Source organism: Phoenix dactylifera, unplaced genomic scaffold (genome assembly GCF_009389715.1).
Source record: "Phoenix dactylifera cultivar Barhee BC4 unplaced genomic scaffold, palm_55x_up_171113_PBpolish2nd_filt_p 000100F, whole genome shotgun sequence".
NCBI classification, from domain to species: domain Eukaryota; kingdom Viridiplantae; phylum Streptophyta; class Magnoliopsida; order Arecales; family Arecaceae; genus Phoenix; species Phoenix dactylifera.
The window spans coordinates 487,228-550,743 of NW_024067682.1; the positions used below are offsets into that span (position 1 = coordinate 487,228).

The 63,516-nt window shown below is 40.0% G+C and overlaps 4 protein-coding genes across 10 annotated transcripts; 3 read left to right on the forward strand and 1 right to left on the reverse strand.

Moving 5' to 3' along the window:
- Window positions 1–3,685: 3,685 nt before the first annotated feature.
- Window positions 3,686–7,170, forward strand: LOC103696301 (polyubiquitin-like). Its single transcript, XM_008777874.4, has one exon. The coding sequence runs from the start codon at window positions 4,367–4,369 to the stop codon at window positions 5,426–5,428; it is 1,062 nt and encodes a 353-aa protein (XP_008776096.1). The 5' UTR covers window positions 3,686–4,366; the 3' UTR covers window positions 5,429–7,170.
- Window positions 7,171–14,244: 7,074 nt separating this feature from the next.
- Window positions 14,245–29,250, forward strand: LOC103696302 (APO protein 4, mitochondrial). 3 transcript variants are annotated; one of them, XM_039116532.1, is made up of 4 exons: window positions 14,245–14,454; window positions 14,962–15,102; window positions 19,791–20,049; window positions 28,010–29,250. In XM_039116532.1, the coding sequence occupies exons 2-4, from the start codon at window positions 15,072–15,074 to the stop codon at window positions 28,728–28,730; spliced, it is 1,011 nt and encodes a 336-aa protein (XP_038972460.1). In that variant the 5' UTR covers window positions 14,245–14,454; window positions 14,962–15,071; the 3' UTR covers window positions 28,731–29,250. The 3 variants fall into 3 exon arrangements, with proteins under 3 accessions (XP_038972460.1, XP_008776098.1, XP_008776099.1); XM_008777876.3 differs by having other exon boundaries at window positions 14,256–14,454; window positions 15,027–15,102; XM_008777877.3 differs by lacking the exon at window positions 14,962–15,102 and having other exon boundaries at window positions 14,264–14,454.
- Window positions 29,251–40,044: 10,794 nt separating this feature from the next.
- LOC103696303 (protein translation factor SUI1 homolog 2-like) lies at window positions 40,045–43,884 on the forward strand. Of its 5 annotated transcripts, none has more exons than XM_017840415.2 (4): window positions 40,045–40,381; window positions 43,063–43,165; window positions 43,238–43,443; window positions 43,557–43,884. In XM_017840415.2, the coding sequence occupies exons 2-4, from the start codon at window positions 43,129–43,131 to the stop codon at window positions 43,767–43,769; spliced, it is 456 nt and encodes a 151-aa protein (XP_017695904.1). In that variant the 5' UTR covers window positions 40,045–40,381; window positions 43,063–43,128; the 3' UTR covers window positions 43,770–43,884. The 5 variants fall into 5 exon arrangements, 3 of the variants coding, with proteins under 3 accessions (XP_017695904.1, XP_008776100.1, XP_026656642.1); XM_008777878.3 differs by having other exon boundaries at window positions 43,253–43,443; XM_026800841.2 differs by lacking the exon at window positions 40,045–40,381 and adding an exon at window positions 40,408–41,369.
- Window positions 43,885–58,929: 15,045 nt separating this feature from the next.
- On the reverse strand, window positions 58,930–59,805 carry LOC120104778. Its single transcript, XM_039116537.1, has one exon. It carries the CDS (start codon window positions 59,803–59,805, stop codon window positions 58,930–58,932), a length of 876 nt encoding a protein of 291 aa, XP_038972465.1.
- Window positions 59,806–63,516: the final 3,711 nt, after the last annotated feature.

Here is a 63,516-nt window from a genome sequence, read left to right on the forward strand (position 1 = left end):
TCCTCTCTTCCGGATCCGGCGTGCGGCGGCGATGGGGATGCAGGCGGCGGCGCTACAGGATGGGAGGATCTTTCTCCTCGCTTGCGGCCGATCGGCGACGGGGTTTGGGCCTCCCCCTTTCTCGGCGATGGAGGTTTGGGCCTCCCCCTTTCTCCACGACAGAGGTTCTTCTCCTCCGGATCTGTTCACACGGCGGCGGCGCAAGGATGCGGGCGGCGGCGTGACAGGCCTTCTTCCCCTTCTTCCACGGGAGTCACCACAGACACCAGGGAACGCTCACGGGATGAAGGGAGTTTGGGGAAGAAGACGCCTTGGAGAAAGCGCCCTACACCACGTGAAAGAGAATAGAAAACACTATAGCCCTTCCTCTTACGTGCCCTCCCACAGCTTGGGAACAACGCCTGAGATCCCACGTGAAGCAGAAGACGCCGAAACTCCTCTTCCTCGCGTGAAGGAAAACACCCACGGAATCCTGATGCTCTGATACCAATTGTTGCGAAAAATACAGGATCCAAACGGCGAACAGAACAATGCATAGAATTGAGAGAGGAAGAGGAAGAAAAAATTGAACACAGGGATTTACATGGTTCGGCAATGTGCCTACGTCCACGGGAGCGAAACGGCCGTAACTTTTCTTCTGTCACCTAATAACAAGGGTTACAAGATATTTATAGCTAAACCCTAACCCTAGAGTCCCAATCCTTATCAGCATCCCTGGTAAAATAAAATATTACATAATTATCCCAAAGATAAATATATCCCGTCGCTTCGCTCCGCTCTGTTAGAATACCAGTGTACCACTCAAATAAGAATACCACTTAATATGAACCACTTATTCTAACATATATATATATATATATATATATATATATATATATATATATATATATATATTGGTTATTATATTTGCATATTATAATATATGACTAATTTCACTGAAAATTGTGTTAAGATGTACAATAAATGACAGTAAAAATTTCATATTGCCAAAATATTCTATGTCCTATTCAGCAATTTTAGTTTGATATAATATAATTCAAGGACTTATATCTAAAAAATATTAATCTTAAAAATAGTTTAGTATATCTTACAATATACAATTTTGATTGAATAATATACTAACTTAACTTTTAGGTTGGTCAATTTTCATGAAAGCTTACGATCATGTCTGTGTCAAATAATTATTACGTTCGTCAAGACTTGACATAATGAATGATATGGAGTTGTAGCACTTGATATTTACGATGGTTTGAGCTCTACAACATGGCTTAAGTTTGCCACTACTTCCTCAACATGGACATATAAAAGATATCATGTACATTGGCTAGAATAGGTGGCAACGCAACTCTATAAGCTATCTCACCAATTCTTTCTAGTTTTTCAAATAAACCAACAAACCTGGAACTCAAGTTGCCCCAAGTTTTGAACCGCACGATCTCCTTTGTAGTTAACACTATAAGAAATACATGACTGCCCACTTGAAACTATAGTTTGCATCTCCTCACATCCGCATAACTCTTTTATCTACTCTATGTTATCATCTTTTAGTTTGCTAATTATACTTGCACACTTGTGGTGTATTGTTCTGAGTATATGGTGGTTTTCATATCTCTGACTCATTTTTTTGGATCAGGAGCATGATAATTAATGTGGTATCAGAGCAAAACCGGTCAGCACAAGCCTATTTGGATTTTCTATGAGTTCCTTCTCCTCCATTGAATCATTAAGAGAAGGGTGACTTAGCTGTTTGGACACATACGATGTGGGTTGAGGGATACACCAGTATGAAGGATTGATTTGATATATATAGAAGGAAAGGAAGAGATAAACCAAAAAATCATATGGAATGAAATTGTAAGGTAGTATTTTATATCACTACATTTTTAGAAAGTGTGGTTTTAAATATAGTGAAATGGTAGCAAAGGATTCATATAGCCAACTCCAACTAGTTTGAGATTAAGACTTAGTTGAGTTGAGTTGAGTTGAATTGAGTCAAGAGTGGAATAATTATACTAGATCTCCGTATTCAAACAATTGGTCTGAATTCTAATTGCTACAACAAGATATGGTTCCTTCTCTTGCTCTCATTGGCATTTTCATGAAAAAAAATGCAGTATTAGTGTTACATTCTTTGGGTTGCCTCTAAATAGGGTTTCTCTAATATAGAGAAACAATGCAAGTCCTATTTAACTCTATTTTTCCCTAAGCTGATCTAGCATATGTTTCTGTCTATAAGCCCATTCTACACTTTTTCTTTTGCATTGGTAATCTGCTCTATGTTCTAATTCTTAAGGCAGAAACGGCTCAGTCATTTGTAAATGCATGACAACCCAATTTGTCATTATAAAATAGGATATAGTTAATATCTCCAATGAGCAATGTCAGAATATTTGGTTGCAAGGACGTCTCCAAGCATCTAAAAAGGTTTATTATGTACAGAGATAGGACAACTATGATTTGCTTTGAATTCAAGAAGAAATCTATGCTCCACTTCCAAATTTCCAAACTAAATCTATGGTGCCAAATTAACTTTTAGGCATGTTAAAATCCAACCCAAACGCTTAAACTCATAGGTTGATGGACCAGGCATCCAAGAAGGTTTATTATGTACAGGACAACTATGATTTGCATTGAATTCAAAAAAAAATCTATGCTTCCACTTCCAAATTTCCAAACTAAATTTATAGCACCAAATTAACTTTTAGGCATGCTAAAATCCCACTCAGAAGCTTAGATTGGTAGGTGGATGGACCCATGCATATATAAGCACCAATAAGGACCTTCTCTATTCAATATGGGATTATTACTACTCTCTCAAATAAGAACTTTGAAGGATTGATGGGAAAGAGGGACAAGACCATGTTAAAACCCAACCAAGAAGGTTATCCTAGTAGATGGATAGACCCAAATGAGTATATAAGCACCATTAATATCTCTTCCACGATCAATATGGGCTTATTATTGCCCTATCTATAAGTTTAGCTAGCAAACTTTCCAGTTTTCACCTCTTGTACTTTTAGCTATGTGTTATACATGTTGAAGAATAACTAATAATGGCATGAACAAAAAGAACTTTAAAAGAAAATGTTACTTTTACATCTACCGCTGGTGTTGTTAATGACAACATGGTTTTTTCTTGACCTAACCTTCAACCTAAAAAATAATAGACAAGTACCTAACATATCAATCTAAATAAGGTAACTTGGCAACTACGTTAATGACGGAGGTTTAGATATGTAAACTTATGGATATTTGGATTGAGTTGAATTGGGTTAGATTCATAGGGGTCATCTAATATTGACCTATTTTAGCCACGGCCAATATATAGATCAGATTGGTTGCAGGTCAAGTAGAAAATATATAAACAAAACCTAACATTGTTTTCAAACTAATAAATAGGCACTAGAGCTGCAGAGGTAAAATAAACTTATTTTATTTTCAATAAAATTCACAATTTAAATATTTTATTTTAAGAAAAATTATAGAGGATGCAAACTTGATAGGTCTTATAAAGGATTGTTAATATAAAATTTAAAAATAAATATAAAATTAGATATTCAACTTTGAAATCGAGATAGAGAGGGAGGAAAGGAGATATGGGATTTCAGAGAAAGGACCTAGATTAGTTGATATGATTTTAAAAGGGATTTCTTCTAATCATTCTTATAAATTTCTAAAACAAAAATAATAAAAAAATAATTATCAGATTTTGCTATGAGTTTGTGAGATAGCAAGAGTAGTTAGGATAAAGATACGAGGAACTTGGAACACTATAAAGATCAAATTAAATATGGGATTTGGATGAAAAAGAGAGGATCGAGATTAGTTGTGTGCACATTTTTTTGAAACAACTCATTGATTGCTGTTATCATGTTGATACTTGTTATAAAATAAAGTTTTTTTCTATGAAATAGAGAATTATCCATCTACTATCAAACCACACTATTTTCAAAACCGTATGGAATAGAATAGGCAACAGATCATGTTTTATACGACACTACAAGTTTCTCATCACCATCACACCCCACTCCTAGTCAGAGAAGAAAATAGGCAAATACAGTAATGTGGTTTAAATAACTCATGCACGACCCGCCGCTTCCAATCAAACCAAACCTTGGACCCAAAGAAAACGCCTGCATTTAGTTAGCCGTTTCCCACCTGTTTTAGCGAGAGCTAGAGAGAAGCGTGGAGTCGTTCCCTTTCTCAGGGATTATCGTCACGAAAAGAGCTTAACTAAAAGACACCAGGCCAGCGATGAGCTCTGCGATTTTGCACTTCATTCTCATGCTAGATTTTTCAGTCTTTAAATCGTTCCCAATAATACCAGTATAAACAGTATTAACCATAAAAACTGTTGCAGGAGTACATGGACGTGATCTTCGAGACATCCAGAGGAAGGCACTTCACCATAGAGATTGGCTTTTTTGACACTGTGCTCGAGATCAAGGAGAAGATCCACAGGTATGAAGGCTACCCAGTCTCGAGCCAGAAGCTGGTCTTCATAGGTGAGGAACTGATTGACGATCGCGACACCGAGCACTACAAAATTCTTCAAGGTTCTCGACTGAAATTGATCGTCGCCGAGCCTGATGACGGAAGTCAAGTGAGAGCCGGCCGGGTCCATGTCATTGTCAAGATTCCAATTTCAGAGAGGCAACTGTTGTTGGAAGTCAATGTAATGGACGCTGTTAGCAGGTTGAAGGAGAGAATTCAGGAGTTTGAAGGCATACCAGAAAATCAATTTGCATTGTTTTATGGTACCATCGAGTTGCAAGATAATCGAGCATTGGCTGACTATGGAGTTACCGAACAGTCTGAAGTGAATGTAGTTACAAATCCATTTCTGCCGGATTATGATACCATCAAGTTACAATACTATCGAGCATTGGCTGACTATAGAGTTACTGAACAGTCTGAAGTGAATGTAGTTATAAAGCCATTTCTGCCCGGTTATGTTACCATCGAGTTGCAACACAATCGAGCATTGGCTGACCATGGAGTTACCGAACAGTCTGAAGTGAATGTAGTTACAAGGCCATATCTGTCGGGTTATGGTACCATCGAGTTGCAAGACAATCAAGCATTGGCTGACTATGGAGCTACTGAACAGTCTGAAGTGAATGTAGTTACAAGACCATTTCTGCCAGGACCAACAACCTCTACATCCAAGAAACTGAAGCTGCTGGTGATGCCGAAATGCAGGACAAAGAAGATACCAGTTGAAGTGAGTGCATCGGATAATGTAAGCGAGCTGAGGAAGGAGTTGCAGAGATTGCAAGCTCATCTACAATTTCATCTGCCTAGTGAAGGATACTTCTTCATGTACAAGCAGAATGTTATGGATGATAATCGAACCTTCCATTGGCATAATGTACAGCCAGGTGATACCATTGAAATTTTTAATGGGAGTGTGACCGGTGGATCATGATGTTCATTTGTTTTGTTTTTTTTTTTTTTAATACTGCGCATTTCAGAATTAATTGTAAGCCTGCTTGGGATTTAGTAAAAAACACCAATTAAATCTCTGGTGGTTGAGAACAGATTATGATTTCAATTTGATCTTCATTTTTGTTAAAATATTATTATGATTCTCAGTTGTGATCAAAAGATCTTTTAGAGAAGCAGTGTTGGGTTTTATCTGAATAGTTTAATAATTAATTATGACATCAACTGTTGATAATTTATGTTTGATTCCAATTGGGTGAAGCACAACACTGGTGATGTTTTTCAGGATTAGTGACGAAATGGTTGGAACTTTTGTTCAACATTTCGTCTTGAAGTTGGAGATGTTTTTCATACTTAGTGATGAAACAGTTGGAACTCATTCAACATTGTGGCACGTGAGAGCCTATTTGGCAAAGAGAGGAAGCTGAGAAAGAAAGTTCTACTGAAGAGATGAGTGATACTAGAGGGAACATACAATATGTTGAAGTAGAGGAAGAATTATAGATATCTTAATCCTTTTCCTGTAGTTGATCCTCTGTTTAGAACAATTCTTGGTCACAAGTTAGTCTATTCTCCATCCAACAACTAGATATGATGTTGTTATGAAGACTTAAATAGTTGGACAGAGTCATGGGAAGCCTTGAAAAACCCATCCCAATAGACTCAATGTTGTTACGCACTAAACTAGCTAAACAAGGTAAAAAGGGGTAGCATGACTCGTCTAACAACTATTTAAGTCTTTTCCTAGCATTGAACAGGCGCAAAGCATGTCAGTGAAGCAAGGAAGGCTATGGTTCCTGTCTGATTGGTTCTCTTGTTTCTCTCAGAATAGGATGGCTAGACTAGACAATGGAGTAATTATCTTGGATTTTCTTTTCCTTTTTTCTAGTTCTTTTTTTTGTGATTCTTTGTAACTTTCAAACCGGAAAAACTAAACAAAGAGAGGTGGTTATACTAATAAGAAAAAAACAAAATATCTTGGAGAATGGAGAATTTAGTCCATTATGCAACAGTTACCACCACCACCACCACCACCACCACCACCACCACCACCATCACCATCACAATTACAATTAATGTTTATAGCATTTACGATCAATGATATCCTCATACCAACATTACATGCCATTTTTTCAATAATATCGACATAAAGAATCAATACATCATATCAAAGTCCAATACATATCTCATATCATAATCATATTCATATTATATACTTGAACATAGGTATCTAATCCTTTTAGCTCTACAGCCTTGACTACAGTGCATTTATACCGCTACAACTCAGGTATCACCATGATTATCCCTGTGGCAAGGTTACCACGATGTCCTCCGTGATAAGGATCATCATGATCACCCCCATGGCAGGGTCGCCACACTATATCCCTATGGCAGGGTATCATTATGATCACCCCCATGGTGGGGATCATCATACAATCAGGTGATGCATATAAATATATATAACTTAAGCATTTCCTTCCTTTTTTAAAAAAACTGTTTTGAAGTATACAATCAGACATGCAATATTCGAGATCTTACATGCCTGATCCAACATAACAAGTATCACCATGCAATTTAATTAATAGAACTACAATCATCAATTAATTATCTATCTTTATAGAGATTTCATGCATGATTAATTTTGAATTTATCATAATAATTTATACTATCTTGAATGACAAGATAATTTTCAATTCATATTGATTAATTAATATAAAGTGCGGATGTTACTTACCTCATAGATACCAACCATCCGACAATCTAAGCACCTCTCTGGAGTTCCTCGGGACCTAAAAATTCTCAACATTTCAAAACTCTCTCCAAAATTTTCAAACATTCTAAAATTCTAGTTTTTTTTACACTAATTATCATTATAACGAGAAATTGAGCGACTAACCTTTCCTTGTATCACAGGTTGGGAGACGAGGGGTGGCACAGTAAAGACCACTTTGGGGCCGGCTCAGAGAGAGTGAATGAGGCGTGGATGAGAAAAAATCATTGCCCTTTTCCTACCACACGCGCACACACCATGGTGGGAAAACGAGATAGAGAGAAGAGAGAGACAATGGAGGAGAAGAACAGCATAAGAGGTGGTGGTGAAGGCTAGTGGAAGAAGGAAAGATGCGAAAGGGAGGAGATGGGTGGTGCTCGCGGGAAGGAAGACACATAGGGGATAGGGAGAGAGCGCGAGGGAGAGATGGAGCAGTGAAGGAGAAGGAAGAGGCGACGGAATGGTGTGAAGGTGTCGGGAGGAGTCCGGGAATACGCGAAAGAGAGAGAGCACGAGGCGAGAGAAAAGGAAGAAGGGATGTGAAGGTATGGAGATGGTGGAATGGGAACTGGGGTTGCACGGTGAGGAAGAGAGGGTTGGGGCACGGTGGAAGGAGGGAGATGAGCGGGAGAGGCGAGAGCGGCGGAGAGTGATGCATTCGCGATGATGGAGGGGTTAGGGCACGAAGGGAGCGGGAGAACAAGGGAATCGCTCCCCCAGGAGTTTGGGCCGGGGCCATGGCCATGGCCTAGGTGTCGCACGAACCTTATATCTCTTGGACTCTTGAATCTTCATGGCAAGCAATAGATTATTAATCTAGGTCAGATACGAGCAGGATTTATCTGAAGACTGAAGATACGGTGATTGAGATGTGAATAAGAAAATGGAACATGTTGAGCTAAACAGCAGACGAAGAGACAGCACAACCATAGGAGGGCAGGTTGAGCTGAAGTTTCTGTATTTCTTGAGCTTAACCTTGTTCAGTTTCTTTCCTATGGAAGGAAAATGAATATCCACCTTCCTTACAAAAGATCTTTGGGCGCACACTCTAGTGCACATGAAAAGTTCCTCGATCCCAACTAATGCTAGCTCAGTGGCTTCATGTTCAACCAAACCCGTATACCCCACTTTTTGCAAGTCACACAAGTCTCACTATGTCATGTGTCATGTTGCATAAAGGATGGTAACCCAACAAATTCATCAAGAGGTTGTGTGTGAGCATTCGTCCACTGCTTCAGCCTTTGCTCCTCTTGAATTTCTCAAGAAAATTGGAAAGACCTCTGCATCATGTTTAATGATAACAAATTCAAGGTAAGTTTCTGTAGATTGGAATTGCATTGATGATCCTGTTGCTTGTGTACCAAAACATTTTTGGACTTACACATTTTAGCATGTCATGAGGGAAACATGTGCAAAAAATAGGGATATTGAAAGAAGCTAATTATTTTACATAACAAAAGATGATGGGCATTTCTACCACTCCATTATGAGAATGTCAGCATAATAATATTCATCAAGAGGTTATGTGTGAACGCTCGTCCACTATTTCAACCTTTTCTCTCCCCCTACTGAATTTCTCACGAAAATTGGAAAGACCTCTGCATCATGTTTAATGTTGAAAATAAAAAAATAAAAACAGAGAAGGAGCTGAAGCTGGTAGATGATCTAGCCATTTCGATCTAGATATTCATAGAGAAAAAAATGAAAAGAAAGTAGGGACAAAGATTTCGAAAGGAAACAATATAGCTATTCTTTTTTTTAAAAAAAAAAAACAGTGATTTCCCCTTCAATCATGAAACAAAATATTTTTTTGGCTAACCATTTTTATTAAATAGACGAAGGTTCCGAAAAGGTATAAAGATGAAAAACAGAAAGGGGAAAAAAAAAAAAAGGAGAGGAAAAGGAAGGGATGTGGAGAGAGGAGAAATCTACAAAGAACTTAGAGAGGACCATTCTGCTATAAATTAGAGAGAAATAAACAAGAAAAAAAAAAAGAAAACTTTAGGAGAGGAGATGAGGAGGATGGTTTGCGATGAATGGATCTCATGAAAATGAGGTCCCATTGTGGTGATGATACCAGAAGATCAAGTGGCCCAACATCCATCCTTTGGTCCCTAGGACTATTGTTGTGAGGAAAGGAGGGAAGAAAATGTTGGATGTGCTAGGTAGAACTACCGTAAGAGGAGGATTTTTTTTATAATTTTTTTAAAAAAAATTAAATTTGCGTAAATACCCTCTTGAAATTTATATTTATTTATGTACCTCATAAAATATTACTTTTGCACAAATACTCCTAATATAACGGTTCTTCTAACACCGTTAATAAAAACCGTATTTATTTTAATTAAAAATAAAATAAAATTTTGAAATTACTTTTTTTATCTTCCATCCCTTATAAATATTTTTTTTTGCATTTTCTACCCATTAAGAATATTTTAGTCATTTTAATTTGAAACCATTAATTTTTTAACGACCTTAGATTGTGTGAGTATATATACAAAAACAAAGACAAAAAAAGTAGAATAGCAAAAAAAAGTGTTTTACGATGGTATACATGTAAATATCAATTTTGAGAAGGTATTTATGTAAAATTTGATATTTAGAAGAATATTCATGCAAAAAACTCAAAGAGGAGAGAGAAGGCCGGTGCCCTTGTTTTTTTTTCCTTTTTGGTGAATTTCTGTAGGCCTTCTACAAAAAGTTGCGAATAGTAGGGTTTCTATGGCCTTTGGTCCCAATGGAACTCTCTAAAAGCCAAAGAGGGCATAGTTCCCTATTTCGCACAGGTATGTGCATGCGTTGATCGTCACCTGATGCCACATTCCTTTTTTTTAAAGAAAAAAGGAAACGCCTGCTGTTATAACTCATAAGGTTATTTGGACCGTAAAAAATAATTTGTAACTAAATATTAAAGCTAATGAATAATTCAAAGTTAGGAGTAACTCGAACAACCATTCTGCCAAAAAAAATCAAGAATTACTCTAAAATTTTTCAAGCCTTAGAGAATATTATTACTACCCATATTCCTTATTTAGATTACAAAGAAATGACCAATTATTTTTCTATTTTTGGATAATGCACCTTTTCCACTATGTCGTCCCTATGGTCGAGCAACATGACTCTGGCCTAAAATAAAAAAAAAGCAACCAGCAATACCATCTATTTTATGAGAGAAAAAAGGTTTTGACAAATTTCCTAAGCTCACAATTTTAAAAAAAAAATAGAAAAAAAACTTGTAGCATAAAATTTTTCTTATGCTTTTAACACCTTGAATGTATCCCTGCATTTGTATAATATACTGACTCATCCGCTTAGACTAATGCTTAAAGAAAAATTTTGCCAGATATTATTTTTCCTATATTTATTTATATATAGATTGATTGGAAAAAATGATTGTTGATTCTGTTGTCCAAACACTTTTCTTATATGCTTCCATATATGCATCATTCATTTTTCTTATATCTTAATATACATATGTTGTATACAAATTATAAAATTCTTTATATTTTTATAGTTGATTCATACTTATTATACTATTTTTTAATATATGTATTCCTTTGTAACGGTTACATACATTCAGAACTGTTTGTTTGTATAATTGAATGCTAAATTCTATTATTTGAAAATCGAGCAGAATTCATTGAGATTAATTGTTTAATATTTTTTTGTCGTAAACTTTGTTATTTAGGATATTTGGTTTCTTTGTTAACTTTAATTTTAGATATGGATTTAATAAAAATTTCTCCTGATGTTATATATCTTGGAGGAACTTGTCCGTAAATTATCGCTTCCATCAACGATCTTTTGTATTGAATTGAGAGACAATGCTTTTATTGGATCTTTTGTGGACATTGTTATTTGTGAGCGAGATGATCTATCTGAGGTTATTAGAGTTTGGGGATGTTCGGGCAGCAATGAAACTATATCGGATGAAGATGCTATGATATTGAAAAATTGAAGCAAAAGTTTAATTTCAAAATTAAGAATTTCAACTTTTCTAGACAAAGAATATTTTAAATGTTTATATGAAAGAATGTATGATGCTCATACAGACCTTGAGGTTGAGGTGAGGTAATTGAGGGCAGTATTACTCGAAAGGTACGAAAAATTAATGACCAAGTTCGATGAGCTGCAGGAGGAGGTCACATGATATAAGAAAATCTTCCACTTAGAGGCTAAGTCATCTAATGGATAAATTTTAGAGTAAGTATTGGGAAAGAAAAAAATTATTGTATATATACATAGCATGTGCATACACGTATGTATATATATGTGTATGTGTGTGCGCGCATGTCTGTGTGTATGTGTATAAATATATGTAAAGGGAACCTTGTTGTACATCTAATGTGGAATAGAAAATAAAAAATTTGCCTTTTCTAGGTCCTTCATCTTACATTTAAATCTTGATTTCCACCTTCTTCTTAATGCACAGTTTCTTTGCTATTTACGGAAAAAATAGGATGGATCCCATAGAAGCAGCTAGGAAGAATAGAATCACAAGGATGAATATTATCGCTGAACAAAGAGCTCAAATATTGGGGGGAAAAAAAGATAACTTCTGTAGCATTGCCGGAAACCAAAGCTTTACTAATGAACGTTTGCATTTTGTCGTTGACAATGAAGGAAACATAAATAATATTACATATGAGAGGTCAGAAAGCTGGAGACATTTTACAATAATTCAAACTGAAAGCGATCAACTATCATCAATAAGTAGAGTTTGAAATGCTCCAAGGACTATCTTAGAGGAAAATACTTTGGGAATGGATATTGATGATGTTTTTTTGGGAAAAGATCACACAGCTGTAATTGATGAATGCATATTCTTTTCAAAAGTTAAATATTATATTTACATATCTTATGATATTTGTTTATATTCAAAATTATCTGTATCAAAAAAATGTAGTTCGGCAAGATTCAATTTTTCATGCAAGATTAACTGGTGGACGGTCGTTTGCTCAACAAAAGCTACTCAAAAAATGCATAAAAATATGAGTAAGATGTTTTATGATATAATTTTTTTTCTCACATGATATTTTTGCAAATTTTGGTGGAAAAAATGATTCTTCATTTTTTTTATAGGAAATTGTAGGGAGCTGTTAAATTTTGGATTACCCTAACAATAATGCCAATATTGTGGAGCTATATTCTGGTATGAAGAATATGTACGTAAATCACGCAACACAAGCACACATATATTTACTCTATGTTGTGGAGAAGGAAGGGTAGATTTGTCGTTGCTCAAGTAGACACCAACTTTTTTTGGATAATTTGTTGGATTATAATGGTGGAAAAAGAGCTTCAAAATTTTGAAAAAATATTAGGACATATAATTCGATATTTGCATTTACATTGATAGGTGGCAAAATTGATAATAAGATCAATACTAACCAAGTCTATATGTGTTCCAGATCAATGGTCAAAAGCATCGCAGAATGGGTTTGCTTTTACTAGTTGATGGAAAAAGACCTAGATTTGCTCAACAATATATATATGATACTGCAAACAAGGTTAGCAATAGAACGAAAGCATTACATTCATATGCTGATCCATCAAGTAAAGATTCAGAAATTGTGTAAGGTTTAATAAAAATGTTTGATTGTAAAAATCAAATTGTTAGAGCTTTTAGAATGGCTGCAGATCAATTTGAGCAATCTAAATTCTTACTAATAAGAATAAGATTGTTGGAATGATGTCAAGAAGACAATTCACAATATAATGCTCCATCATGTCATGAAATAGCAGGATTGATTATTGGTGATTTAGGTTAGGATGATTGACACCATGATATTATTGTCGAGCATAAAATAGAGGGATTGAAATGTATCAATGACTTACACCCTAGCTTCATAGATATGCAATAATAATTATAGTGCAATAATGATATTATTGTTTCTATTTGATCAAAACAAGTGTATAGTGACGGAAAACTAATAACAGACTGTTATCAGTCACTATTTATGATGGATTAGTGACAGACAGAAATTTGGTCATCGTGGTGTGAACTTAGTGACAAATTAGTGACAGACCGTTCACAGAATACGCGGGTAGGATGGGCGCCAAACTTAGTGACCATTGTAGTGACGGGATATCTGTCACAAAACTGGTAACCGAAATTGCAACCAGACGGTGACAAATTCAGCCGTCACAAAAATCGTAACCCAAGTATTTATAAATTTTTAAAAGATTATTTTTGGCAGTGACGGGTTATTAACAGAAATTTCCGTCATCAAATTTAATTTTTAATTCCAAAAATATTAAAAATATTATTTTTGAGTAATTATAAATTAAAAAAGAGATAAAAAGAGGGCAATCTAAAATGAAACTAAGTGTGCCCGCCGCCCCGTCCAAATCTCTTCGATAGCCCAAATCCCAATTGCTCTCAAGAAAACCCAAATCCCTTCTTCTCATTCCCAAATCTCATAGCGTCAGCCATAGGATAAGTTCTTTATCTTCCTTCATAACGTAATCACATACAATCGCCCTGATTTTCTTGTCTGCACATCCAACTGAGCTCCATCAAATTCCGTAAACTTCGCCATGAGATCTTTTATGAAAGTATACCTGCGATCCAAAATTGAAGCTTATGGGAGCCGTTGATAGCAAGAACCAGAAAGCAAATACAGGGAGCAAATATAGAAAGCAGATATTGATTTCTGTCCATATTATTTTATATATAAGCTCTTTTTCACTTTCTTCTTGATTGTCACTTGATTTTTAGAGGAACTATGTTATTTGATCGTAATTAGATGTACTACTGATTTTGTGAAAATGGTTACATAAGAGCTAAATTTTATGATGGAGTTAAATGGTCCCTTGAGTTTATATTTATACAGTTAGAGTATTATAGTAATAATGAGATGGGATGCCTTTGTATAAAATGTGGCAACAAGAAATTCCTTTAACCCACCGCTCACTGGCGGCGAAGCCACCAGGATCAACACCGACGGCCTCCTGAACCGTTGGATCGAAATCGAACGGAAAAACAGAATACAACTTACGCCTCTTCGGTATATAAGGCGGCAACGCGGGCGCAGCCTCCTTCGCATTGTTCGCACTCCAGCGGCAGAACAAACCCTCCCTGATCTGTTCGCGAGGGGAGAGAGGCGAGCGGAGCGACCGAGGAAGAGACAGCGAGGGGAAGAGAAGGAGCGAGCGAGAACGGGAAAAGTGGCCGTTTTTCTCTCCTTTCGGGCATCGCCGCAGCGTCGTCTCCCCCCGATTCAGAGCGAGTTCAGGTATTTCCCCCCTTGTCTCCCCTCTCTGCCCCCGCCTCTCTTTCTCGATGTCGGTACTCGACATCAGGAAGAGCCCTAGAAAGTTTTGTTTCTTTTGTTGAACGATCGGATCAGGGCTTCTTTCTCTTCAGGTAATGAGGTGTGCTCAAAGCGCTGTGGGCCAATTTTGTTAATTTTTCTTTAGAATCCGGTGATTATTGTATCCAAGCATTCGATTGTCGGTTTGCTTGGGTTTTTCAAGACCACGTATAATTCGTTGTAGGCCTCAAATCATATCAAGAGGCTTGTTTTCTAATGCCCTCAGGCATCAAGATTGGAGCCTTTTCCTTGCAAGATCCCTAATAGCATATGTGATTCTTGAGTAGGGAGGGTCAGATAGGGTTTAGGTTTTCCCCCTCTCCTATTTTAAATTTCCACCTTTGTTTAGGGTTTAAGGGTTGAGTAGAGAGGGTCAGATAGGGTTTTGGTTTTCTCCCTTCCCTATTTTAAATTTTCACCTTTGTTTAGGGTTTAGGGCTTTTATTGATCTTGCATCGAAGTTGGAACTTTGCATTTGTCTCCTGCTGTATCAGGGCAAAACCAACATTTCCCTCAGCGCGTTTCTGTCTACGGAATCCATGAATGGCAGTGCCTTTCTCTGGGTGAAGGGTAAGCTCTTTCCCTCAACCTCTTGTTTATTTGTATGGACTTGGGAGTATCGGATTCTGATTTTTTAACTTGAACTTCTATCTCTCTGTATGAAAAAATTGTACGATCCATGTCTTATTTCGTTCTTATAGTCATACATATCAGTGCTGATATTAAACTAGTTATCTAGCCAACCTTAACCATCCGGCCATGACTTAAAAAAGTATTATGATCGAATGAACATTTTTTTTATTTTAGTTTTGGCATCAAAATCAAACATGGAGGATCACTAAAGTCAACTGAAAAATTGTTCCTGATAAGACACTGTAAGTTGCAACTTTTGGCTATTCAAAATTTTAACGGTCATATGAGTTGGGACATGCGTGTTACTGTAAGGTGGGTGTACTGTAAACCATTTGCTGTTCTTTTTCTTTCCCAACACCTTGTTTTCTCTTCAAATATACATTTCAGTCAATTGTTTTTTCAGTATCATTTTTTATTAAGGAAAATAGCAATATTTACCTACATATTATGAAAGCCATGTGTAACAAGAAACGTAGGTGCAAGGGTGTAAACTGGAGGAAGTGAGTTCATTGTTTAGGTTGTTTATATAATAACCCCAAGTGGTTATTCCTTTAAAATTGTCTTTTGGATTATCAGAGCATCGGGCTTTGTGGGCTAATGCAGTATTCATCAACAAGATCATCAGGGTTATATTAAGTCAGCTGCTGCCTTGTTTGCTTTGCAATGCTAGAAATTTATTGAAGAACAAAAAATTATCTTTACATTGCAGGTGCATCTATCTACACATGTAAACAAGTGTGCCTATTTATAATGAACATAATGTGCAAGACTATTCTAAATTTTTTGGCATATTAAGTCGTCTTTAGTTGGGTAAATTTTTTAGCTGCATCATGAATCACGAATGCATGTATAGTCTTCCTGAAAGATCCTTGTCTCTATTTTCTAAGGGCTGTAGGAGACAAGCCTCTTAAATCGTGTTTTGTTCCCTAAGAGGGATTTTTGTATCCTATATATTTTTAATATTCACCGGTGAAGATGGCTTTAGAATTGACATCAAATACAAAAAAAACTCTAAAAAGCATTCTCCTATCAAGCAATATGTTACAATGAGAGAATTCTATACTTATATATTGCAAAATGAATAAGGGTAAAACATTAATAAGAGGAGGGCCTTTATTCCAACGGTATATAGCTAATTCTTTTTCATGTATTGAAGACAAAAGGCTTAATTATATCAGAAGGATTTTAGATCTGAAATTTATAATGGTATTAAAGATGCAGATGTAAGAGGTGATATTAATGGTAATACAATGGGTAAAAAAATTATATTGCCGTCAAATTTTACTAGAAGTCTCAGGTATATGATTCAGAATTATCAAGATGCCATTATTATTTGTAGATAGTGGGGACATCCAGATTTATTTATCACGTTTACCTGTAATGCCTAATGGCTAGAAATTCAATATGCACTAAACCTCATACCTGGTCAAAAACTGGAAGATAGATTTGATACTGTTAGCAGAATTTTTAAAATGAAGTTTGAAGAATTGATACTGGATATCACAAAAGAAACATTTTAAGAAAACTATTGTAGGTGTAATTCCATTTCTTTTGATTATTATATTCTAAGTACTTATTTAATGATCTTGACACAAATGTTCTCTAATACATTTAGCATTTTTTTTATGTTTATAGCTTTATACAAAAATAGAGCTTCAAAAATGCAGTTTACCGTATATTAATTTGGTTACATCAAGAATATAAGAGTCCAACAACAATAGATGTAGATTCTATAATTGTGCAGGACCAAATGAAAAAAATGAGCCTATGGGATAATATGTGTTACAAAATTTATGATGCATGGTCTATGTGGATCAATGAATCCCATATCGCCATGTATTAAAGGACATTGCTCAGAATATTTTCCAAAGAAATTTCAGAATGAAACTACAATCGATGAAAATGGCTTTGCTATTTACAAAAGAAGAAACAATAGATGTTAGGCTACCAAAAATATATTGAGTTTGATAATAGATTTGTTGTTCCTCATAACTTAGATTTGGTTGTGTGGTGCCCAGCACGTATTAATATCGAATGGTGCAACAAATAAAAAAAAATTAAATATTTATTTAAACATGCGAGTAAAAGCTCTAATAGAACAAGAGTTGTTATAATAGAGAATATGGTAATCAACAATAATATTGGAGAAGAACAGTATGAAGAAATTGATGAAATAAAAACATATTTAGATTATAACTATTTGTCAGCATATAAATCGGTGTGGAGATTATTTCAACTAGATATACATTTCGGAGAATCAATAGTTGAGCGATTGGTTGTTCATCTCCTGTGCATGAACATAGTTATACTTGTCATGAAAATCAAAATTGTTATCCATGACGCAAAGAAGAAATATAGAAAAACAATGTTCACTAAATGGTTGCGGACTAATGAAATTTTTGAAGATACACCTGTTTTAACTTATCAAGGTCCACAATCTCAGTATCGGGTACGATATCGGTGTGTTACTAGTCGAGTACAATATAGTTGGTATGGTATGATATGCATCCTATATTGAGACCTCTTTTTCTTACTTTTTATCACAGTACTGGCAGAAACCGAGTAGTACAAGTCGGTATGGGTCTGTACGGTAGAATACGACCTTAGTTTGGGCCAATATCGATCAACACGGGTCAGTTCGGGTTGATACCGGTTGGTTTGAGTTGGTACGGATTAGCATGGGGCCTGTACCGACATGATTGATGCTAGGTTGGCACAAGGAATGGAGAATTGACAGGATTGTGTACAAAGGGATGGCGTTGGAGTGGGATGATGTACATTGACCTTGTTGCAAGGTGGTACTACAAGGTAGGATCCAGAATGGAGCTGCTATTATGTTGATTTAGAGGAGGTGGAGGGGAGAGAGGATGTAGATACTAAGAGCTCGTTTGGTTCGCGGAAAAAGAAGGAAAAAAAGTGTGGTCAACGGAAAAGTAATGAGATGCCTCTCGTTTGGTTGGAGTTTTCAAAAGAGAGAGACGAAAAAGTTGTATTTCCATAGGAATATGATTTCCACATTTTATGGAAGTCTTTTCTATGAGAATTATAGAAAAGTTACTTTTCCATGATCTGGATATCACTTCATTTTTATTTTTTTTCAAAAAGGCCCTTCAGCATTAAAGAGGCATTAAAGACCTAATTTTTATTAAAGGTATAATAGAAATTATACATAATTTTTTCAGAAAAGTGGATTGTCAACCAAGCATAAGTACTCTGAAAATCTGTTACTTTTCCATGGTCAATCAAACATACCAAAAGTACTTTTTCATGCATCCTTTTCCTAAAAATTTGCATTCCAGAAATCATATTCCTAGGAGGAAAAATGCTTCCCGCGAACCAAACGAACCTTAAAGGTGGAGGTGGGTGCAACGTGCAAGTGAGAGCAAGATAAAAATATGCTGGTGCCAGGGTCTGCTAAACCGGTCGGAACCGACCGGTTCAGGCTGTACCGTACCGGTACTAGCCAGCACTGGTACTAGATAGCATCGGTACGGTACAACCATAGAATTCAGTTCCGAGCCTAGCATCAGTGCGGTACAATCATAAAATTCGGTTCCGACCTCTTTAGGATTGGAACCGAACGGCTCCTTGCCCGTACCGGTGCGAACCGGTACAAGCCCGGTACCAGCATCGGGGAAGAAGAAGAGGAAGAAGAGGGAAGAAGAGGAAGAAAGAAGAGGAAGAAGAAGAGGAAGCTGAAGACGAAGAGGAGAAGAAGAAGAAGAGAAGAAGCCTGGGTCTCGGGCCAATCTCCTCCCTCAGGCCAACGAGGATCACCGGTCTTGCTCGTGGTTCTGGCCCCTTCTTTACTCGCGGGACAAGGGGGAAAGAGAGGAGAAGAGAGGAGGAGAGAGGGGAAGAAAGGAGAGGAAGAGAGTTTGGGAAGGAGGAAGAAGGGAAGGGAAAAAAAAGAAGAAAAACTCCGCTCGCGCTCGCACACGATTCCACGCGCAGGGCACGAGCCCACGTGGCACCGCGCATGAGCGCGAGCCCACGCGGCACCGTGTGGGCATTTAATGCCACTCTGTGGCTAATACGCGGACGCACACGTCGCATTTTTTTTTTTTTTTGCAGTTGGCCGGTTCGGTACGGGTTCCAGCCGGTACCGAACTGGTACCAAACCGGTACCGGTGGGGACCAGTACCGGTTCGATCGGTTCTACGTACCTTGGCTGGTGCTGAGCACGATAGTCATATTTTTTTCATATAGTGATAATAAACTTCCATTAAATTGAGATGTGACTTTCCAAAGTTTGAAGTGTTTATGCAGAAGGGTTATTGCCATTTCTTAATAACTAGGCAGCGGGGGCAGGGGATTGTAGGGGTATTACTGAAAAAAAAATGAATTTTTGGAAGGTATATGCAGCCTTTTCAAGCTTCATGGAACGACACGATCATCTAGCCTTTTCCCAATTATTTAGGGCCAGATTCAAACTTATTGGGTATTTATTCCTTGAAGTTTATTGGGTTTTTATTCCTTAAAACTTCAAAGAATAAATACTAATAAGCTACTTTTACATGGTTATGTGTGGAAGAAATCCTATTCAACTTGTGACTTAATTCATTCTTTTCCAGACCAATATATGCAGGCTCTAACTTTCTAGTTTTCAAACTACTGTGGTTCAGGTCTCATGGCTTTCAGGCTGAAAGTTCAGCATAGCATCTGGGTAGATTTAAGCTGTTCTCCCATGCATTCGAGATATTACAGTTCTAAAGTAGATTGGAAAAAACTTCGGCCTATGATTCTCAAGAGAATTCAAAACAGGGCTAAAGATTATCCTGTGAAAAGCATGATTCCTGTGGCAAATGAAGTCCTTAAGGCCAGAGAACTTTTAACAAAAGGTGTTTCTGCTCTCCTCCAAGTAATTGCGATCAAGTCATGCAAGTAAGCAACATATTATTGTTTTCCATGTCATCTTCATTCTTCTGTTGGTTGGTTTTAAATTTCAAATTCGAATACACTGCTCGATTCTCAAATTCCTAATCTGTTTTACCTACATTTTTCATAATCTGATATGCAAAATTACATTGTGAATATTTAGAAAAATTAAGATCGAAGGTTATGGACATGCCAACTAGGTTTCACATGAATTATAGATGGATCAACTAGGTCTATGGGTAACCGTCCAAGTGAACACTGCATTGATCAAACCAATATTGAAGATTGATTTTCATTAATTTTCAGGAGTTGGTTGAGATTTTAGCGATGTTCATTGGCACTGGTGGAGCCAGGATTTACTTAGGGGAGGTTGGGGAAAAACAAATTACAAAGAAGATCATAATTTGTGCTTTATTGTGATTAGAAGATTACATTTTAGTTACTGAAATAATAATCAAGAAGCTGCAAAATCCCTCGAGCCATACATCATATTGGGCAGAACACCCTACCACCGAAAAAAAAGAAAATAGAAAGAAAGCAAACAAAAGAAGTGTGTACATTAAATTACTGTTAGTGCATTAATTTGAACTATGAGAAACTAAATTGAGTTAATAGTGCATTGAAACAGATGAAAGCTTCAAAAACCAATTCCTAAGACAGAATTGCAGCATTTAATATTTGTGTCTCAATCATGTCTTTCTCATGACTCCTTTTTTTTTTTTTTGAACATGTATGTAACTTATCAGCTAGGAAGATCTACAATTGATTGAGCCATCTGTATGAGCTATGAGTGGTTCTAATCTAAATGATTGAGCACATAGTTATTACAGGCTGTTGTGTAGGCACCTAGGCTACTGCCTGGGCGATAGATTGGCCTCTTAACTCATACATATGCAAGAATTTATCCCATCTCGAACTCTCTCATCATATATAGTGACATGTTATATGTGATTCTAACACACTATCAGTTGTAGAATTTCCTTGCAGATCTCTCTAAACGTAATTCCTTTCAAAAAAATTCCCTAGAAATCTCCATGCACAAAAAAAATTGAACTTCTTCATTCAGCTAACGGAGCATGTCCCAATCCAAACTAATTTCTGATTTCTTTTCATAAGAGACCCATTATTCACAGGTTATACACATTACTAAGGTATTCATCTTGGCTGGGATTTCAGCCAAGGTTTGGTATCAGCCACTGATATAGCGTAGTATGGTTCGGTCTTGAGTCACTTTGCTTTTATGTCCATGGGGATTAGATAATCTAACAAGAAATCCAGTAGCTATGTGGCAAATTAGGGGCATCATCTACTTCTGTTTTTATGTCTGGACAAGAATCATGTTCTATGATGGTTGTTTTATGTCAAAATTTTAAACAAAGAATAGCAAACATGCTATAGTTTATCGAATTCAGGACATGAAAAAGATTGAAGCCTGAGTGAGCTTAGAGAGTCTAGAGTCTAAACTCTAGAGAGGTTGCTTGTGTTTGATAGATTTCTTCTTTAATGAATATTGCAACAGATTTCCAACACTACAACCTCTTCCTTCCTTGTTGAAAGACAATGTAAATCCAGTTCATCCCCTTAGAGAGCCCTTGAACAACCGTTGTGTCTCTTAACCAACAACACAGAGTACGGAATCTCTTGCATATCTCTCTCTCTCTCTCTCTCTCTCTCTCTCTCGCGCGCGCGCACTTGCAGTGGAGAGCAAGTTTTTAATCAGCAAAAACCTTCACAAAGACTCGGTTTTAGCCCTCTCAAAACTGGGGTGCCACAACAATTGGAGCAAATGGTCAGTTGGGCAGCTTGTTGGCTTTGATAAATTTGGATCAGGGTTTGCTGAACCGGCCTGTACTGGCCGGTTCAGTACGGGCCAGTTCAGCCCGTACTATACTGGTACTGCCTGTCACCGGTACGGTATAGCCTTTGAAAACGGTTCGCACCGGGAGGGAAGAAGAAGAGGAAAGAAGAGGAAGAAAGAGGAAGAAAGAAGAGGAAGAAGAAGAGAAAGAGGAGAAGAAGAGAAGAAGAGTACCGGTTCGCAGTTCGCACCTAGCCTTGGGCCGACCCCCTCTCGAGCACCCCGACGACGACGACGAAAGAGTGGAGAAGAGAGAAGAAAGGAGAGAAGGTTCGAGAAGGAAGAGAAGAAAAAAATAAGGTCCGCGCACGGTATCCGCACTGCGCGCGTTTCCCCGTGCTGGGAATTGCGGCCTCGCGGGGCAGCGTGCGCAGTTCCCGGCGCTCACGCAGGGCAGCTCACATGGGCCATTTAATGCCACTCTGTGGAATTTAACGTGGGTGCGCGCGTGCGTTGCGCTGTTTTTTTTGGTCCACGGTTGGCCGGTTCGGTACCGTTCTGACTGGTACCGGTCTCTACCAGTATATCAGTACAGTCGGTGCGGCGGATCTTGATTTGGATCTTTGTTGTATCAGTCAGGTAGCAAGAAATGTTTCGTAGAATGCTCAAGTAAATAGAAGGTACTAATTTAATGGTTCTAGTTAATTGATATATCATAAGATAGGTGGCAGTTCATTGTCATGTTAGCAAATGTGATGTCCGCTGATCATGACCACCATGTCATTGGGTGTTGGCAACAATAAGTCAGTCTATGTTTCAAGGTTTAAGATCTTCTTTTCGAGAAGCCCACCAGCATGATAATCACCTAGGTCATAATACCTAGTGATGCACCATCCAAGATTTGAATCCAGAACCTTTGGTTGCTAGGCAAAAAGTTATGACTACTAAGACAAACCTAGTTTATTAAGGTTTGAGATCTAAAACTAAATTGCTACAAAAAATGTAAGCAATTTTTTTTTATGAGAATGGAAAGCAACAATTGGATTTTGGTAATCATGACTTTGGGTTAGATTCTCCTTCAGTCGTGCTGAATCGACATGTTTTTGGTTGGCGGGGTTCTTCGGATACATTAGGAAGGCCTAAGAAACTTCTCAGGCCTTCCCAAACTTTCTTTAAAAGCAAAAGAAGAGAGAGGGGAGGGAGACCGGTTCGGAACCCGTTTGACTTGATGCGAACTCTAGTTCGCATCGAGTCCGCATGGAACCAGCTTGTTCGCATTGAGTCCGTGTGGTTTAGGACTGGTTCTGGGCCGGTTCCAGACCAGTTCCAGCCGATTCGAAGCCTATTCTGAAAAATATGGATGAACCGACCCAGTGGCACCAGGTTGGCTTGGTACGGGTTGAATTGGACGGTTCGGTCTGGTTCGGCAAACACTGCTTTTTTCCTTTAGAAAGAGAAGCAATAAGTATCTTCAAAGAATACTAATTGCATGACCACCGTGCTAGGGAACCGACATTAGAAAGTAGGGGGGACAAAAAATGATCCGACTCGAGAAATCCATCCCGGCTTTTGATCCTATTTGGGTCGGGTTTAGGTTGAGAGTCATTTAGCTAGGATCGATATGGGTGAGGTGAACTTTAAATGGGTTGGGTATGGGTCAAAGCTTTGACCTAAGGTTTGCCAAACCAGTACCAAAGATTATACTAGTGGCCGTTCTAAGGTTTATTGAAAACAAGAAAAGGGAGGAGGAGAGAGGAAGAGAGAGAGGGAGGGAGAGAGGAAAAGGGGGATGGCCGAAGGCTAAACCCTAACCTTAACCCTAGTGAAGTGAGAGAGAGAGAGAGGGAGGGGAAGGGCTGAGGGCTAAACCCTAACCCTAGTAGAGCTCGAGTGAGGGAGGAAGGGAGGAACATACCGACAGGAGGAACTTGAGTAGTGCCCGGCATCTGAGAGGGATCAAATCATGGGGGGGGGGGGTGGTCAAACCATCACAAGCGCTCTATGGTGTTTAATAAGCAAACTGGTGGTGGTTTTATAAGCGAACGGAGGGGTAGGGAAGGGCCTTTATAACCGAACCCACCCAACTAACTGAGCCGTACTGATTTGGAGTCATTTTGGATCGATACAGGCCAAACCGTTTGATTCAAGTCGGTTCAGGAATCACTGCTTTTACCCGACTTGGGTCATGAGGGTAAAAATCACTTGGTCAAAATAGTTTAGGTTGGGTTGATTTATGATGCTGGATAAGAGCTTGTTGAGTTATTGGTCTTTTTCTTGATAATAATTGTTTAAATCATTTTTGAGAATTAGCTAGTAAGAATTGTAGATATTGAGTTTGATAGGTTAGCTTAGGTTCATTAAGGATCAAGTCTTACAAAAATAGATTAGACTACAGTCCAATGGGTGACCCAAATTGACCCATTGGTGAATATGGGTCAAGAGATCTTGAGAGGGGTTATGTATGGGTGAAGGTTTTGTATGTTGTTCTTACATGAACTGACTCGAACCTGATCCTACCTGACCCATTGCCCTTACTACAAAGTTTCAAGCAACCTATACCACACTGGTCTGAAATCCTGTGGTTACCCAAAATCATAGGAAACTTGTATAATTCTAAAATTTGCAAAAAATGCAGATATTGTGGTGTAGATTATTCAACACATACTCCCTAACTTTATGAACAATAACAAAGAGAGAAAATTAGCAAGTCTCTCTTGAATGCCCAGTAATAGTGTCATGTTTACTTATGATAGTGCACTCTTCTTCAGGAAAAGAAAAGGGAAAAAGGAAAGTTCTGATAGAAGATGATAACCTAAACGACAGAAGCAACCAATCTGACTCTGTGGAGACTTCCAACCTTGGATTATTCAGTACATATTCTCTCATCATGACAGCTAATCCAATTATCTCATCCATCCTTTTTTTTTGCATTTAACTTTAGATTGGAATTCCCATCTAATAACCTTAATGTCCAGCAAATTAAGCAATAAATGATACTCCAAATTCCTTCAATTTATCGCCCATTTTCTCCCTTCAGCACTAAGTTATTTGTTTCTTGGTTCTGAATTTCAAACCATTCCTGTGTGTAGTATCAGAGACCTGGTGCAAGACTTACGTAAGATGCTTATTATATAAGTTTGATTGTTGACACAAGGATGACCATGCATGTCTTACTTTACAAGAACTTAAGCACAGCATCCTAGTGACTTCTATAGCAAAAGGAAAAGGATTGTCGGGTTGTATCTCCTGATGCTATATTAGTTGTAAGCACTTCATTACATTCCATTAACCTAGACAAAAAACGAGAATTCATAAGCACAAATTAGATTAACATTTTGATGTGGACTGTTGCACAAGGAATGCAGGAAAAGAATAAGACTGCGCTTTACTAATCAATAACAGCTACCTAGAATATGAAACAACCAACCTATACCTCCAAAACATGCAGCCACCCTTTCGTTGAAGGCCACCTTGGAACTAACAGGACATAATCTATAAGTTAAAACAACATACACACACTGACAGATCCCAACCAAAACAACAACTTTTTGCACAGTAAAGACAAAAATTACTATGACCATTATGCATTGTCCATATGACACTTTCTATTTGAAATCCAAATACACTGGTTATTATTTGGAAATTTTTAAACAAGTAGCCAATGATTGATGGAATAAACAGTGTTTCTGATGATGATACCTGTCTTCATTGTCCAGCTGGACATATTTCTATCAACATTACTGAAACTTTCAGTTCATGGAGTTGTTGATTTGATCACGCTAGTGCTCGTCTCCTACTAATGCTCGTTTCCTACCCTTTTCCATTACAGATGTTGTCACTAAAAGAGATCATTTTTTCACTTGCATTATCTCTTACTAGATTAGAACCTAAGGTAGCAAAAATATATCATTACAATCGCCATCCTTTGTAGTCTTACAAGCTTCAAATTGATATCCTCATATTCCCAATTCATATTATATGTAAGAACTGCTTTTACTGCCCGACTGATTCATATGATAAAGCTAATGTTATAAAAGTCTTCCCATATGTACCTACCCTTGTCATCCAATTCAACAGTTATACCCAACTATACTTCTGATTACTCAAACAATATAATCAATATAGCAAACATGATGGGAGAAAAGGATACACCAAAACTCAATTGAGATTTGAAAAGCATCCATTCGATTTACATTAGGAAAAAATGGTCAATGTGATCAGAATCATCAAGGCATGAACTGAAACATTGGAGAAAAATCTTTTCAAAGACAATCTAGCAAAGACTATGACACGAGGAATATAGAAGTTTGATGGCTCATTTGTGTTCCTTGACTTAGGCCCAAGGATTTGTAGTGGAAGAGCGCTCTGATTTGAGGATGTTGTGAGAGAATTTGTTGCCACTGGACACCTGGGACTTGTCAGGCCCAAAGCGCCACAGCCTGAACTGAACCACATAACAGGACGGAGAGACAAGATAGATTGAGGTAGAGAGGATTGAGAAACTCTTCTGGGCTGTGGTTATGTGGACCACTGCCTGAGGTGGAAAGCGGAGAAAATGGGAGGAGACGAGAGAAAGATGGAAGGGAATGGGGTGGGAGTGGTGTCATTGGGAGGCAGAGAGGGTTATATATGTTCTTCTGTCAGGCAACAAGGCTGCTGGAGGTAGAAAAGTATCTTAAATGCATTTTATGACAAGGTTAGGTCTAGGTTGGTGAAGAGGGCCAATAGGTTTTGGTTGTTCTGTTGGGAGAATAAGTTATGACCAGGATGAGATAAATCACCTTTTAGGTGATACGTACTATCCATGAATAAGAGGTTATTTTGGGATTGCCATGTTCTCTGATGTAAAGAATCTTAAAGGCAATTTCACATCTAAAAATGGAATGTTACTATAAATAGAACAATCTGTTTAGAAATAGGTTATATAAGCTCATATCCTTGCATCCAAACAGGCCCTTACGATTTGGATTCAGTCCAATAGAGATAATGAATCCTCCACCAGACCACATTGTTTGTTTCATGGTAGTCTTCACTCCATATGAGCTCTGCAATGTATGTTTCTTGAAACAATGCTGGCATTTCAGAATTAAGGTCAGCCAAATGGGGATCATAAACCATTCGACAAATTCATACAATTTTTTCACTTTCATGCCTTATCCTAAGTTCATAGCGACCTTCGGATTCTTAATGCTATTATCTAGGTATGCTTTGTTTAATTCCTTCTCCTATACTTGTTAGCCCTTCTCTTGTTTGTTTCAATGACAAAATGGTTACTGACTAATTGGGCGCCCATACTTTTGAGGGTTTATCGTGAATCCTTACTATGTTGTTTGAAGAGATTCTAAACAACCCTTTGCTCCTTTGGAGACTTTGATATGATGTTGAAAGTTATGCCTTTGTTTATTCTGGCATTTTTTTGTGATACTCATAATTAGCAACATCTACTGTTTGCTTATCAGTGTGTAGGTGCATTAATTTTAATCAGCTTTATTAATGGTGACCAAGATGTTGCAAGAGCATCCAAGCATAAACTACATGGGCTAGTATTTGTGAAAATATTTGTTAAAATGGAAGGAGGCATGCCCTGAATGCTATGAATGAAACAAACTTTGATAAATAGTAATGCAGATGATGAAATTGCACCCATTGAAGAAAACATCCCTGTTGGTAGTTTAGCATCAATTGTGTTCCTTAATTGTAGGCATTTCATATTTGTGAGAAGAACCTATGGACATGGTAAACAAATATCTACACATTCTGCCAACATAAACCTATGTTCTTTTTGCCCTTGTTAGAAATGACTTGAAGAGGTAGTTGAACTTCAATGTTGATTCTTTGTTTTCTTGGCCATTTTTCACATGTTGGGTTATAGCATGTGCAAGTTTCTGAAGATTGAACCTTCCTATGGTCTGTCTTATGGCTGATGGTTTGACTGCTATCTCATGATAGGACTGATGTACTCAGAAACCTCATAAAATCTTCTCCATATCATCTGAGGACTCAAAGCATGTCACCTTAATGTTCAAACCATTTCCCCTTAAATAAATTAGATAAGGTGGTATGTCCACAAAACACCATGTATATTCATTATATTTGTCTCTTTATGCTTTTATAGAATTGTATCGCTATTATGCTCAATTGTTCATTTTGATAATGATTTTCTTACAGGTATTGTCCTGAAGTGTATATTGGTGACACGGGGCATCAAATCAATTCTTGCTATGGCTACAAGCGCATTATCAAAGACCGTCCACACCGTTGGGTTGATGGCCACTTAAATGACATCCTTGCCCCGGTGGAGGCCTTCCACCTCCAAAACATGTTCCAGAGCATCATAAAGCATGACCAGAGATTTGATTTTGATCGTGTCCCTGCTGTTGTTGAGCTATGCTATCAAGCAGGTGCCGATGTGTCTGACGATGCTCTGTATAACCATATCCCAGTATCAAATTCTAGCAAAGGTGATGACGGTGTGACATTCTCTGGATCATCAGAAGAGCTGAGTTTGGTAGCTCAGAGAACTTTGGACGCCTGGGAAAGGCTCAGAATTGGAGTGCAGAAGCTGTTGCTGGTATACCCAGCAAAAGTCTGCGAGCACTGTTCGGAAGTTCATGTTGGGCCGTCAGGGCACAAGGCTAGGCTTTGTGGTGTTTTTAAATTTGAGAGCTGGAGGGGGTCCCATATGTGGAAGAAGGCAGAGGTAGATGACCTCATGCCTCCAACTATGGTGTGGCACCGGCGGCCTCATGATCCACCTGTTCTTGTGGACGGTGGGCGTGGTTTTTATGGGCATGCACCAGCTGTTGTGGAGCTTTGCATGCAGGCAGGTGCAAGAGTGCCATCTAAATACTTTTGTATGATGAAGGTGCATGGACTAACAGCCAATTGAGCTATAGAAGAGGTTGATTGGTTGAAAACTTACTTCAAAGTTGGAACTTGCGTACCATGCATTTGATGCAGTCTTGCAGAACGAAAAATATGGAGAACTTTGAATATATATGGAGAGTCTCGTCCAAGGGGCCAAGAAAGCATCTTTAGGCAATTTGTCATTGCTGTATAGATGTTTAAACTTTCAAGAATGATCTGGAAATCATAGTGCAGGAAGTTCACTCAATGTTATCATTGGGCAAGAGAAACTGTCTACCGGAGGGTGTAGGATTGGGTTTGATTGAAAATGTTAATGACCATTGGACTTTTTTCAAATAGTTAGCAAGAGAGCTGAATAGGCTAAATCCGGGATTCATTGACATTGTAAGTTTTGCTGTCTAGTGTATCCGTTAGAGAGATGTATCATTGATATGTTGAAAGAGCATGAAGGGAAAAAAAATTACTTATTGCTTTGAGAAACATTTATGCTGCTTTATGTTTTTCCGATTAAAAACAAATCAACAGTTTTTTTGTTTCCCCAAGAAACTTTCTGGACTTTGCCCTTTTCTTGATGTACTCGTGGTTTCATGTTTAGTTTTTGGTGTGCCAGAAGTTCATATGATGATGTGAAAGTCAATAAGATCCCCTTCTAGAATGTAGATTTTGGTATATGCTATTGTTCTGGCGGGGGATGATCCACATGCAATTAATATTTCTCAATGTTGTTGGAAAATATTCACAATAATTAGATACAGCTATGGTGTTGCTTATAATTTATGTCAAAATCTCTAAATGCTGTAGGTTTTGGTCAAAAAGCAGTTTTGGCAAAAGTCGCGTTTAAGTCAAAAGTTGTTACAGGTCAAAGTAGTTTTTTTGCTATAAAAGCGATTGACCGTTAAGATTCAAAAGCGGTTCTAAAGTTGTAAAAGTAGTTTTGCTATGCCTTTAAATGACAAAAGATTAAAAAGAACAAATGCCTAAAATAATTCTAAAAATTGTTTAGATAGATGGCAAACAAGGAATTACATGACATAATTTTTAGCAAATAGCTAATGTGAAAAAATAAAATAAATTAAATTAAATAATTATTAAGCACGTTTCATCCAAAAAAAAAAAAAAGGTTACACTAACATACTCATATACCTATTTATATATTAAAACATCATATATACTATCATGAGCCATGAAACTATTATCTTGTGCCATAATGTTTGATAAAGGTTTTTGTATAATATTCTCATGGCTAATATCGTCCACAATAAATGGCATATAGTCATCATTATTATCATCCTCATCAAACTCTTAATCATGCTTTCATGCTTTCTGATATATTTATAGATTGCCATGCTAGCAATAATAATTTTTGTTTGGTTATCCAGCTTATATGTAGACATTCGGCTAAGTATAGCCCCTCTATTTTTTCAAAATCCAAATGTATGCCTTATAATATTTCAGAGTGATGCATGAGATTGATTGAATACCTCATTTGGACCTTGTATTGATTGAATGCCACATCTAAATTGAGGAACATAAGACCTTTCTCCTTTATATGATCCCAAACACTCTTTCATGTTCAGATATCCCGAATCAACGATATAATATTTATCTACTCCAAAGAATGAATAATCCATGTCAAATAAAGAATTATTCATTTCACTCATAAAGTTTGTAATAGAATTTAAATTTGTTACACTGTAGAAAATTTAATTCTGGTCTTCACAAAGCTTCAATGAATATAAATGTATCATGAGCAATACTTTCCCACCCAGCCAATATAAATATAAAACACATATCAAACTCATATACAACCATAATATTCCATATGCGATAAATCTCCTCCCTATGTATGCAATTTGCTTATTCACAAATACCACCACACAAACATGTGTTCTGTCAATGGCACCAATACAATACTGCGCATTATATAATAAGCAAAAACACTAATAAATATGGAGAAATGTACAATTGAAGAATATAAGATTAGGGCATCATGTTGAATGCTTACTTTGATACATCAGCAAAATTGTGGTCCTTGTCGAATATATTTAGAAATGGTATCATTATAATCCATTGGTGGCCTTATCATACTAAATGTAAATTTCTTTGATGCTCAAAGAATTCTATAAAACTGTCTGCTAATAGTCTTATTGGAATGTTAAATTCATTTTTGAAAAAATCTATTACCAACTCCATGGCCCAAGGTCAGCAAAAAATAGCTATTGTTTTCTCAACACTCATTTCTCTGATACTTGTGAAACCATACTTATCCATAAATAGATTGCAAAGGTTTTGAAATATATGTGTCTCCATTCGCAATTGCTCATAGCATCTATTAACAAGTTCATGCAAAAATCTGTAACCTACATATATTCAATATATGAAGAATCGCTACATGGCTCCCTATAAATATACTTGAGAATATAATCGACACATCCTACTATACCGGCTAGTATAAGTGCATCAAGCTCAATATCACTTTCATTATTATCAGCTTCAATATCATCATCTAGTTGAAAAGAATCAACCTATTCATCTCCATCCATATTTACTATCATTAAATAAAAGTAAGCCCAAATCATGATCAATTAACAATATTTCCTAAAGAATATAAAAATAAAATTTTACAACAATAATTATTGAGATGCTTATAAAAATATGAAAATAACCATGCATCTGCCATAATATGATATACTACCATATCCACATTCTATAAAATTATAAGAACCTATTTTCAAGAATATAAAGATTCTCCAATCATCCATGCATAAAATAGTACTTTCAAAACTAACCAAATAAAAAATGTTGAAAATACAATATTTATCATACATTAAATATAATAAACTTATTCTAATAACAAATCCAACAAAGTCTTAAATAGTCAAATTTGCATTACAAAACTAAAAAGTTAAAATAATCTAAAACTAAGGGGTCACTGCAGGAAAAACTACCTTTTTCGACTTTTGGCTATCGACGCTAAGTAAAAGCGTCGGTAATTTTTGCTAAGCGCCAAAATTTGCCGACGCTTTTAGAAAGCGTCAGTAGGTCTGGCCTAAGACGACGCTTATAAGCGTCGCGAAAATTATAAGGCTAAAACGATGCTTATAAGCATCGTCAGAAGCCGTTGTGGGTAAAAGTCTAGCTTGAGCCGACACTTTTAAGCGTCAGCGGAAGCCCAAAAAGTCCCCACTCCCCAACCGAAGCCATTTTCCTTTTTTTTTTTCTTTTTTTCCTCCCAACGACGCTTTAGAAAGCGTCGTCGGAGGCCATTATCCCCCCTCCCCCCCCCTCGCTGCAAATTCCTAATCTCTTGCCTCCTGATCCCTAGCCCATCCAGCCGCCCCCCTCCCCTTCTCTCTCCGCCGCTCGCCCCCTCCCCCCTCCTATCTACAAATCCCTAACCCCCTACCTTCCGATCCCTCACCCCTCTAGCCGCCTCTCCTTACAAATCTCTAACCCCCTCTCGATTCTCGATCAGATCCCTTCTAAGAAGCGAAAGAGAGAGAGAGAGAGAGAGAGCGGCCATGCTTCATAGACAGTTCGATGGAGCTTCTTCCCTCTTCTTCGGCATCGGCTTCATGCCTTCTCAGGCCACCCAGGCCCCCGATCCCTCCTCCTTCTCCCCCGACAAGGTACCCATCGCCTCTCTCTCTCTCTGTAGAGATCGCAATCTTGATGTCTCGACCTCTGAATCCTTGTTCTCGATCGTGCTCTCAATCTCAGATTCGCGGGGCTCAGGGCGCCGTCCCGCTGACCGTGAAGCAGATCGCCGAAGCCTACTACGCCGGCGATGACAAGTCCATCCTTACCGTCAATAGCACTGAAGTCACCAACATTAACAATCCCTCCTCCTCCACCCTCCCCTCCCTTCTTCTTGGAAATCCCCGATCCCAATCCTAATTTCTTTTCTTGCTCTTGGTTTTGGTTAGGCGACTACTACAGGCCAGGCTATTGGGTCTGATCTTGAATAAGGTGGAGAGTGTCGCTGACATCTCCTTCACCCTTGATGATGGCACGGGCCGGATCGACATCAATAGATGGTGAGAAAATATATAAAAAAATATTTTTATATATATTTTTTTTAAAAAAAAAATTTATAACGACGCTTTAAAGTGTCGCTAAAAATAACCTTTAGCGACGCTTTTCAAACGCGTCAGCAATTTTTTTCCACCCCGACATAGCCGACGCTTTGAAAAGCGTTGGGAAGAAAATTACCGATGCTTATAAGCTCGGTAAAAGCCTTAAAAAGCATCTCCAAAGCCTCTTTTTCTTGTAGTGGGTTGGGCTAGTAGGTGGATGGTTATTCTTTTTATCATAAAATGTTGAGCCAAACAAGCTGGACGGTTGGATCCTATAACGCAATAAATCTCTATTGACATTCATGGCGTAAAAACAATCAAGTTCTTAGCAAAAAAGATCGCTCGCAGACTCAACTCTTGAAAGTGTGCCAACCAAGTTTAACACCTCCAGAATGCTACAACTAAAAGGATCATGTTTAATTGAGGTGGCCGTGCTACAACTCTCCACAACATCAACTAGTTGATTGTTGTCTTGTTCAAAGTAAAGTCTTTTGATACCCATTTGCTACCTTTTGGAGCTGTTCCTCTTGCCTCCCCTATTCTCTTTCAAGTTGGGATCATTGATGAAGTACCTGTATTATCGAGTCGGAAGCCACATTCTGTAATTTGGTGTATGCTTATGCCTATCATTATCTCCAACCTTGTCATAGCATTTTTTGATATCCCAAGTGTGACTCTAGAGCTCGGAGCCTAAGATCGCCTCCCGCTGGCTATTAGTCCATGTACAATTCATCAAGTCAAATCAATGTCCAAGCCCTTTCTCCTTGTATTTTGCTTAATTTGGATTTCTCTGCATGATATTAGAAATATCCAATAGTATAAACAATATAGCAAAATATATAAATCAAAAGATATTTATATATATGACTTAATTTTAATTCTCTTCGAGTTTGCTCTCTATAATCCTAACCTAATCCGGTTTCTTTATCCACTAAAACTTTCCAACTTTGCCACTCCTTCACATTAACCCAATGATTTTTCAATTGGATTTTATCATAGTTTTTCTTAGCCTCTTCATTAAACCTTTTCACCACCAATTTCCATCCATCCTTTGTCAAATGGGTACCAGGTCTGTATCCTGCCCTTACAAGTTTCTTGCAATGCTTAAAAAAATGGCATGATTTTTACTATCCTAGATTGTTTTCTTTCTAACCTCTTCTGCTCCTTACTATCGTCAATAGCTTTGCCTTTACCTTTTGTTGTCTTAGAACTTTATCCCTTCATTTCAAGTCTAATAAAATATTTCAAAATTCAACATCAATATAAAATATTGCAAATTTAACAGATGCATTCATATTCTACGTATGCATATAATGCCACTCATCTTTATGCAAGTCTGTCACCATTCATCCACAGAGCATTACCACATTTACAATAAAAAATATATCGCATAATTGATAAAAATAGTTCAACAATTTTATTGCGTAACGAAAATGTAGAACAATACAAACAATATTATTTTTTGCTATCAAATTAATCATGCTGTTACACAGAAGTCCTGCTGCATACTGAAAATACTTTGCAGTCCCTGAAATTCTAAGATGATAGGCCTTGACAATGTTCAGAGAATCAGAATTACTAAAATTAGCAGTTCAGCCTGTGGAAAACTGAAGCGAGGTCCCTGAGATGAACCAGAAACAGCAGAAGGGTCCCCGAAAACCCATTAGGTGACCTCAAAAACAGAATTCAATAATTTATTTTGGCAGTTTGGCTTCCAGAAGCTCAAAATCTGATGTTGGTTCCAATAAATCTAATCTAGATTTTAGTTCTGTCATAATTCAGAACCACTTCTTCTATACTAACAGGCTATGGGGAAAGCCCCCCCCCCCCTCCAAATGGTAAAGGAGGCAATAGAGCAACCCATCCTTCATTTCAAAATCACGGATTTACATCAGAGATAGCAGAACGGAGGGATTTATCTGAGTTACAGCACCGAGAAAAATGAAAACGAAACACCGATTAGGCTGTGACAAGGTATATAGCGCATAAGAGAAGAGAGAACTATGTTTAGATATCTGAATTGGAGCAAGAAATAAGCATCAACCTCATCATCCACCCATAGAAGACAGCCAAGAAGCAATGAGCGTCCTTTTGGCTTCAGTGCCATGGAGCCTGTCACGTTTCCTTAACTCCTAGGGCCTCTCATGAGGCAGGGTCACATGGATCCTCTTCGACAGCGAAGGAATCGACGTCCTTGGAAGATGCGGCATCCAAGGAGAGCAGTGGCAGCTCTGCGAGCCGGGGAAGACTGGGCGCATGTAACCCGAGGGAGGCGGCGGTATAGGTGGGAGAGCCAAACTATTTCAGAAGACGAGATTGCTCACTTGCGGCAGTAGTTCTCGGAGGAAGAGTATGAAGGTGTTGGTGAACGGTGGGTGACGTCTCTCGTTGGGAAGTTCCTAATATCGGTTCGTAGTTGGAATTTACTCAGCGAGAACTGAAGATGAGATGGGAGATCAATAAGGAATTCAAGATCATTCCTCTCTCTGGTGGCCATCATTTGTTCCAACTTGCTTTAACTGAGGATCGGGATTGGGTGATGTTACACAGCCCTTACGTGGTGGCAGGCCAGGTCTCGGCGCTCGAGCGGTGGAGACCAAAGTTTCGATCTATGAAAATCTTCCGTTACTTTGCTTCCTCGGCGGCAGGATTCGACACAAAGAAACGATGGGGAGGAGGATAATCTGACTTGGGAGAAGGGGAAGAGGCCGTATGGGCCATGGATGGTGGCTACCAGGGTTCCTGTTGATCACGAGTTCACGAGGGGAGGAGGAAGGCGGCGGCTCATCCCGGTTCGGCACAACATGGTGGTCCAATCCTTCGACCCGGTTCGGTGTCGCCACCGCATGGCAGCTCAAAGTTTGCGAACTCGTCCCGATTCATCTGTGATATGAAGGAGTCAAACCGGGTGAAGACATCTGATGATTGGCAATCAGTTAGGGCTAAGATCAGAGGGAAGAAGACAAACGCCCCCACCCCAACCGGCACTGAAGAGGTTTGTAATGCTCTTGGCTAGATGAACTTGGATAACGACGAACAAACTCGCAGGGTGGGGATTAGCTGCTGGGGTTCTAACAGCTAGTTTGTTCCGGCGAATGCTTTGAGAATCGTGCGAGAACGGTCATGGCTAAGGAACCTAAACCAGGGAAGACGGTGGGCGATGCTGCTGCAGGGGGGTGCTGGGGTCCGTCGGCAAGGAGGGAGGTGGCGAGCGGTCGGGCCAGGCTTGGGGGATGGGCCACGCATCCCATCTCGGAGACGAAGGTGGAGAAGCTCTGGCGCCTCTTCTCGGCAGTCTCGAGCTGCCGGAGGAGCCAATTGAGGCTTCGTGGGGGAAATGTGACTCTTATCAGTGCTCCATGGCCGTCTCCTAAAGACCACTAATGGCGCCATAATTAAGTGTCGCAGGTCGAACAAGCTTCTCAAGAGACCACCAGTCTATTATCCCCGTGGGAATGGCAATAATGCCAAATTTTCGATCACGGACAAAATGTGGAACGAGTCTTGCAACAACGACCGACGACACCACACTCGAGTGCCATAGGTTAAGATGAGCCTCCCAAGAGGCCCCTAGCCTACTACTGTCCAAGAGTTGATGAAAAACCTAGTTGAAACTAGGCTTGGATCAGAGGAAGCACGCCTGGCCTGATCAATCGGGTACTTGCTAATGAAAATATCCAATTGATTGAAGACCTAGAGGGCCAAACAATCCGCCTTTTCCAAAAAGGAGAATCAGGCACTAGAATAAAAAGCCAAGCTCTGAAGAAATAATCGAAGACCTGGAGTACCAAATGACCCACATTTTTAGGAAAGGGAAACCAGACATTTTGACCAAAAAAAAAAAAACCAGCCACTAGGATAAAGAGACGAGCTTCGAACAAATAATCGAAGATCCAAAGGGCCAAACAACCCACCTTTTTAGAAAAGGGGAACGAGGCACCGAGATAAAGAGCCAAATCCTAAACAAATGACCGAAGATCCAGAAGGCCAAATAATTAACCTACCTTTTCAAAAAAGAGGAACCAGGTGCAGGATGACAAACAAAGCTCCGACTAAACAATCAAGATTAGGAGCGCTGGATAACTTGCCTCTTCAGGTAGAGTAATAAGACACCAAGATCGGAAGCTGACCTACAAAGCAATATTGGAGTAGGCACAACCCACCAACCTAAAGCTGACAATGAGTAGGGGGCAAGGTTCCTAGCTAACTATCAAGACGCCTCTTGGAATCTATTCATAAGTCCTTGACCTCATCAAGTTTGAGCAAGGACTCGAGAGAAGTTCGACCTCCGATCTTTGACCTGCATGTCTACACTCAAAGGACCTAAGTCTACGACCTCGGCAAAGCGATGCTGAGAATAGTGGGTCAGGCGTCAACTTCTCGTAGGGAACTCTTGCCTTGACCTTAGACATATTAGCCCAAATAAATGACGTGCTACCAAGGCCGTCTGATCAAATCTCAACCAGCTTAGGCATACAAAAATGAGCCATGAAACTTAGTGCCACGATCATGGAAAACAAACAAAAGGTATATAAACAAAAAATATTTTCATTGATAATTAAAAATTACAGGGCAGAAGCAGCTCAGTAACCAAGCAACACAAGCATGGAGAGATCCATCTCTGCTAGATCCTATGGAGTCGATGACCACGAAGAAGGTCAAACTTGCCGAGGATAGATGATACCCATAAGGTCACTAGGCTTAGGAAGCCATCCTCCGTCTCACACTATGCCTTAGTAATGGTGCCAAGAAGTGAAAGAACATGACATCCACCAAGCTCTATTGCTCGGAACTTGGTGGGGGACCTTGGCTGCCTGAGGAAGGTTGGCAGCAGGCGCAAGGGATCAACGATGTCTCTACCTTGCTACACCTGCATAACAGTACCCTCTTTCCATTCTGTGGCCTCGGTCTCATCTTCCTCTTGCTCCTCATCTTTGTCCTCATCTTCTTCAAGTGGGATAATGTAGCTGAGGTCGAACTTGGTGAAGCACCTCATCACCTGGTGTCGGCAATCGTAGAAGCCATGTAGGTAGTTGTTGGTGTAGGCTGAAGTAAGATCCTTCTAGGCATCCTAAGAGGCCTTGTATGCCTCTACATTTTGAAGAACCTGGTCCTTGCTAGAAGATGCTTGCTACTTGGCTGCCTGTTTCTCCTTCATAGCCTTGGCAGCCCAGAACCGTGCTGCTTCGCACTGGGTCCACAATCCCTTCTGCTCTACGTTCACGACTTTTAGCTGGGCTTCTAGCTTATCCATTCTCTTCCTCACCTTATCCCTCTCCTACGCTACCTCCTAGGCATGCTGTTGGAGCTAGCGATACTGCTCATGAATGAGCGCAGTGTGGACAATGCTCTAATGAAAAATGAGTTCTCAGCTATAAAATGGCTTAACCAAAGATCAACGGAATATGAGATGATGCTCACCTCAATAGTAGCTTAGAAATCCCTATGAAAAAAGCTCCTTGCATCCCCATCCTCTAGCCTTTTCTTGTTGACAGGGAGGAAGATCCCCCTAATTAGCTTCCGGGCCACCTTCAGACCTGTTAGAGCCGAGGCAGAAGATTTCATAGTCCACCTAGGCTGGTGGACCTCCCTCTTAGTAGCTGGGCGTGGAAGAGGTGTCGGTGCCTCAGGAGGAACAGATTGAGGAGTCGACAGGATCTCCACCTTGGGGTCCGCTTGGGGGGCTCTAGATGGAGCTCGATGGCCTAAGAAGCCAGGGTGATTGCAAGTGCACCCCGACTCGGGCGAGGGGGTAAGTCTTGTGACTTGTGCATCCTCTTAGGGAACACCGACGAGTTGCTCTAGATCGTCGCCTTGCGCTTGGGGATAGTAGCCATCCTCACTAAGGATTTGCCTACTATATCTACAGAGATAAAAATCAAGTTAAAAAAGTTAGTAACAACTTGAAGCATCAAGAAAAAGGAGAAACTCTTACCCTGAGGCTGAGTAGGGCTCACCGGGACCAAAGGTCTTCGACTCGAAGCTGCCGGAGCTGTCAGATTGCTGGGACAAAGCCGCCCAAGTTGACCGACCTATGGGGAGTTCACTCTTGAATGAAGCAGCCACGATAATCAAAAGTGATGAAGAAGACAAAAAAGAAGCCAACATACGGAGGTTCACCAGAAAGAGTGACCTATGGAAGGATGCCGAAGAAAGGAAGGAAAACAGAGCCAAAGCTTCCACCAAATGGCAAACCCCAACCGAGACAGAAAAGCACTCGCTAAATGGGGGAACTAACTCAGACTTCCACCCCTTATATAGAGCTTTGGACGACGATGATCTCATCGCCCATTCGATCATCTGTCCATCATCCGCCATGTGTAATATCGGCATTTGGTGATTCCTGGCTCCTATGGATTGATCCTCTTCAGAACTGTGAAAAGGAATGAATACGACAGTCAAATTCTGCCCTTATACATGACACTTCAAAAATAGAATCTTCATGGAAATCATGCCAGTCATTAAATGCAGTTTGCAGAAGCATATAGGTCTGATCTAGTATCTCAAATTCAGCTCAATTGGCTCAACATCAATAAGTAATTAGCTATTTCTTTTGTTGGGGCGAAAGTGATATGGTTCAAATTCACCATTTCTAAAATATTGTATGACAGGTCAATCCACCAACCGGATGATGGTGCATGTCCTGCAAAATCAACAACCAATTAAATCTCTGAACAATCAGCATGATCCGTTATAGCCTGGCGTGATCTCAACGTATCCAAAAAGAAATGTCATAACAGATCAGATCAGCAGATAAAAAAAACACTTGATAGCAACATACCTAAAAATGAATATCTTAACTACCTCGATTAGCGGATAAGAAAAGTGTTTCATTGTTCGTCCATGAATCATGCAATTCTAATTGTGCAGATTCACGCCATCTTCTCTATAAATATCAGACATGAGGGTATGATGAGAAATTTGAATGTTATATTGTTAGACTTTTATTTTTTTTATTTTTTTATTTTTTTAAAATTTTGTCTGACTTAAATATAGAAGGATTTTGACAATTTTTAATTATTCTATTTGGTGCAGAATAGCTCCAGTGCCCCACAGCACTTTTCCGTCGCAACAGAGTACGGCAACGATTTCCATCAGAACGATGCGGCAATCAAGGTTTACTGGGGCACACAGGGAGTTGAATGATCGCTTAGGCCCCGTCTATCGCTCAACTAATAATATTTGATCTCCGAAAATCATTGATCCTGACCGTCAGTACGGTCAATGGGAATAATAAACCAAAAGGATAGATCAGATCATTCGAGAAGACACCGATTCCCAACCCAACGACTCACCCATGGTTTTTCCGCAATATGGATATACTTCCATTAGCATACAATTGGGATGCGCTCCTCAAAAATGTTCTTGATCTTAGACTTAATGAGCTTGGACGGTAGATATTGCTTCCGCATATAAATTTGTATGGGGGCACTTCCGAGGTTCTGACTTTTCGGTCGGCATCTCAAGCATGGGTTCTGATCTCTTGCCTCATCCACTTTCGAGAGGGCCAAATCCTTCGATCCTTCTCTCGTCTTTCGAGTTCTTTGTGCGCCGATTTTTAAAGTTTTTGCGATTTTCGAAGCGAATCTCCAGCCAGGTATCGAAGATTCGTCTCTACTTTGATTTGTCATGTTCAAAGGGTCAAATTAGTGCTTCATTCGGGGTTCTGTGGATTATTTTCCTCAATTATTTTGCTTGTTTTGGTTAATTTTTGAAATTTCCTTTTGTTTTGGTTTGTTAGTTCTTCTCGATGCGCGGAAAGTTCTTTAGGATGGTTTCTTGGTGGGATTCCAGCAGAGTTAATTAGGAATTAGGGTTCTTTGTGGTATACATTGTTTTGATCTTTGAGGGAGCGGAATTCATTATGATTTGTTCTTCTTCGACTGCCCGAACCATTTTTTTTTTGTAGTATTTTTGGTTAGCCATGACGTTATGGATCTGATATTTCTGCTACTGTTTCAATGTTGGATAATTGATGGCTCAAATTAGGTGGAGTAGACGATTAATAGAAGAAATGGTCTTGAGACATGTTAATTTCTTGTACTTATATGGTATATTATTTTATTATTTTATTTTTGTAATTTTATTACAAGACAATGTTTTAATCATTCTTTGTCCTCTTTAATTTCAGTTGTTTGAAATTTATATGGTGGATTCAGTGAAATTTCTTTGAATTTTGATGAGGTTTTCTTTGCTATTCTTTTGTTTTTCTCTGCAATTCATGATATGCTTTCAGCTACCTTGAGGTGCAACATGCTAAAATTTGGAGTTGTTTCAGTCTTTGCTGCAGTTTGATAGTTGCAATCCTGTGGGTTCAGGACACTTTGAATCTTGATGTTTAGGGCCTGATCTGGATCTGATTTTATCTCTGAATTTATTTGGTAGAGTCTAGTTTGTTTCAACCAGATCATTGAATAGATTGCTTTAAGCTTCAGTGTTGTAGAGGACCAGAATTTGTTTGGGCTTGCAGTTGGTGGATGGAACTACTTGTCATGTCCTTGTACTATTTTATTTATTTTTATTTTTTATATCTATTGAACTGTTCCACGACGAAGTCAAAATCAGCAGCCGGATTCATTTGTGAGGTGACCGAATTTTGATTAATACATTTTCAGTTATTTAGTGTTTGAAGTGGCTATAAACATGGTGAAAGGGTTTAATAAGAATGACTGGTGTGAACATTTTGCAAGGGTTTAAAAAGAATGGTTTTGATCTTTGAATTTTTTATAAAATTGTATTACTTTAAAATGGAGTTGATGTTATAATTTAAGGGAATATGTATATAATTGTCTTACATTATGCCTAGTATGTTGAAAATTTTAGCTCTGAATTTCTCTGTGTGATATTAGCAATTGTTGGAACAATATCCATCACTTGCTGCTTCCTTGTTGATGATACCTTTCTGACAAAAAAAATGGTAGATCTACCAAATTGTTGGCTGACAATAGCTTTTCATAATCCTCCTTAAATTAAGGAATATATGATGATAGTGGCTGCTTGAATAAATAATCTAAATTGTTTAACTTGTAGTGCAGTGTTTTGAGTTTATAGCTAATGCGGATTTAAAGTCTTTGAGCTTTTGTTATGACTTGATTAGTATTTTAGCTTGACTTAGATGGATTTAATGAGTGAATATGAATGATTATCGGCTTAAAGTTAGCATCTTTTGCAAGAAATAAGAATCAATTATCTGTAGTAAAAAACATGGATTTTATTTGGTTTTCGATGCATGATGTGAATTTGATATATGTCTGAGATCCTTAGCTTCATGTACATCAAAAAAAGATATTCGAAGGATTGAATTCGAAATTTAAATTTCAGCAAGACAAGATGACTACAGGATTCAACAGTTTTAGTAGTTTAGAAAAATCAAAAAGTATTAGAAAAATAAATTACAGGATCTCAATGTTAGAGCCATTTGATAATTTTTTGTGTGGTCACCAACTCAGGCCATTATGTTATCTAATATAAAAGTGTCATAAAAATTTGTCGAAGAGGTAGGGCATCATGTAATATTTGACGGAAATATAATGCATGATAGCAATATTTGAAAGTTAAAATGTAGGATGTGTGAGACCTATGTCAAGAAAAAAATATTTTTAGTCTAATTCTCATAGAACCTAATCTTGCAATGTTTCCAAATATTTGTAAAACTTGAAAACTTCAACTTTTCATTAAAGAAGTTCCTTTCTGATTTGTAATGCATGGATTTAGGTTCCAACTGCATGCATGGCATGGCAGGATATGTACTATGTTAGTGCTTTAGCAACATTCAATGCTAGGCATGGTATATATTGTGCTAGTGCCAGGCTGGTACACCATTAAGTCATGATACTTCGATTATTGTTCTAAAGAAAGTAAGAAATGATAAAAATTGCAGAAACAGATGACACTGGCTAACTAGTTTTTGGCTAGAGATTTGAAACAAACCCTAGTTTTGGATCTGTTCTGGCTAAAACTAACTGTTTGATTTGGTTTGGAGTTTTGGACAAAATTTTAAAATTAAAGAGATGCATGTGATTAACTTCTTATGAGGAGTAAGTTAAAATTGAATTCAACCAAACTCTGAACTAAGGAAGCCTCTTGTTTTACTGTTTCCATGTTTTTCCCTTGATTCAGATGCACTTCATGTTGTATGAGGAAATGGTAGATTTAGAGTGAACTTGAATAGCATCTGGTTATTTCTGTAAGGAAAAAATGCTTTGTAAGCTTTCTCATGAGAGTTGTACTTTTAGTCACTGATTGAAGTTTAACAGTATTCACTCCATCCCTTTGCAGGTCTAACTGATAAGAAAGCAAAGCGTTGTTTGTCTGTTCTCTTCAACTAGCAACAGTCAAGAGTTCATGTCTGGTCTCGACGTCCAGCTCCCCGCTGCATTTGGTATTTTAACAGATGACACTTGATTATAAGTGTGGATCTTTCTGTGACACGCTGTTGATCTTTTGGGTGTGGATCCATTTGCTGAAGCAAATGCTGAGGACTCTGGTGCTGGTGCAAAGGAGTATGTCCATGTGCGCATACAGCAGTGGAATGGCAGGAAGAGTCTGACCACTGTGCAGGGATTGAAAAAAGAGTTCAGCTATAACAAGATTTTGAAGGATCTCAAGAAGGAGTTCTGCTGCAATGGTACTGTTGTCCTGGACCCTGAGCTGGGCCAGGTACTATTTTGTTATATGTAGTCGACTGCTATGATATGTGAGTATTTATCTTGTATATGCATCCGTGAGCTTGTGAATGGATAAACTTGTGAATTTTTTCTCGTCATTTATAGGTTATTCAACTTCAAGGTGATCAGCGGAAGAATGTTGCTACTTTTCTTGTTCAGGTACAACAACTTGCTACTAAGGTTTCTTGGTTAGAGTTGATCTGTGTTGGTGAGATTAGAAAAAAAAAGGAGCCCCTTGTGCATGAACTTGTAGCCTATAGTACCAATATGGAGATTGTACTTAAAAAGTTGGCCTTTACTTTTTCCTTATCATGTTGAGGGCCTGCTTGAATGCCCAAGAACCATATTCCTGTGTGAAAAATGAGATTTGGAGGTGAAAGAAAAGTTTCGGGGATTGGTTTTAACACTTAATCTAACATGGCACAATTTTCTATTCTGTGCGCACAGTTTACCGTTCCTTGCGCATAGATATAGTTTTTATGCACACAGTTATGTTAAGCTATCTGATTTTGGTAGAATGTTTCGAATCAGTTACAACGGCGTGATAAACACTTAATATCGGTTGTTCTTGTGAGCCAAGACTTACTCTAGCATGGCGCATATGTTAGAAGTATGCCCTAGAAGCCAATTTGGCTGACGCATTATTTTATTCTGAAACATAAATTTGTACTTGACCTAATTAAGTTGCGCATTCTTTTCATTCATGTTCTTATGTGTCAATGAATCGTCCAAGGAATTAATAAGATGATGACGCATATTCTCAAGAGTTGAGAATTTGAGGCATGTGGCATTGGTGATTAATTCCTGAATTGCTTTTGGTCGATGGATCATCACGAGGACGGTGATTGATCCGATCAGTGCACACATCACTTTCCTTACGGATGGACGAGATTCGAGTCCATAGTGTAGGGACACTGAAGTGATAGTGCAGGTGCTTGTTAGAGAACAAGGGTACTGAGCGTGACCAAGATAAGAAGTCACTTGGATGTCTATCCACTCGTCAGTGACTTGCTTGATGTTGCGGTAGTGTGACTGGTCCTTTGACCTGTGATGCTTCGGCTGCTCACAGTGAGGTTATTGTAGTTTGACTGCACACATACATGGTCTCTAGCTATATGGGTCTATGCAGTGTAGATTGGCTGCAGTAGGTTCACTGTAGGAGTAGGGTATGCACCTATAAGGAATCTATCGACCTTGATAGATAAGGAGAGATCCTATGTGATTTATAAGACTGAGTTCGTAAGACCTCGGCCGGGGCATATTGTACAGTGGAGAAAGAGTTTTCCACTCTCGAGCTTAAGTCGAATAAATCTTGACATATGACGGACGATGGAGTTTGACGAGTTGTCCATGACCTCCGTCCTGTAGGGATCCACGATAGTAAGACTGTATCATATGATAACTGCATCTAGAGGTTCATCATTCCATTCTACTGGATAGCCACTACATGCTGCTAGGTGTTACTGGTGGATGGTGAGACTCACAAGGATTATCTCGATGATCGATAAACCCTAATGAGTAGAGTTGGAATCGTTCCGACCCATTGAAAGGAGTTTTCAATGACATTGTGATAGAGATCACAATATATCTCATTACCAGTCAGAATAGAACCTATAGGGTCACACACACTAGAAGTATTGACCGATCCGATGGTTGAAAAGTGATTATGAATCACGAGTAATCAATTCGATTGATAATAAATTGAAGAAGGAACAATAGGAATTAATTAATTGGACTTAAACACGAAATCTACTTGGAGTAGGATTTCTGGAGTCCTAATTGGATTAGGACTGGGAGTCCTACTTGGAGTAGGACTGGGATTCCTTCTTGGAGTAGGATCCTATAATCCTAATTAGATTAGGATTTTGAATTTAATTTGGATTCCTACTTAGAATAGGATTCCTAGAAGTCCTAATTGGATTAGGACTTCGGATTCAAATTAGAGTCCTAATTGGATTAGGACTAAAATTGAATAAATCCTAATTTGATTAGGATTTCTTAAGTCCTAATTAATTATTAATCTAATGAATTAACAAGACTCCTAATTGGATTAGGATTGAAGAGTTCAATTGAGTCAAAATTGATTTAAGTTCTAATTGGATTAGGACTTACCTAGATTAGACCCAAAATTAGTTTACCCTTGGACTAAGCCTAATTAGATTAGGGCTTAGCCACATTAGGGCATCCCAATCCTCCTTAGAGGAGTATTAGGGCTAACCAAGAGGGAGGGGCTTGCGCCCCTCCCCTTTTTCCTCCTTGGTGCGGCAAAGAAAAGAGGGGCCGACGCCCCTCTTGGAAATAAGTAAAGGGCTCCTAACTTGTAGGAGCCCTTCATGCCTTTAAAAGGAGAAGTGGGCGGCACCCTAGGGCATTCAATTGAAGCCCTCTCCCTCTCCAATTCGTGGCCACCCTTTCTCCCCTTGTTTTTCAGCCGCAAGCAAGGTGAGAAGAAAAGAAAGCTTGGCGGCCATCTTCTTCCCTCCTCCTTGGTTCCAACGCAGGGAAAAGGAAGTAGGCTGCAGGGGCTTTGATTCTTCTTCAAACTTCATCCTTCTTCTTCCTCCTCCCAAGCACAATCAAGGGTTGATTCAAAGGGAGGACATCAGCCATCCAAAGTTGTCTCTGCGAGGGAGCTAGCACCCCGGGGAGACAAGGAAGCTTTGATCGGATCTCTACTTCGTGTGGATACCTGTAGAGGCCGGACGCGTGAACGGCTTCAAGCGAACCATCCTCCTAAACCACGAAATTCAGTTTGCGGTGATCATCTACCCGCACAAGGTGAAGATCTAATCTTCATAATAGTTTTAAAAGTTTTAATTCTAATCTATCTACGAACGGTTTTAAACAACGTTCATATGATGAACGATTGATCCTGCGCATACCTCTTCCGCTGCCATCTGAATTTTTTTTAAATTTTCTGCGGCATGGGCGGGTTCCCAACAGCATAGTCGATTAAGCTCGAAACACACACTTAATTAACTAATGTACATACTTAATTAATTTCGAAATACAGTTTTTTTGTTCTGTGCACACATGTATGATTTCTTTGCACAGTTAAGTTAAGCAATCTGATTTTTGTAGAATGTTTCGAATCAATTACAGTGACGTGGTAGACATATAATATAGATTGTTCTTGTGAGCCAAGTTTTACCTTAGCATAGCGCATAGTTGATTAAACTTGAAACACACTTAATTAACGATGGCACATACTTAATTAACTCCGAAATATAGTTTTCTGTTCTGTGCACACAGTTTACTGTTTCCTGCACATAGGTATGGTTTCTCTGCACACAGTTAAGTTAACCATGCTATATTACCTGTATAATAAGCTTACTAACCTAACTGTCACTCACTCATTATTTTTCTTTTTTCTTCTTTTCTTTCTTTTTCTTTTCTTCTCTTCTTTTTCTTTCCTTCTTTTCTTTTTCTTTTCTTTTTATTCTTTTTCTTTCCTTTTCTTCCTTTTTTTCTTTTCTTTTCTTGATATTGATAGATACAGTGGAAGAAAGACACAAAAAAAAAGAAGAAAAAGAAAAGAAAAAGAAGAAAAAAGAAAGAAAAAGAAGAGAAGGAAAGAAAAAGAAGAAAAGAAAAAAAAGAAAAAGGAAAGGAAAAAAAGAAGAAAAAGGAAAGAAAAAGAAGAAAAAAGAAAGAAAAAGAAGAAAAGGAAAGAAAAAGAAGAGAAGGAAAGAAAAAGAAGAAAGAAAAAAAGAAGAAAAAGGAAAGAAAAAAAAGACAGTTAAGTATTCTTTGTACACAATTAAGTCTTTCCTGCACACAGACTTAATTGTGTCCAGAGAATACTTAACTGCGTACAGATAGCACTTAACTGTGTGCATCACACAGTTAAGTATTCTCTGTACATAATTAAATCTTCTTTGCACACAGTTAAGTGTTCTCTAAATCACACAGTTAAGTATGTGCAGAGAAGATTTAATTGTGCGCAGAGAAGATTTAACTGTATGTATTACACAGTTAGGTGTTCTCAGGGGCGGCCCAATGCATTTGGGGGCCTAAGGCGAACTTACTAAGAGAGGCCTTTTTAAAAATAAAAATAATAAAAATAATAAAATTTTAATAAGTGCAAAATACTTTAAAAATTTATTTAAAAATAATCCGTCTAGCTTTTTGTGATGCAAAATTTTTCATACCCACAACCATATTTTCTATTAGACATTTTAATTTATAAATAATATTATCAGACTAAGCAATTAAAAAACACCACAAACAAATCAAAATATAAAAAAAAGTTAAAAATGATAAAACTTGATTGTGTCAAGAAAAACAAACTCGGTTCCCGACAAGTAGTGCCGAACTTACTTGTGTCGAGAAGAGGCGGAATAGTGCCGAACTCGACGGCGAGAAGACGCCGAATAGTGCCGAACCGCCGAAGTCACAACCAATCTACAATTGGACCAAAAAATAATCAATTCTAGTGTCTCTTACTTGACTAAATAAAAATTAATTAGACCAAAAAATTAATTAATAAACTAACTCACCTGGCTCACTGCTTGGGATCAGTGGGAACTGGGAATTGGGAACTTGGGAAGTGGGATGCTAACCGAGGAGTGGAGCCGTGGAGCGGTGGAGGACCCCGATGATGGTGGACTTTGGAGCGGACTCAGCGGAGCTGAGCTGCCGAGGAGGCCGAAGCGGCGGAGCCCAGAGGTCGGAGGAGCCGAGGACGGCGAGGAGAGCTGGAGAGGACTCCTCTCAGAGCCTTAGAGGAGATCCGGCTGGCGGTCCAAGAGCTCGGAGGTTGGAGGACGGGAGGAGCCGAGGACGGCGACGTCGGCGAGGAGAGCTGGAGAGGAGATCCGGACTCCGGAGCAAAGGCGGTCCAAGAGCTGGAGAGGAGATCCGGACTCCGGAGCAGAGGCAGTCCAAGAGCTGGAGAGGAGATCCGGCCGGCGGTCCAAGAGCTGGAGAGGAGATCCGACCGGCGGCTCGCCACTCGCGACTCGCGACTCGCCGGGTTCTTGCCTTCTTGCAGCCGGAGGAGGATCGAGGACGACGAGGAGAGATGGAGCGGTGGAGCCTGGAGACTGGAGAGGACTCCGGAGCAGGGGCTTAAAACCATTCTTTTGCGCTCTGCAAGCCAAGCTGTCGAGCTGCCGAGTCTGCCGAGAGCCGGAGAAGGTTCAGCAATTAAAAAGAAAGCACCGGCAGCGGCATGCGGCAGAGAAGGGGGGAGCCGGGGAGGAAATGCCCATTGGTCGTTGCTTGTCGACGTTGTCGTAGCCGGTAGCCGTTGCCCAGGACCTAGGCGCCTAGCCTGTGACCCTGTCTATCGTCAGGGAGACGCCGAAGGGCCGAAGGAGACGCGCTGTAGCGGCGTACGGGCGTAGCTTGGTAGCCGTCACCCACTCCCCATTTGCCAGTGCCTAGCTATCAGCTAGCTTTCCCATCTGTGCTGCACTGGTGGTGGGGGCCTCGCATATTAAGCAAAAAAAAAAAACCGAGCCATGCGGGGGCCTTCCGTGGGCCGGGGGCCTTAGGCGACCGCCTCGGTCGCCTAAGGCTCAAGCCGGCACTGGGTGTTCTCTATATACAATTAAATCTTCTCTGCACACACTTAAATCTTCTCTGCACATAGTTAAGTGTTCTCTGCATCACACAATTAAGTGTGTGTAGAAAAGATTTTAAGATTTAATTGTGTACAGAGGACATCTAACTGTGTGCATCACACAGTTAAGTCAAATATTCTCTGTACACAATTAAGTTTTCTCTGCACACACACTTAAGTTTTCTCTTCACATAGTTAACTGTTCTATGCATCACACAGTTAAGTATTATTTTTCTTTCCTTTTTTTTTTCTTTTTTTTTCTTTTTTTTCCTTTTCTTCTTTTTCTTTCCTTTTTTTTCTTTTTCTTTCTTTCTCTTCTTTTTCTTTCTTTTTCTTTTTCTTTCCTTCTCTGCACATAATTAAGTATTCTCTGCATCACACAGTTAAATGTGTGCAGAGAAGACTTAATTGTATACAGAGAATACTTAAATGTGTGCATCATACTGTTAAGTGTTCTCTGTACACAATTAAGTCTTCTCTGCACACACTTAAATCTTCCTTTTCTTTCTTTTTTTTAATTTTTTTCTTTTTATTATTTTCTCCTCTCGTGAGGCCGGCGGCGCCAAAAGGGGCCGTGCCATGGCGGCAGTGGGAGGGGGCCCGGCCGTGGCCACTTTATTTATTTATTTATTTATTATTTTATTACAATATATTATATATATATATTTATTTATTCGTTCATTCACATATATATATGTATTTATTTATTTATTTATTTTTCTTTTCTTTCTTTTCTTTTCTTTTTTTTCTTTTTTTATTTTCTTCTTTTTCTTTTCTTTTCTTCTTTTCTTTTTCCTTTTCTTCTTTTTTTTCTTTTCTTCTATTTTCTCCTCCCGTGTGGCCAGTGGTGCCAAAGGGGGCTGGGTCGTGGCGGCCACAGGAGGGGGCCCAGCCGCGGCAGCTTTATTTATTTATAATTATGTTATTTCATTAAAATATATTATTTATTTATTTATTCGTTCATATATATATATTGATGCATTTATTAATTTATTAATTTTTCTTTTATTTCTTTTTTATTTCTTTTCTTTTTTTCTTCTTTTCTTTTTTCTTTTCTTTTCTTCTTTTTCTTTCCTTTTCTTCTTTTTTTTTCTTTTTTTTTCTTCTCTTCTTCCCTTCTTCTTCTTTCTTCTTTCTTCTCCTGCGAACCGGCGGCGCCGGAAGGGGGCTGGGCTGCGGTGGCCGCAGGAGGGGGCCGCGGGAGGGGGCGGGGCCGCCGGTGGCGGTAGCCGCGGTTGGCCAGCGGAGAACACCTCTCCTCCCACGAGGCCGGTGGCTTCGGAAAGGGGCCGGGCCGTGGCAGACACGGGAGGAGGGCGGGCTGCGGCCGGCGATGGCTGCAGGAGGGGGCTCGTGAGGGGGCAGGGGCAGGGGCAATCCTGGCGGCGCGGCCGCAGAAGAGGGCTCGGGAGGTGGTAGGGCTGCGGGATGGGGCTCGGGAGGGGGCAGGGCCGCGGGAAGGGGCTCGGGAGGAGGCGAACCGGGGCTGGCAGCAGCTGCAGGAGGAAGCTCGGGCGGGGACGGGCCGTGGTCGGCGGCGACGCCTTTTTCTTCTTCCCCTTTGGGAATGGGAGATGAGGAGGGCAGGGGCATTTTCGGCCTTTTAAAAAAAAATAAAAGGGGCTCAAGGATCAGAAATTAAACTTGGTAAAGATATTGGACTGAAAATTTCAAGACCAGTCAACCGGAACTTTTTATTATAGCACGGTCTTTTGGAGGGTGGGGAATTAATTACCCTAATATTAAAAGACAAATAATGTTAGGTATATGAATCAGTAGGAATTCTCCAACTGTTGCTCTTCCCAGGGTACATGAACGGCAAAACTTCTTCAATTGTAACTTCTTTTGAATTCCAGCAAAAAGATCACTTTTCCACATGCCAACTTGGACTATTAAGAAAATATTTTTTTCTGAGGCATCATTGGTTGGACTCCTGCTAGGGCTGTTAATGAGCCGAGCTGCTCGGGCTCGGCTCGATAAAAGCCCGGCTCGGGCTCGGCTCGTTAGTCAAACGAGCCCGAGCCCAATATGAGGCTCGTTTACATCCGAGCCCGAGCCCGAGCAGCTCACGAGCCCAAACAAGCTTGGACCTTTCGCTATTTGCTGAATGCTAATTGCTAAACAAGGAAACAACTCCCATTCTCTCATGACCCACGGCCCACGGGCCCACCCAGCCAGCCCCCTTTCGAGTGTGACTCCCGAGTCCCGACTCCCATGGCCAATAGCCAAATCCCATTTTCTCCAGCCCCCAGGCCCCCCACCGTCGACCTAAATGCTCATGCCGTAATCTCCCTTAGACCTCAGTCCCTCTCGAGTCTCGGCCTCTCCCACTCCCAGGCTCCCAGCCCTCCCCCGACTTGCTACGGCTGCCCTAGTTCCTGGATCCGGCGTCCGGCGATCCCCTTCCGGCCTTCCCCGACTTCCTGAAGCCCCAGCTCCGCCGCGCTCCGCCTTCCTTTGCCCGCACGCCGCGCCGCCGGCTGTGAATCCCGACTCCACAGACAGCAGTCACAGGCTCACAGCACCACCGAAACCTCCCCTCCAAACCCTTCAAGGCTTCAAACCCCCCTTCACCCCTACCTCCCTCCAAACCCCTCTCACCCTCCAAACCCCTCCGCCTCCGGCCCTCCCTCTCCTTCGAACCCCTCACCCCTTCCATCATCTAGATCTCGACGAGACGACGACTCGACCCCTCGACTTGCTCCTCCCTGATCTTTTCCGACTCCGACTTGCTGAGTTGCTGCGGTGCTGACCCCCGACCGGCGACCGGCCGACCCCGACTTGCTGGTAAGTTTCCTCTTCTTTCCTCACCGTCCATCATCTCTTTGCTCGGTTGCTCCTCAGTTCTCAGTCCGCGGCCGAGCCTCCGGCGCCCGCAGCGCCTGCGGTCGACCCGCGGCCGAGCCTCCGGCACCCGTAGCGCCTGCGGTCGACCCGCGGCCGACGTCCGTGCCGGTGGTGCTCGCGGCCGCCCCCTTCTTTCTTCTCTTCTTTCTTTTTTTCTTTATTTCCTTCGTTCTTCTCTCCTCCCGTCCTCCGACGAATGATAGGGATGGGGCGCCGGCCGCCGGGGCAGGCTTGGGCTCGGGCAAACGAGCCTCACGAGCTCGAGCCCGAGCCGGAGCTGTGCCAGGCGAGCCCGAGCCCGAGCCCAGTACAGGGCTCGATACCGAGCCCGAGCCTGAGCCCGAGCCCAGACTTTTATAGAACGAGCCGAGCCGAGCCTGCTGTGGCTCGGGCTCGGCTCGGCTCGTTGACAGCCCTAACTCCTGCTTCTTGCGGAGTTCAGTTCTGACTTTTAGCCAAAAAAAAAAAAAAGGTTCAGTTCTGATATCGAAGGCTTTCATTGTAACTTTTTGCTTGAAGATTGTGCCTCGTTTAGTTTCCACAATGAAATGATTGTGATAGGCATTGCCTATCTTCTTGTGTGGAAAAAGAAGGAAAAAAAATGTTGCCGAACACGCGAAGATGGTTCTTGGCAAGCTAGTTTTCAGTCAAGATTTTCTGCACGTTGCTATAGGTTTGAGTTGAATCTTTGGATGACATCTCGCATAGATTTCAAAGCATTCCGTATAGATCTCGATCACTCGATGTAGAAACAGTGGAGAGATGAATCCGACTTTTGCAGGGGAGAGACCAACGCCTGTCGGTTGCCGTACATGACAAAAATTCTTGTTATAAGTGAAGGACAATCTTGTTGGCCCCACAAGCTCCAATGGCGAGATCTGGGTAGGACAGGGTTCACGGAATAATTTGTTTTTTCAACTTTAGCATCCAGAGTTGTTACTGTCTCTTCCAAGAAGATCATAGCTACTGTCGCGCCCCGTACTCATCACCCGGATCCGGCACGTGACCGGCCGCACGAGCCCTAGAGCAGTGCCCTAAAGATTATGCAAGGACTAAGATAAACAACAATTCAATAAATCCACAACTAATTAATTAATTCAAATTGACAAATACGACATGTCCAAATAAACAATCGATTCAATTACAAGATTTTCAAATGTTCATCAATAAAAGATAAGCTGCTTTTAACCATCTAGCAGTTTGATTCCAGATCGAGCTCACTTCTTGTCTCACCCGACAGTTTCTACGAATCCAATGCCTATGAAAAAAATGTAAGTGTAGTATGAGCTTTTCCAGCCCAGTAAGAATCCCAACAGCCATACACAGTAATAATAATAAAGTAATCAAAGCATCAAATAAATGTCATTTCATCTTTTCAAAGGCTCAACAAATAACAAATATATATAACCATTTCATATACATAAATCCTTTTTCACATTATGAGATCCATTCACGTAATACTCTGATTCTCAAGTTTTCAGACTTTTTCACTTCTGGCTTTGGACTAACCAAGTTCATGTCCCAGTCCAAGACTGCATAAATCCCACGCATAAGCTCGTGGCAGCTATCCCACGCGTAAGCCCGTGGAGGCTATCATACGCATAAGCTCGTACAGGCTAACCCACGCGTAAGCCCGTGGAGGCTATCCCACGCATCAGCTCGGGCAGCTATCCTACGCATAAGCTCGTAGAGGCTATCTCATGACAAGGTTAGTCCAACCCATTCTACATGTCTAGTTTTATATGTTTAATCAAATTCCAATCACATCACATATTTTCTTAAATTCTCAAACATATGTTAATTCTTCCCAATTTAATTATTTCAATATTTTCATAACAAAATGCACATCTCATATGTGTCATACAAGCTCATAAAATTAATATCAACATACTGATAAATTATAACCAACGATAAATTCCATACATGCATAAATAGAGGTGCTCAGTTGTAGGAATTCTTACAGAAATTGTAGACTGGCACAAGCACAGATCCGAATCACAACCTACGCGTTGGAGTGCTGAGTCCCCTGATCAAAATCTCCTGGTACCGCTGACTCTTCCCCTACAACATCAATTATATTTCACAGACTAAATTATTCAATATTTAAATATTCTAAAACATAATTCACTTCTACTATGGGGTCCATCACTAGGTCCCCAAACATCTCAATCCCTCCAAATCTAGGGCAGTCGGGGTGGCTCGACTCCCACCCTGTACCACCGGTCTTTGTCGTCGCCAGTCGTGGCTGCTGCCATGCCGGCAATGATGGCCGGTCCTGGTGAAGAGACCAAAAGAAAGGGATGATCCCTCTCTCTTCATGGTTGGGAATACATCTCCCTCCCTCAAATTCTTTTTGATCCAAGGGCAACAACCATGGTGGCTGTGCCCTCTCCTTCCCCAACCCGACAACACCGCTAGCCGAACCATCACCGGCCGTCTCTGTTGCAGTCGCCGGCGATGGTGGCCGACCAAGAGAGGGAGAGAAGAAGAAGTTTCTTCTCCTTCTTCTTCTTCTTCCCAAAAAAAAAACCGACACAGGGTCCCCTCCCCCTTCCTTCATTCATCCACGGAAAAACCACCGTGATGGTGGCTCGGCTTCCCCCACCCGACGGCAGCCATGGTGGCTAGGTCCCACCATCGTCGCCGGCCGGCGGCGAACCGACGAGAGGGAGAGAAGAAGAGGGTGGAACCACGAGAGGAAGCCCTCGGTCCACCATTCCCATCCACAACAAACCCTAGGAATCCATCTCTGACCCTCACACACACCCGACCAACCCCGCCGCCATGAATCCCGGCCAACCTGGCGGCCAGCGGTGGTGAAATTCGGAGGAGAGAAGCCGAAACAGGGGTACCCTATTTCGGACCCCTCTCCAGCGATTTCACCGGCCAAAACCCAATTTCACATAGCCCTACCCCTAGCAAAAGAAGCACAAGGGAAGAAGCCATGCTTACCTCGGTCCGACGGGGTGTTCCGGCGATCTTTCCGGCGAGAAATCGGAGGAAGCGAGTTCGGATCAAACTCCTCTCTTCTCTCGATTTGTGGATGGTCTTCACCGAAGAAAAGGAGGCTTTGGAGCTTCCCCCGCGGCCGGCCGGATCTCGGCACTCGGTCTCCTCTCCGGTGTTTGGTCCCCTCCGGCGATCAACACTAGTGCCGCCGCCGCCCCTTCACCCCTCTTCTTCCACGATCGTGCCTAGGGCACGATCGTAATAAGGGGGATGGGCCTGGTCTTTTCGGGCCGGCCCGTCCACCCTTTTCTTTTTTTTTCTGGGTCTCACATTCTCTCCTCCTGAAAAAAATTTCGTCCGCGAAATTAACGTACCTGGAATACCAAAGAGTTGAGGATGTTTGGCTTTTATTTTTTCCTCGAGCTCCCAGGTAGCCTTTCTTTCTGAGTGGTTGCTCCATTGTACCTTTACATAAGGAATGGTCCAACGTTGCAACACTTGGTCCTTTCTATCCACAATCCGTACCGGGTACTCTTCATAAGTCAGGTCCTCATGCAGACTTATAGGCTCAAAATCTACCACATGGTTTGGGTCCAGAATATATTTTCTCGGCATTGAAATATGGAATATAGTATGTACACCTGATAAAGCTGGAGGTAGAGCCAAATGGTATGCCACTTCTCCAACTCTATCCAGGATCTCGAACGGACCAACATACCTAGGGCTCAATTTGCCACGAACCCCGAACCTCATCACACCTTTAGTAGGAGATACTTTCAAGAAAACATGATCACCAACCTGAAACTCCAGTTCTCTTCTCCTATTGTCAGCATAACTCTTTTGTCTACTCTGAGCTATAAGGAGCTGCTCTCTGATCACCTGTATCTTATCCACAATTTGCTGTACTATCTCTAGACCCAATACTTTTCTTTCTCCCACATCATCCCAACAAATTGGAGATCGACATTTCCTGCCATACAATGCCTCAAAAGGAGCCATCTGAATGCTGGCCTGATAACTATTGTTGTAGTAGGCAAACTCAACCAGCGACAAATGACTATCCCATGCACCACCCAAATCCATGACACAAGCCCTTAACATATCCTCCAAGATCTGAATAGTGCGCTCCGACTGTCCATCAGTTTGTGGATGAAAAGCTGTACTGAAGTCCAGTCTTGTATCAAGAGCTTTATGAAGGCTCTTCCAAAATTGTGACACAAATCTAGTATCTCTGTCAGACACCATTGAAACTGGAATTCCGTGCAGCCTCACAATTTGCTCTATGTACATACTTGCCAATTTCTCCAGAGGAAAGCCAACTCTAAAAGGCAAGAAATGTGCTGACTTGGTCAGTCGGTCAACAATCACCCACACTGCATCATTACCCCGAGGAGTCTTAGGCAAAGCAGTCACAAAATCCATGGTGATATGTTCCCACTTCCACTGAGGAATGAGAAGAGACTGTAATGGTCCAGCAGGCCTCTGATGCTCAGCTTTCACTTGCTGACACACTAAGCACTGAGCTACATACTGAGCTATATCTCGCTTCATTCCACTCCACCAAAAATTTTCTTTCAAGTCCCGGTACATTTTAGTACCTCCTGGGTGCACTGTATAAGCTGAGTTATGGGCCTCATCAAGAATCTCTTTCTTCATTTTTGGTACTTTTGGCACACATACCCTGTTCCCGAATCTTAAAGAGCCATCTTCATGCACTCAAAATTCTGATTGCACACCTGACTCTACTATTTCTCTGATCTTCGGTAACTCTGGATCCTCTCTCTATGACATCTTGATCTTTTCAATCAGAGTAGGCTGCACTGTGAGGGTAGCCAAATGTACCTTAGGATCATGTAGCCGTATCTCAATCTCTGATCTCTCCAAATCTAATAAAATATGCTTCTGTATAGTGATTAATGCTGCCAGCCCACTTGAGGATTTTCTGCTCAAAGCATCAGCCACTACATTTGCTTTCCCTGGATGGTAACTAATAGTCAGGTCATAATCCTTCAGTAGTTCTAGCCATCTTCTTTGCCTCAAATTCAACTCTTTCTGTGTGAAGATATACTTCAAACTCTTATAGTCTGTGAAAACCTCACAGTGTTCTCCATACAAGTAATGCCTCCATATCTTCAAAGCAAAAACTACCGCTGCCAACTCCAAATCATGTGTAGGGTAATTCTGTTCATATGACTTTAACTGTCTAGAGGCATAAGCTATCACCTTCCTATTCTGCATCAGAACACACCCAAGTCCTTTACGAGATGCATCACTGTAGATGGTGAAGCCTTCTGTTCCAGATGGAATAGCTAGCACTGGGGCTGTCACCAGACGCTTTTTTAGCTTTGGAAAACTCTATTCATAGTTATCTGTCCATTCAAACTTCACTTGCTTCTGAGTCAAGCGACTTAGAGGCATGGCAATACGGGAGAATTCCTCAACAAATCTTCTATAATATCCAGCCAATCCTAGGAAGCTGCGCACTTCAGTTACATTGGTAGGTCTACTCCATCCAACTACTGCCTCTACTTTCATTGGATCAACAGAGACACCTTTCTTGGAGATTACATGCCCAAGAAAAGAAATACTATCCAACCAGAACTCACACTTTGATAGCTTAGCATATAGTTTCTTTTCTCTAAGAATTTGCAATACTACCCTTAGATGTTCTTCATGTTCTTGTGAGCTCTTTGAATACACCAAAATATCATCAATGAACACCGCTACAAACTGATCCAGATAAGGTTTAAATATCCGATTCATAAGATCCATGAAGGCAGCCGGTGCATTTGTTAAACCAAAAGGCATGACCAAAAATTCATAATGCCCGTATCTGGTCCTGAAAGCTGTCTTGGGCACATTCTCTGCCTTTATTTTCAATTGATGATAGCCAGAACGAAGATCAATCTTCGAGAAAACCTGAGCCCCTTGCAGCTAATCAAACAAGTCATCAATTCTTGGTAGTGGGTATTTATTCCGTATTGTCACCTTGTTTAATTTTCGGTAGTCTATACAGAGTCGGAGGCTACCATCTTTCTTTTTCACAAATAATACAGGAGCGCCCCAAGGAGAAACACTAGGCCTGATAAAATCCCTATCCAGTAACTCCTGTAGTTGTTCCTTCAGCTCTTTCAATTCAGCTGGAGCCATTCGATATGGACCTTTTGAAATTGGACTAGTGCCAGGAATCAAGTCGATGGAGAATTCAATCTCCCTATCAGGGGGTAATTCTGGCAATTCATCTGGAAACACATCTGAAAATTCTGCCACCATAGGGATATCCTCTAACTTGGGCTCCTCTTTCTGGGTATCTAACACAGCAGCTAAGAATCCTTCACAACCTTTTGCGAGAAGCTTCTTAGCCTGTAGAGCCGAGATTAACTTCATTTGATGAGGTGACTTGCTACCCAATAAACCAAACACTGGCTGACCAGGGATCTGAAACTTGATCGTTTTCTCAAAACAATCAACAGTAGCATGGTATGCTGCCAACCAGTCCATACCAAGGATCAAATCAAAATCATTCATCTCTAAGACTAGCAAGTTTGCATTCATTTCCCTGTCCTCAATGCCCAAAATACAATTCTTGCAAACTGAATTAACTAATATAACATCTCCACTTGGCGTTGAGACATAGAGATCAAATTCTAATGGCACAGGTGATATTTCAGTATTCTTTCTAACAAAATTGGCCGATATGAATGAGTGGGTAGCACCAGAGTCAAATAAAACATTCACATCATTAGACAATAACCTAATCATTCCTGTAAACATAGTAACAAGGCACCTAATCACAATCTTTAACCATACATGCACAAACATATATAACCTAACAAAATTTATGACATGCCAAATAAGAGAGAGTATTAGGGATGGATTTAGTACCTATCACCACTGAATTAGAAGCCCTGGCATCCTGCTCTGTGAGTGCATAGGCCCACCCTTGGATCCTAGGCCTCTGCTGCCCTCCCTCTTGCTGCTGTCCCTCCTGAGGTGCTCGGTTTACAGGAACTCTTTGAGAGGACTGTGGTGCCTGTCGCCTCTGCGGTTCTTTCCCATTAGGACAAACAATAGCCTTATGCCTTCTTGTCCACAAGAAAAACATGTCTTTCCAACTCAAGTGCAATCTCGCTTGAGATGAGGTCCCCCACATCTGTAGCATCTAATAGCACCTCGGGCTTGACCTCTGTCTCTGGTGACGACTTGATTCGGTCTCTGATCCTTCGACTTGAGGGGTCTACTATTTTGGCTCGGAGAATCAGTGGGTCGAAACCTTTTCTTCATATTCTTTTCTCTGGCAGCTTGGGCATTGTCAAGCCCTTTTTCTATCACTAGGGCTTTGTTAACTGTATCTTTATAACTAGACAGTTCAAAAGCAGCGACTTGTTGTTGAATCCATCCCCTGAGTCCATTTTCAAATTTCGTTGCTCGATCACTATCCTCTGATATCAAGATCGGAGCATATCGGGACATCTCTTCAAACTTTGCTGCATACTGGGCAACTGTCATATCACCCTGCTCCAGTCGGTCAAACTTCCTATATTTCTGGAATCGGATACCTTGGGGAAAATACTTCTCATGAAAAACCTTTTTAAATTCCTCCCAAATGAAGGGGGCATCATCCGAACCAAGCTTCCCTTTCTCCATCTCCCACCAGTCAGCTGCCTCACCCTGTAACATAAAGGTGGCAAAAAGGACTTTCTCCTCATCAGGGCACCTCAGAGCTTGAAAGACTTTCTCTATCTGTTTCAGCCAGCTCTCAACCTCCATCGGGTCAGCCGTACCTTTAAATGCTGGGGGTGCATATCTCTGAAAATCCAACAGTCTGACTCGATGCTCCGGCTGAGCTGCAGTGCCTTGGAACTGCTGCTGTTGCTGCTGCTGTTGTTGATATATTGCTTGCTGTTGCTGCAACTGTTGCTGCAAGAACTGTTGCTGTACCTCTACCATCCTCATCATGTCTGCTCTGGCAGCAGCTTGCTGTTGCACCATCATTTGCATCAACTGTGAAGCACTTATTGTCTCCTCAAGCTGAATACTTGGTCCTTCGGATGTTCCAATCTCTGGAGCTCTGATCGGTTCTTTCAATTTCAAAAATAAACCACACAATAGCACGTATCCTGTAGTATAGTGATTACGGGTGTCGGTCCACAAGGATTGAAGAATAAGTTATTTTTCTTTTAAAAATACATTAAGAAGAAGGATTTGCTAACTTGATTTAACTAAATTAATCTATGAGTACGAATTAAAATTTATCAAAGTAGATAGATCTAGGGTTTGGAATCCACCGCGTAGCATTGCATTAGGGACTGTGTTCTTAATTTTTATCTTTTCGAGAGGCATGCAAATTGGCTACAAGCCTTTTAAAATAAAAGCATAAAGAGTGTTAGGAAGATCTATCTTCGGTGTAGCATGAAGTGTCTACCTAAGTATGCTAATCTAGGATGCAGCACACTTCATCTTCCTAGGCATGAATCATCTTAGACTACTTTAGCAAACATGATTAGTAACTAGCATGCTCAAAGTTTAAATATCATAAAGGAATATTTCATTGAAAATAAGAATTTAAACAAGCACCAAAATAATAAAAAAAATAAGAACTACAATGCCTTGATACATTGCTAGGGCTTCATCCAGCCCTAGACTAGACGTTTAGCCGCGCATGGCTTCCGGACGACCTCCCATCTTCAAGTGAAAGTCTTCCCCTCTCATTCTTCCCAAAATATCACAAAATATTCTCTTTCCCCCTCCTTTCTCTTTTTTTTAAATTTCTTTTTCTCTCCCTCTCGGCTTTCTTCTTCTTTTCACCGAAACAGGGGGTCTCCCCTATTTTTCTGTTGAACCGAGCCCCCTCCTCCCCTTTTCAACCCGATGGCCACCCTCTTTATACCCATTCTCCCCCTTGATGGATCCACTGAGAGCGCGCTGGAGATGCGGAGGTGAGATCACGGGATGCCCGGACGCGGAGGAGGCTGGGATCACGGAGAGGAGTTGGGGATTCACGCTCGCACGGCTCGGCTGCGGGCTGCGTCACGGGCAGAGGAAGAGGCGGAGATGCTGGGATTTCGACTGCTAGGAGTGGATCGTTGATCTCGGAGGAGAAGACGCGGGCAGTGATGGCGAAGGGGCTGGATCTCCACTGCTGGGAAGAGTCGACCGCATGGGCACGGTGGGCACGCGGCTGATTGCAGCCAACTGGAATCACGGAGGACTGGTTGCCGGCGGATTTGGTCGCGGGATCGTCGGGAGGACGCCGCGGATGGTGGGCTGCGTGTGAGATGTTCATCGGGGGAGGAAAAAGATGAACAGTGGCTGAGTCTTTTTTTTTTATTTTTATTTATTTATTTATTTATTATGTATTATTTATTATTTTATTTTTTTCTCTAACACCGTTCACATGAACAGTATTTTTACGGACACTATTCATGTGAACAGTGTTTTCGCGGACACTGTTCATATGAACAGTGTTTTCGGCATTTTTTTAACACTGTTCATATGAACAGTGTTTTAACGGGACACTGTTCATATGAACAGTGAATCATGAATATTTAGTTATTATTATTATTATTTTGTTTTAAATTTATAAATTTTATATGAAGGCAGGTAACGAATTGGTTGGAAATTAGCTTTGGATTTGCAGTGGGTCATGATCGTTGATTTGCTTGGACTTGTTCTCGAGCCCAATGTCCTTCAAATTTAATTATTGCTAAACTGCTTCAGATCGAACTCGACCAGTCAAGACTAAAAACAAGACCATGACTTAATAAAAAGGGTTAATCAAACGTTTTCCTTAGCAAATTTAATTATAACTTTTGATCGAGTCAGGACCAAAACCAATTTAATTATAACCTCAGCTTGATTACAACTTCATCAGATTACCAAACCGAATCAGCACAATCTCCTCCTTATATGTTTTTCTGTAGTTTTCATGAAAGATCGTAACCAAAAAAAAGAAAAAGAGAAAAAAAAACATATTTCAAATTTATTTCAATGATTATTCAATTTTCTAGTAAAATATGTATTTATTAGTTTAAGAACATTGATAAGTGCTATGGAAAGATAACTAAATTATGAATTATTAAGCACTTATCACACCCCCAAACCTATATTTTGCTAGTCCTCGAGCAAAATAAAAAAAAAGCTCTAACTCACTTTCGCAGGCATCGCGATTGTATTTACCATATGCAACAAGGCTTTAAACCCCTAGGTTACCCTAGTGGACAAGTTATAGTCTCATGAGGGTTTCCAGCGAAGATACCCACAAACTTCAATGTTAAAATAAATCATTTATTGTTATGATTAATTTGTTGTGTTGTTTGTTTTATTTTATTTTTTTATTATTTTTTTTATTATTTTTTTATTATTTTATTATTCATTTTTTTTAAATCTAATTTAAGATACATAAATGATAAGAATTTCAAAGCACACATGGTTTTATTTACTAAGTCAGCCCAAATCCTATGTCAAGATGCAATTCAAGTTGAAGTCATTAAGTTTCCGTTAGGGAGTTGTAAGACTTATTTATACTGGAGTGCTCGGTGAAGTCTAGACTGTACACAAGCTAAGAGTTCGGATCTCCAAAATATTGCTAATACTAGTAGTTTCCAAGGATTGGTCGAAAGGACCTGCTCACTGATTCAAAATCATCTTATCTGCAGGATTTCGAGAGTTGTGGATATTTACTTTAGTACCTCACGGGCTTTATCTGTAATATTCCAGTTTACTCGAATTTTTACAACGACGGCTTTCACACTATTTTCTTTTTCAAGGTCAATACAGAGTTTTTTTTAATATATATATATTGTGCACTTTTACTCTTGTGGTAATTTCTCCGTGTAATGAGCAATCAGTCGACAACTCTCACACCAGTTGGCATAAGGTATCAGGCATCAAGACTCTCCTACGGACTTATGCTCGAAGTCCTCATCACAAGCTCACTTGACCTTTGACAATAGGTAGCCCTTTTCGATGTTCCTGACTAAATCCATTTTTATTGATGATTTTTTTTTTTGGATTAGATAAGTATGATTCATCAGGGTCCAAGGTTGCTACTGTACTATCAACATAATGTCGAGCCTAGACCAGTGTGTAGTGAAATTTCAAAGCATTAATTAGCTTACAACTTCCTAAGAGAGACTTAATAAAAAGAACTTAAATTTGTATTACTTCCGACTAGTCATTGGGCTTTTTAGATTTTATATACCCTGTGTGTTTATCATTCTCGCATTCATGTATAGAAATTAGGTAAAAAATACATATATATATATATATTTATTTTTTTAATTTTTTTTAATTGTAAAAATGAACACAATTTTTTAAAAGATATTTTTATTTTTTTTATTTTTTATTTCTTTTGATAAACCTGACATTATGAAGCGAAAACGAATGCAAGAGATGCAAACAAAACAAAAAATAAAAAAAATACTTAAAAATACCCCCAAACCTAAACCTAACATTGTCCTCAATGTTAAAAAAAAAATCTAAGAGAATTGTGTTGCCTCCCAACAAGCGCTAAGTTTATTATCTTTAGCCAGACACAGTGAGGTAGTTTTTGCATCTCCTTTTATGGGTTCATCTATTTTGTCTGTCATAAAACACTCAACTTTCCTCGCGGGTTGGTCATCTGCATTGAACACATTTAATTTTACCTTTATGTTCCCAAATGATATATTCATTACCCCCGTTCTACAATTTATGCACGCA

What these genes read in the sequence shown, in the direction of transcription:
- LOC103696301 (XM_008777874.4), top strand. Translation starts at nt 4,367, where the DNA reads ATGGACGTGATCTTCGAGACATCCAGAGGAAGGCACTTCACCATAGAG.
- LOC103696302 (XM_039116532.1), top strand. Translation starts at nt 15,072, where the DNA reads ATGAATGGCAGTGCCTTTCTCTGGGTGAAGG. An exon ending in TGCCTTTCTCTGGGTGAAGG is followed by an intron (nt 15,103 to 19,790) that starts GTAAGCTCTTTC and finishes ACTGTGGTTCAG; the next exon opens with GTCTCATGGCTTTCAGGCTG. An exon ending in ATTGCGATCAAGTCATGCAA is followed by an intron (nt 20,050 to 28,009) that starts GTAAGCAACATA and finishes ATTTTCTTACAG; the next exon opens with GTATTGTCCTGAAGTGTATA.
- LOC103696303 (XM_017840415.2), top strand. Translation starts at nt 43,129, where the DNA reads ATGTCTGGTCTCGACGTCCAGCTCCCCGCTGCATTTG. An exon ending in CCAGCTCCCCGCTGCATTTG is followed by an intron (nt 43,166 to 43,237) that starts GTATTTTAACAG and finishes TTTTGGGTGTGG; the next exon opens with ATCCATTTGCTGAAGCAAAT. An exon ending in TGGACCCTGAGCTGGGCCAG is followed by an intron (nt 43,444 to 43,556) that starts GTACTATTTTGT and finishes CGTCATTTATAG; the next exon opens with GTTATTCAACTTCAAGGTGA.
- LOC120104778 (XM_039116537.1), bottom strand. Translation starts at nt 59,805, where the DNA reads ATGGTGCAACAGCAAGCTGCTGCCAGAGCAGACATGATGAGGATGGTA.